Consider the following 72,089-nt stretch of genomic DNA (forward strand, 5'->3'; position numbering starts at 1 on the left):
TGCCTTATAAAAGCTAGCAAAATGTTATAAATTCAGCTATTCGTTTAATTTTTTTTATTAAAATTGTATTTTTTAGAAACATATTTTTATAAATTTAATATTACAAAATAAAAAAAAAGAAAAAAAAGCCCATGTGCTTACACCTTATTTTATTCGGGTCAGGTTTGTCGGGTCAAGTTTGGGGATCGGGTTACCTGAAGGATATTTATGTAATTTTCATTTTGTATAAAGAGGATTTTTGATTGAGGTTATTTTTGTAGTTTCCTTTATTATAATTTTTATGTTGGAATTTATTAGTTAAAGAAAAATGGAAAGGTGGATAGTAGAACGTTCTACACTAAAGAGAAGTTAAATGTGGTTGGAGAGAAGAAGTTACAGATAATGAGAAGTTATATCTTTACTCTTAGTGTTCATATTACATGTTTTTTTAGAGAGTTGTTTAGAAATTAAGGATATTGAAAAAAAATATTGTTGTCTTAACGTGTACTGGTTATATAAAATGACATGTAATATGAAACAAAATGTAATCTCTAGAAAGACATGTAATATGAAACAGAGGAAATATATTTTACTGCAAGTAGTGGAGAAAAAACTCATGAGTTTCAGCAACTTTCAACATGTTTTTTTTACTAAATCTATAAATACCGAGCTATAACATCATTTCACAACTCTTATCAACTACCCGTAATAGATCTTCAATGTCTGTTTAGCTCCAAATAATTATTTTTTGTTACGCTTCAACACCTATCCTACATCGAGTTAAGCAGATTTTTGCTTTTGCGTTATTTAGCTCCAAATAATTATTTTTTGTTACGCTTCAACACCTATCCAAGCGTAAATAATGCAAGAGCAAAAATCTGCTTAACTCGATGTAGGATAGGTGTTGAAGCGTAACAAAAAATAATTATTTAGAGCTAAATAGACATTGAAGATCTATTACGAGTAGTTGATAAGAGTTGTGAAATGATGTTATAGCTCGGTATTTATAGATTTAGTAAAAAAAACATGTTGGAAGTTGTTGAAACTCATGAGTTTTTCCTCCACTACTTGCAGTAAAATATATTTCCTTTGTTTCATATTACATGTCTTTCTAAAGATTACTTTTTGTTTCATATTACATTTCATTTTATATGACCAGTACACGTTAAGACAACAATATTTTTTTTTTCCAATATCCTTAATTTCTAAACAACTCTCTAAAAAACATGTAATATGAAACACTGAGAGTAAAGATATAACTTCCCATTATCTGTAACTTCTTCTCTCCAACCACATTTAACTTTTCTTTAGTGTAGAACGCTCCACTATCCACCTTAACATTTTCCTTTAACTAATAAATTCCAACATGAAAATTATAATAAAGGAAACTACAAAAATACCCTCAATAAAAAATCCTCTTTATACAAAATGAAAATTACATAAATATCATTTAGGTAACCCGATCCCCAAACTTGACCCGGCAAACCTGACCCGAATAAAATAAGGTGTAAGCACATGGGCTTTTTTTTCTTTTATTTTGATTTTGTAATATTAAATTTATATAATATGTTCCTGAAAAATACAATTTTAATAAAAATTAAACGAATAGCTGAATTTATAACATTTTGCTAGCTTTTATAAGGCAAATAAGGATTTGGAATTGATAGATTCATTTCAATAGCTTGATTCCTTGTTGAATTCAAGACTTTGATAGATTTCCCATGTGCAGACAGAAACCAGGAACATAGAGATTCTTATTACCAAGATTCATTAATTGAAGAAAGATACATTCCAAAACAATTAATACCAACAACCTGTATAGCAGATTATTAAATTTAGTACATAGGTTATGTGGCCCAAGGCTTATTATATAAGCATAGAGCTTTTGACACTAAACAAAATCTCCTCTACAACCACACTTTCTTAACCACGCTAAAGAAACCTAAACACAAAACAAGGACATTTACAAGCAAAGTGTATATCACTTCACCTTATCAGATTCGTCCTCGGGGTCACGAAGGGTGCCTAACATCCAATCCATCCATATAGTATAATGACCATAATTGTGACGATATGTAGTGTGATGTATAGTGTGATAGCCAGCACCCATTACAGGCCATAGCTTGGCATGGATGCAGTCATGAATATTTGCAGTCCATATGGCGTCAAGGAATAAGAGAGCTATGTGTGACCTAAAATGTGTCGGGATGATGAAGAGAACTATAACATGAGGGACTGCTTGTAGTATTCCATCAAGCGGGTGAAATGCCAAACCTAGAATAAACCACTAGTTTTGGGTCAGTGATCTAAACAAGAAATTGAAAGGTGCTTCACTCTCAACATCTTACAAAAGTGAAACATATTTGAGAATAAATAGCAAGAAAGTTGAATAACAAAAACACACAGACAACTTTTTCTTTTCTTTTTTTAGGCCGGACCAAATGTTAATGTTGTAACGCTTGTTCAATTCCAGGATGGTAATGAAGTAACAGCTCAGTTGTACATTTGAAATACCATTTCAAAGCTAAAAATGTGCCAGCGAGAATCATACTCTCTAACCATTCATGAAAACCATATATTATTGTGCAGTTCTCCATTCAAAATTCCTCCTATTGCTCAGCTTTGTGTAAATACTCAATTTTTTACCTTGATTTCAGAAAACTTCGCCACTGGTTTGGGCATAAGGTTCCAATAATAAGAGAATTTTGCCTCCACTACTTTCATATATCGCATAAGTATTGCGCAATGGCTTTGACGGTCAACATAAAGCAAACAATTTTGAAGATGAGCATGTTACAAATTTCATTTCATAATATTCTGGGGCTTATACTCAAAATAGTATAACCAATAAGAATATATAACTGATATACAATAGCAAGAGAGAGATATTTGCTAATTTTGAAACTGTAATCTGATTAAGTGACATGCATGATAGATTGGGTGGCAAAAACTTTGAACTAGTAAAGTGAAAAATGATAAGAGTGAATTATAGACAATAGAAAGCCAACAACATTCTCTCTCATTCATATAGGGTTGTACTTTATGAAAGTTACATTATGGAACATTCTGTTCAGTTTCTGGGGATGGGACAATGGCAATAGAAATTTCCTTTTGAAAAAGGGACTAATATTTGATTTTAGTTTACTTAACAGTCAAATCTAAAGTCTTAAGCTTTGACTATTATGTCTCCTATTATTAGCAGAAAATCATCTTGGAAAAGCCTCAATGAATTCCAAATAGAAAAGATACATACAGAATTGTTGACCACTAAATCATCAAGTGCCAAAATAGGTATCCAAAGCAAGGCTGGTAGTTAAATCCTCATATAAGAACAAGATTTGGCAGGAAAACAGAAGTAATAATTTATTCTAAACCCACCAACAACATTTATTCTCAACCTAAAATATGAAATTTAAATCAAAAGCAAGGCTGGTAGTTAAATCCTCATAAATCCAATGTTCACTCAACACCAACGGTCACATTGCAATTAAATCCTCACTCCTTCACTAGCAAAAATGTTTTGGGTTTCCACTATACAAGAAAATAACCAACCAAAATGTCAAAAAACATTCATTTCAGGAGGCTCTTTTGTTGTAAAAACATTTTGAATTAAAACCAAGTGTGTTCTATTTGACAATCAGAGAACAGTGAATGGACATTCTAAGTGGAAAGTGAACTCCGAATGGTTATACATCACTGCTTACCAGTGATTCTATAATGCAAACAAGGGCAAATTTCTAGATATACACATTGATATGCCACACTACAAATGATCAACTGTACCATTTAGTGTAAACTATGGAAATGTTTTAAATGGATATAGTGCTTACCAGCAAATGGAGACAGAGTATTCTGCTTGTTATAGATGTGATGGGTTGCATGAAGATACTTGTATAGAGGTTTTATATCATGCAATTCTCTGTGCATCCAGTAAATCCCAAACTCCACAAGAGTAAGATATACTATTAAATATACAATGTAAGCAAACAAACCAGCATCAGATATATTTGCATAACACTTCGTCCAGCCATTTTCGATCATGCACTCTGAAATGGATGGAAGAACACAGTACCAAGGCATTGCCTTCATGGCAACGTATATTTGCAAGAGCATTGCTTTATTTGAAGGAATAGCATCTGCAACAAGAATGTTCAAGTGATTAGATCAAAGTATTGTCTTTTTCCCAAGGTAGAAAAAACTACCAATATTTCTACTTAGAGTGAAGACATAATAAAATACTATAACAAAGTCCAAATGCTACCTTAATTACTCCTAATATATGTTTCTTTGTAGTAATTCTTAAACATGTCATATACTAGTCAAGAATAATAAGAAAAGATAAATAATAATACATCTTGTCTTTCATTTCCCATTTCTTCTCTTCACCCAATAAAAATTTTCTCTTCAGGAAGATTAATAAAGAAAACAACTAAATACCAAACAATAGTCATATCAGATAAGGAAATTCCATGAAGCAACTTTTGGAATTGTGCTCCATAAGGTAGAGATTTTCATGTCTATAAAAGAAACCTGGAAGTTGCGATTATTATAGCATTTCCGGGTAGGTTACAACTTTTGCAATCCTAAAGTAGTTAATTTATCAGTTAGCATAAGATCAAAACTTGATGTCTTCATCAAAAGCAACAGATGATATTTTACTGGACATTCCAAATCCTCTTAAAATAACCATTTGATTCAATATAAGAATGGTGGGTAAATTACATCAATAGTACCTGGATTATACCTCAGTTCACACTTTGGTACCTGAATTATATTTTGTCTCAAAAATATACCTTAAGTAACGGTAACCGGACAATTTAATACGTTTAGCCAGTCACTAACCGGTCAACTCGAGATTTGACCATTTTTAATTAAAAATTTGACTATTTTCTCTCTCTTTGTGTCTTTCTCTCTCCTCCATTCACACGCTCTCTCTAGTTTCTTTCTCTCTCCTCCATCACTCTCTCTTATTTCTTTCTCTCTCTTCCATTCTCGCTCTAGATGGCTCGAAGATTGCAAAACTGAAGGAAATGGTTTCATTTAAATCAACCATTTCTGTAAATCTAAAGCAAGCTCTTCATATTCCTTAAATCAAAATGTTATAACTTGGATTTGTTGCAACTGTTACTGCTGTTATATTTTATTGATCTTTAAATTGGATTTGTTACGAAATGAGGCAAGAAAGCTTATCTAAATCCAAAAAGAGAAAGAGGAAGATTCACAAACGGAGCAAGTCCCACTGCTAGAAAACAATAAACTAGACACAGATGCCTTAATTGATTTAATAATTTGGTGTTTTCTCTTATTAATAATTTGGTGTTTCATAATCTCAATTTTATACTATTTGCTGCTTAATATAAAAAACAATAAATCACTTTACTTTTTTTTTTCTCCAGAATTCCACAATTCAGCCATTACAACAACTTTAGTGAACCTTTTGCAAATTTAATTAATCTTTTTCTATTTCCCTCCTCCTTGACCCATCGAATTCGTCTTCTCTCAACAAATGACACCAAGAAACTTCCATCAATGAAACCAGCAATCGGAGCACCGACAATAATGGCGATGGAAATACCATAAAAAAAGAGATCGTGCTATTAAAATCAGTGATGAATCAAGAGACGTTGTTGAGAGATTAAGAGAGAGAGAGTGTCTTCAAGAGATTAAGAGAGTATGTTGAAGAGATTAATAGAGAGAGAGAGAGCGTGAGAGAAAGATAGAGTGAGAAAGTTAGGATGTAAAATATTGTTGCTTATTTCTCATTTAATTTGGTTCCTTTATACCGATGAATATATGGTCTTAGATGAGTAACTAATATATTGGTTTATTTTTGAATTATTCTGGTTGTTTCTTTAGTAATTAGGTTGGCGAGATAAACTCCTAATCTATGTATTTAATTTAATTTGGTGTAGATTGGAAACAAAGAAACAATCCATGGCATCACATATAAGATATATTAATATTTTGGAATGATAAAAATATAGGTTGTTGTTAAGTTTCTTAATGACATATTAATATTGCAGGGCTAGTTAAACACATTAGTTAATATATTTACACTCAACCATAATTATCACATTTACTTAGTACTATATTAACTCCATAAATCATAACTTCCATGGGTAATATATATAAATATATATAAAGGGACAGAAACTGAAAACGTCTAAGCCAGTCCCTGGTTTTATAAAAAAATCAGAAAAAAAGAACTAAAAAATCCAACACCCCTAAACCCATATATAACACAAACCATATAAAAATTAAAACAAAATCATTTTTACCCCCAATCCCTACATACACGTGTATGTATATATATATATATATATAAATAAAAAAATGGTAAATATCTAAACCAGTCCCTGGTTTTATTAAAAAAATAAAAAATGGAACTAAACTATGTTCTTACAACCACTGGTCCAGAAATAGGACAGAGTTTGGGAGGTGCGGCTCAAATGGAAGGTAATTGAGGTACCAAGGATTTTGAACAAAATTTGTTGTATAATGAAAATGATGTTAACAAATAAACAGGATAGCAAGTTCATGTAATAATATTATGCTTAGATACTTTGAAAAAGCAGTTGACCTGTTATAGTGGTTCGCATTGATTGGTAGAGAAGATATCGAGAAAAATATATATAGGTATTTGTATTTGGGTGGGTAGTATTATGTTATATGGGTATTTGAGGTGGTTTTTTTTATCATTCAATAAGGCAGGGACTGTTTTAGGTATTTTGCAATTTAGGGTGTTTATTTAATTATTTGTTTAAAGTAGTTTTTTTAATGGGTTTAAAGAATATGTATATTATATATATATATATATATATATATATATATATAGGTATTTGGGTATTGTTTAAATTATTTTTGCAAAACTAGGGACTGATTCGGGTGTTTTCCATTTTTGGGCTCATTTATATATATACATACTATGGGTATAGGGGAGTTAATTTTAATTAGTTATAAATTATATATATATATATATATATTTCATTTCCCTATTCTATTATTTATGGTATATGGGTATTTTTTTAGGTAAATAGGATTATATTATATAATTTGGGTATCTTTTGACCCTATTTTCATTATTTTATTGGGTATATAGTTATAATGATTATTTTTCTTACATATATATATATATACTAATTGCTTGAATATATTTATATAGGGTTAGATATCTTAGGAGGAGTCATTTGTGGATATTATATATTTGAGGAAATCCTTTTAGTTGATTAATTACGGGTAGAGAGCTAATCTTAGAGATGGGGAGTTAAACCACAAAAAGATTTCAATTTGGTTACTTAAATTAAAAGTATTTAGAGGCTTTCGAAATGTAAATAAGAGTTCTCTTTAATTTCTTTTTCCACTCCAAATGGTTTTCTAAAATGCTATGTTTTGAAACCTTAATTCGTTCCAACGACGGGTTAAGCGAACCTTGTAATTAAAAACACTTTTCGGAAAATAATAGAGTTTTGAATTGTTTTTTTTTTCATTAAAACGGTTTTGTATAAAAATAAGTGGACTTGTATGCTTAATCACGTTTTTTGTTAAATTTTCTCATTCCACGTTTTCAAGCACTCGAGTCGTTCCAACGACGATTCGAGTGAGAAGCATGTAAATCCCGGGTTTCTAAACGTGCCTAAATCGTTCCAACGACGATTAAGGCACGAACCATGTAAATAAACTCACTTTTAGGGAGAGAGATTAGTTTAGATTTAATGTGTAGCATAAAATATATTTCACGTTGTAATTAATCAATTCCTCTACCTCATTCCTTCTTCTGCGTACTCTAAATTCATGTAAACGGGTGATTCTTTACAAAAGTGGCTTTCAATAATATATGCTCAAAACGGCTTTCAAAACGAGAAAGAAAAGGTTTCAAATGAATGTTAAACTTAAAGAAATATGTGATTAGTCCGTTAAAGCCTAAGATGCTAAGTAGGAGGCCGGTGGTTCAGAACAGGGCGATGTAGGGGTGCCTAGTAGCCTTTCTCCGGAAAGGAGCTAGCCTTCTCGGCTCGTACCCAATTTCCCGAACCCTCACTAGTCTCCCGCAAGGGATCGATGTTCATTTCCCATTCGTGGGTGGCGACTCTTCCATACTCTGAGCTCCGGTCCTACCGAGCAGCTTGATTCCTCGATTGGTTGCTTTCGGGGCCAATCACAGCATCTGTCGCCAACGGTGTCCACCCCCCGGGTCTTCCGGGCGAGGCCGCGGCACCTACAAGTGGCAACTCTGCTGGGGAAGTAGAGAAATTGATTCCGGAAGGCATTTATTATGCAATAACGGGGACAGATCGTATTATTTCTTTTCGTATGCATTCATGTGCATAATTGCAAACCTTTTGGGTAATTTCCGCGAAACCTCTAGCGAGGGTCCATTCGTCGCTCGAAAGAGGCTAGTGTAAGTTCCCCCTTACAGTACGGCACCGAAGGGTCCCCATCCATTCGTTAGGGGCGAATTCGTGCCTTCCTGTGAGGACTCGCGATCAGCCGTGTCAGCATATAGTAGCCTTAGAAGTTTCCTTAGGATTACCGGTTACCATTTTTGATGTGATAAATGGATCAGTTCGTGTTTTCAAATTGCCATGATACGTGTCTAATCCTAAAATGCGTAAAGAAAATGAAAGGATACATTAATATATACTCTAAACCGATATATAAACTACCCTGAAATATCGAAATGATCTGAGCTAAGACGACTTAAGTCACCTCGTATGAATGAACTTGTGCCATCCGTTTGGTCCCGTCCCGTGTCCCGAAGAATGCACATTTTCAAGAAATACCCGATGATTTAAGCACATATTAGTAAAGATCGATTTGGTATTAAGGATAGTCATATGCCACGGGTAAAATACAATGTACTTAGATTTACTCGAAATGCTTTGAGGATTTTGAACATTTTCTTGTTCTTCCTTAGAATTTCTCCCACTCGAATGGAAAGAGCCATTCAATTCTACTTCTTCAAACAAAAGTGAGATTTTGTCTACTTCGCCTAACTTCGGAAATTCATTTTCCAAGAAAACGTTGCGTGAGTCAAAATTCGTAACTCGTTCATCCTTATTTTCACCCACTAAGACTTGGATAAGTGAGGATATCTTATACATATACTCTTTTTACATCTCGGGCCAAGTTTACCAAACTTACTTGAGGTTTCATGAGAAATAATGATAGAACCCCGTGGTTTACAGATTTTGAGGGTACTCACTTTAGGACATAAGTTGTTGTGAGCAATCGATCGTCCCAATACAAAATTGGTAGATTTGCTTCAACCATCATTAACCTTACCATATCAAAAAGAGTTTTGTTTCTTATTTCGGCAACACCATTCTGTTGCAGAGTACGTAGGATTAATAATTGATGTTCAATTCCCTTTTCATCACACAAAACTTGGAATTCATCTGAAAGGTATCCCCGACCTCGATTGGTTCTCTAAGCTTTGATTTTTCTATCTAATTCGTTTTCAACAAGATTCATGAACTTCTTGAAACAGATCAAAGCCTCAGACTTATGAGTAATTAGATATATGTGACCATATCTCATATAGCCATCAATAAAGGTGATGAAATAATAGGTGCCATGCCTAGGCCTCACGTTCATCGACCATATACATCATAATGCATTAATTGTAAAGGATATTTAGCACTATTGGTTTTTTCCCTAAATAGTTTTCCTTTAAGGCATGAATGGCAAGAAGGTAATTATACCTAATAAACCTTTTTTAGTAAGTCGATTCATACGATCTTGTTCAATATGGTTTAGTCAGTCTAGCATACCATAATAAAATATCCTTATCACACATAAGAGAATAATTAGTATTTAAGGTCAATTTACTGCTTCCATTATTTTCCAAATTAATGTCCAAACCAGTTAAACCATCTAAAACAAAACCAGAACCAAAATATGTATCTTCCAAGCACAATCTTAAACTATTATCCTTAAAATAGAAATTATACCCTAATTTCAGTAAGACAGTAACAAAAATCAAATTTCTTTATATATCAGGAACAAACATGAGATCATGTAAGAGAAGAGTTTGACCACCTCATAGGTTCATTCTACATATCTTTATCCCTTAAACTTCAACTATGGAGTTATTGCCTACATTTATCCACCTTGATCCTCTTGGGATCCGTCGAAATTCGATGAAGGTGTCACGATTATTAGTCATGTGGTCCATGGTACCCGAATCAATAATCCACATAGGACTAAAATCAATCAAAAGAACAATAAGTAATATTTATATTTCACTCATCTTTGAGTTACTAGAATGTACCTTTAAGGATGTGTAAGTCTTTTGCATAATGCCCTCTATGTTGGTAGTTATAACACTTTACTTTAGTGATGTCTGCCTTTTTTCTATTCTTAGACTTCATGATCCATTTATATTTAGACTTATGAGTCTCTTTGTCTTTACTTTTTCCTTTTCCATAGAAATGTCTTCATTTCTTTCCTTGGGTGTTGGATCTATTTCCAATCGACAGTGAACCATCAAACTTTGCTTCAACATTTATCTTAGATGTTGTTAAATGATCCTCCTCTAGTTGAAGACACTTTCTGACTTCTTCGAAAGTCTTAACAGTTGTAGAGTGAGTTAAGTGCATTTTCATATTCTCCCAGGTGTTAGATAAAGAGCGAATAACAACTTGAAGTTGTTATTCATCTTTCATCTTATGACCCGTTGCACTAAGCCGGTTGATTATCTTAGCTGTCTGAGATGCTTTTTCATAGTATCATTAGGTCATTTCTTATAAGTATCAAACTTAATAGTCAAACACCGGAGCTTTGTCATGGAGATTCCTTTCAAAGCATCCTCCGAAGATTTCCATAGATCATTGACAGTCTGATGTTCACAAAACTGCTTTGTCAGGTCATCATCCATAACACTAAGTATGATGATACAAGCAATGGAACTCTTCCTTTTCCATGCTAGATAAGCATCTTTGTCCCTCTTGTCCTGAGCATTTGCTCTTTTTTCGGGTTCAGCTAAGACTATCTCCAAAGTTAGGACTTCTTATTCCTCTAGCATATATAGGATCTTAATACTCCATGCACTATAATTATCCGCATTTAATTTGAGTTCTTTATTCAATTTAGAAACAATTGATTTTGATGCAGTTGATATTATAATAAATTGATCTTCATTGTAATTTAATTCCATGAGTCAAAAGGAAGTAATAGCTTTTAATACACAAAAGTTCTCTACGCAACCTATATCTAACTAATGAAGTTTTCATACTAAATTTTCATTCAAAAAAGAGACCTAAGAGGCTCGAATTACCCTTTATTCTCTAATCTTCATGTTTACTAACATGATATATACATGCATAGAGAAATAAGTTTCATGGATATAACTAACTTGCAACATGTACAAGAAGATTACTAATGTGCTATGTTGTTTTAAGTTCACCATCTTTAGCTAAATCTATTTTTAAATATCATTTAATAACTAATTAATAAAATATTTTATAAATAAATTTACTCAAAACGATAAACTTGATTAAATATTTCTCAAATATTCAACAAACAACATACTAATAATCTTATCCATAAAACCTATAGAAACTATCTGAAAGCTTCTAAACTCAATACTTAAACTAATAAAGTTCGTTTAGAATATCTTCACATATATATTCTTCTGACTGGGATAGTTTTATTGGAGTATGCCATAGTCCCAAGACATTATATCTAGACATTGTTCTTAATTGTAATGCAATAACTGTTATGTGATGTGCTCATCCAGAACTAACTTAATAGAGTATCGTTGATTAGTGATGTGCTCACGTTTGGCGGGTTGAAGACCTAGGCAAGTAAAATCATGAGGCAATAAGATACTGGCAAGTGAAACCGTGAGGCAATAAGATACTCTTTTAGATATCTTCAGTTTGTTATTATGGGAGCGATAACGAACTAAATACTAGTATATGCGTTGTTTGTGATGGTGTTTCATCGATTGCAGACATTGGATGTCATACCAAGGGCATGTGGGCTTATGAACAGTAAGCTCTAGATGATCCACTATAAGAACACATGGTAAACATGTCATAGGTGGTTCTCATGTAATGCTCATAGATGAGGCCTTAGACCTGGGAGAGGGTTCAAGTGGGAATAAGAGCAATAGAGCATTTTTATGTTGATCAAGGAGAAGTTTAGTACGGCTCAGGTATTAGCTTTTCCTGACTTTGAGAAGCTCTTTGAGGTGGAGTGTGATGCAAGTGGGGTTGGTACCCATGGAGTTCTCATGCAAGAAAAGTGGCCACATACGACAAAGAGTTTTATGTCGTGGTAAGAGCCTTGAAGACGTGGGAGCACTACTTAGTGGGGAAGGAGTTCATGCTTTATACTGACCACCAAGCTTTGAAGTATTTGGGAAGCCAAAAATAACTTCGGAATTGGATGCATGCTAAGTCATCCATCCGTTTTGTGGATAAGTTCCCATATAAGCTTATTCACAAAGTCGGGCAACAAAAAAAGGTGGCGGATGCTCTAAGCCAGAGAGTTGCACTTCTTAAGACTTTATCTCTTGAAGTGGACTATTTTGAATATGTGACATGCTACCTTTTCGGGAATACATGTTCCTCTACCCATACCGCACACCGTTTGAAAAGACTTGCCGATGGAGTTCATATAGAGATTACCGAGAATATAATATCTTCATTGTAGTTGACCGGTTTTCTAAGATGGCTCATTTCATTCCATACCGGAAGACTAACGATGATCTGGAAATTGCTGAACTCTTGTTCCGGGAGATAGTTAGATTGAATGGGTCCTAAAGAGCATTGTTTTTGATTAGGATACTAAGTTTCTAAGTCATTTTTGGTATAATTTGTGGGCTCTCTTCAATACGACTTTGAAATTTAGTAATACAGCTCATCCCCAAATCGACGGGAAAACTGAGGTGGTCAACTAGTCCTTGGGGAACCTCTTGAGGAGCAAGTGCAAGGAAAAACAGAAAATGTGGGACTTGGTTTAGGCACAAGCCGAATTCACCTACTATTGGGCCGTTCACTCAGGAATGCGGAAGTTGCCTTTTGATATGGTATGTACGAAGACCCCTAACCTTACTCTTGATATACTAGGACTTTCAAAAGGGGATAAGGGGAATGTGACCATTCACAAACTTGCCACTAAGTATTAACAAATGCACTAAGAAGTAAAGAAAACTCTTATGGAGCGGAACAAGAAGTTAAAGGCAAAGGTCGACGTGCACCGAAGGGACCTTCAATTTAAGGTCGGGGATAAGCTGATGGTGTATTTGAGCTAGGAGCGACTCAAAGCGCACCAAGTAGCAAACTTCGGCCAAGGAAGTATGGCCCTAACAAAGTCACCAAGAGAGTAAATGTCAATGCTTATCACGTTGCATTTCCCAATTGGCTCGATAAGATGTCTTCGTCGTTCAACATATGTGATTAACCCCGTACAAGCTGGATGCACCTGTCGAGTTTACTAAAGAAGAATTGGGGTCCAACTCTTTTGAAGAAGGGGAGAATGATGAGGGCATCTCCTTGAGCAAAACAAGCTAATCGTGCAGAAGGGCTCACACGACGTGCCATCTTAGCCACATGTCGTGTGAGCAGGCTAGATTGAACATGAATTCACAAGGGAAAAACCACACAATATGTCAAACCTTCACACGTCGTATGGAAGGCTTACTGGAACTCCTAGAACTTTTGAACAAATTCACACGGTGTGTCACCTGCTTCACATGTCGTGTGAAACATATCAATGACAGTCCATATAATTGCGAGAAGAACTCCCACACATCGAGTTGAAGTCTCAAGCCCGTGTGATTGGCCCAAAGACTATGCCACATGGTGTGTCAAATAAACCACATGTCGTGTGGCCTAACTTCGTGGCCAATGAGACAAGTATGCCACAAACCTATTTCAGCTTAGTTACTGTTTTACCATTTAGCCTATTTGTTGTTTTTCTATTAGCTTATTTCCTCCTATTTTACCCCTACTATATAACTCAAAGTTGTAACCCTAGCAATGGCTTTGGGATCTTTTCTCATCTAGTTTAGGGAGGTATTTAAGCCACACTTTTTTGTAAGGATGAAGAACTTTTTTTTATCAATCAAACACAAAATTCCTCTTTGGAAGTATGGTTTCTAGCCATTTGGCATTAACTCCTACTAGTTTAGCTAGTGAAAAAATCAATTCTTTATTGGTTTGAGATTAAAACCATCATTACTGTCATAAATCTATATAATAGATCCATCATATACATTTCAGCATGGGCTTCCACGGTTCTAAAGGTTTCTTATTCAATGTAATGAAACAAACACTACAGCATAAAAGTTTTATGATCAATGCATCCTTCCAAGGTTGGTGCAATTGTTCGACAAAATCAAGGCTAAAAGTGATACGAGGCTTAAGACGATTGTTATCAATAAATTTCACTTCCATGAAGCTATTATGGCACACACTCAATTACAGTGGTCTCGTGTCCAGCTACTATGCCGTTGTACGATTTCGGCCGGGTGTGACTATTAATGTCACGGGGCCCATCCGAAGGCCTAACCAATGCCCTGTGTGGCGCCGAGGTTTCCCTAAGTCTCGGCCAGCCAACACCATCCGAAGGGGTCTATCTCTTTTTAACCGTAGGCATCCCATCAATTCATATGTCTGCGGTCCGTCTCGGAGGGGTTCATCGTGGTTAAACCTCGACATATAGATATCTCGCACTATGGCCCCACCCAAAGTGTCCACCGGGATTCCACCCGAACGGAGACATCCGCCACCCTTCCCGAAGGCCGGATGCCTGACTCTCCTAGTCCCTAGTGGACTAGGGTGGATCACTTAAATTAGTCCCGCCAACTGGCCTAGGGGTTGGCGGAGATCCAGCGCCTGAGACCCTGTCCCCCCCATAGTGTTTCTTATGCCAACTCCATGCCTACCGCTCGTGGGAATATATGTTCCATTGGCCACTCGCCGATATTTTCCCCTAGTCGACATAGTCGACGGGCCCGTACTCCCCGCCGCTGCCGCAACTCTTCGCCGATGGCTTAGTCTTCCACAATTCTGCTGCAAACCTTCCCCAATGCCTTTCCTACGCCAATGCCAACGCCTTGGCCTATGCCACGGGCTGAGATTTGCCTATGACCAATTTACTTTGCCTATGGCCAAATCTCCCCTTGTGACACTCTCCCCCACTTAGATGATCAACGTCCTCGTTGATCGAGATGAGAAAAGAACTTCCTTTGCTTTTGGATGAGCACCGAGGTTTTGTCCCAAATCGACCCTGCTACATTTCCAAACTGAACTTCGCTTGCTCGGAGACCTATACCGTTGAAAACTTGATTCAGTTTTAACCACCATTCCGCGACTTACCAATCTTCGACTGACAATAAACATTACCCGCTGCACTTGTAAGATTTCACTTCCGCAATAACATCAAAAGAAAAATTCATCGAAGTTTGAAAAATGCAAAAAAATTTCTTCTACTGTTCCTAATATTATTTATCCGAGTATTCCATATCTTATACGATTACATACTTATCTCCATGGTCCATATAGGGATTATACTTATATTATACAATATTCATGGTCCACATAGGGATTATACTTATAAGAATGGCCCTTACGGGTCTATTCCCCCTCCCCCACTTGAGGTATCATCGTCCCCGTCGATAGGGGTTAAAGGGGGTTTGGATCACCGAAGCCAAACCAAATTCAAGATCCAACTTGCCATATAAACCATCATCGGTCGCTGCACAATTCTCATACCCACTTTATTCGTAACCACATGACCAGTTCCCAACAGCCAACTGACTTAACACATGCTCTTTTACTTGACCGCATGCTTGACCACCGTTATGGACACAGAAATTCATGATCGCTTTACTAACAACATCTCGCAAAACAAACACAAGCACACCATATTATTTGAATTTTTTTTTGTGAATGTTGGTATCCTAATATGTGAACTACACGATTGAAGTACGAACACCAACATTCACAAAACTTCGATAATAAAGAAAATCATTCATCAAGAAAATATTATAACACCGCATTATACGCGACTTAACAGAAAAACTTACACAGTCACTTTTTTTTAAAAGTTGCGCAATGCGCTTACATTAAAGAAGAAAGAAAAATCCCCACCAGACCCGGATGTGATTCGAACCCATGACCTCCCAAGGCATAGGTAAGCTCTTAACCACTAGGCTAAGAGCTTCACCACAATCACTTGAATATTGAAATACTGCAATTTATCGACTTTCGATCATCCCCAATTGAATCGTCACACCAACCAATTGATCACCAGCTTCTTTTTGTTCTTCGGTTCTCTTTCCCATTCTCGCAATCACCCGGAAAATGGGGCCTCTTCCTCGAAGGATTGGTATTGGTATACCACTTGTGTAGCCGACATCCTTTCTTTGTTGTTTATGTCTGAGGAGGAAACATACGGCAAGCTTGGACTTGTCCGCTGATGGTTCAAACTTTGCTTCATTTCCTGCCTCTTTTGTATTGGATTTCTGCCTCTATTATCACCATCGGTTCTGCCTCCCTTGTCATTATTTTGGGTTGCTTCGCCTTCTCCATCGGGATGAGTTCGAGGACGAAGTTAAAACCCAGAACTAAAAACCCCGGGGTTTTTTCCATCGATGGTCTTACAATCTGCCTCCATCAAATCTTTGGTTAAGCTTGTTTGTCACTGATCATTGCCTTCATAGGATCTGATAGGACCTCCTAGTTGTCTTCACGTTTCATCTCACTAGTAGAATGCCTCATTAGGTTCAATGATTACACCTTCGTTGAGTTTGAATGAACGCACGATACTGGGTTGGACTTTGGTTTCACTTTCGCCCACTAGAAGGCTTCACCTTGTTGGGTTCTCTCAAAGCTCAAATCAACACTTTAATACCGGCACCAAAACACACACGTCCGGTTCGTACATTAGATGTTCTGGGCGTCTCCTCCACAAAGCTCATTACAAACACTGACAAGACCTATGAATTATATCGGGTGTCCCCTCGATACATTCATAGTCGCACAAAAGGGTTCCCCCAACCCTGATTCCAAAAAGGCATCTGCCTATATATATTCACAAGTTGGGCCCCGCCAACAAATTACTCGAGTGATCACGGCCAATTTCACAATATTTCCACTTTTCCATCGGGGCCCCGGGGCATAGAAATCCACGCATTTCCTTTTTAGGACCATCGTAGGTCAACTGAGTTCATACGACATGATTTCACGACCTTCTTAGCTTAAATACAAGCTTTCGAACATTTATTCACATAAGGCCCTACGAGGCCACTGAATATCCCACTCGAATATTCTACCCGATTCCCACGATCACTTCCAATGTCTATCTTTCGTAACAATAGACGAGGCAATAATGCCTATTTGATATTCATATTTTTCGTATTATGGTCAGTTTCCACCTTATGGATAGTTTCCAATTTATCCGAAACTCTTTAACGAGTTTTTCGGTTACCCGAGAAGGCAAAAGCAATATTCCATTGACTCTTGGTAGGTTGGAATTTGGGTATCCCCATAATAACCCTACTTCGTCAAACCAGGACTCAACAGTCCATTCTTGCGACACTTCATCCACAATCCCGATTTTCCCTCATATGCCACATCTCGACTCATGGGAGAGTATAAGGCAATCCCACCAAATTGAAACAATTCCTGCACTAGTTATGTCTCAATAATTAGCCCAAGGCAATCATCGATTAGGTGGATGACAATTATGCTACTTCACATGATCAATAAATTCCGACGAGTAACTACGGACACTCCCCCACTTTGAGGGGTTGAATCTCGTAAAATTTCATCTCCCACAACTGTTTTCACGTTTCTGTAATCCCACATATTGGGTAAAAGTTTCACAAGATGGCCCTGGCGACCCACGGGCTTCACATTTATCTGAAAAACTTCATAAAATAATTTCTGTTAAAAGTATCGTAAAAATATTGTTCGTCAATTCATTGGGGACTTTAGATATCAACCGACTACTTCGCAAAGAAATCGTTTCGTTAAAACACCGATAGCTCACACCGCGAATAAACCGCTTAGTTAAAGCTCAGATGCTCATTCGATGAAAATTCGCTTAGTTAGTTCGATCGCCTACCGAGCAAGGAGCTTCCTTAGTTAGGGCCTGATTGCCCACATCGTAAAGCTTTCGCACAGTTTAGGCTCTGATACCACTTGTCACGGGGCCCATCCGAAGGCCTAGCCAATGCCCCGTGTGGCGCCGAGGTTTCCCTGAGTCTCGGCCAGCCAACACTATCCGAAGTGGTCTATCCCCTTTTAATCATAGGCATCCCATCAATTCATATGTCCGTAGTCCGTCCCGGAGGGGTTCATCGTGGTTAAACCTCGACATATAGATATCTCGCACTATGGGCCCACCCTAAGTGTCCGCCGGGATTCCACCCGAACGGAGACATCCGCCTCCCTTCTCGAAGGCCAGATGCCCGACTCTCCTAGTCCCTAGTCGACTAGGGTGGATCACTTAAACCAGTCCTGACAACTAGCCCAGGGATTGGCGGAGATCCGACGCCTGAGACCCGGTCCCTCCTATAGTGTTTCTTATGCCAACTCCACGCCTACCGCTTGTGGACATTCATATGTTCCATTGGCCACTCGCTAATATTTTCCCCCAGTCGACATAGTCGACGGGCCCGTACTCCCCGCCGTTGCCGCAACTCTTCACTGATGGCTTAGTCTTCCACAATGCTACCGCAAACCTTCCCCGATGCCTTTCCTACGCCAACGCCAACGCCAACGCCTTGGCCTATGCCACGGGCTGAGATTTGCCTACAGCCAAATCTCCCCTCATGACAATCAGCACCACCCTGATCCAAAGGGTCTGGTGCTCGTAGTGATGACGAGGAAAGAGGAATGATGGCTTGTGGCATAAACATAGGGGTTTCTCTTGTTTTTCTATTTAAATATAATTTTATTAGATTTAATTTTATTAGATTTCATATTAAATCTAAATTTAACAGTCTAAATTTAATGGTAATTGATTAAATTCACTGATCAAGTGAAAACCACTTGATAGGAACTTTGATAGAAAATTGCTACTTCGTTGAGAAATATTGTTTAACCATTTAAATAGTAAAAAAAGTGAAAGTACATAATTTGTTTTATAAACAACCCACGCATATTGATAGGAAAATGAAACAATGTCTGACTCAATACAAGTCGAAACAACAGACAAAAAACCTTTAATAAAATTTCTATTTGAGAAAGAGAAATAGCCCAAGTTGCAAGAGAATGTGCAACCGTATTTGCTTGGCGCATCTCATAAATAAAATCAATGGTAACAGAGGATTTGGCCACTTCAAGAATATCATCAACAATCACCTCCAACCAACTTTGAATAGGATGGTTCCTTGTAAGAAGTTGATAGTTTATAATGAATTGGAAGCCACTAATACCGAATCTCGATAATACGTAGCGAAGATAAAATAGCATGTAATTTCGCATGAAGTGCTTAAATTGCTAAACTGAGAGGAACTCCACTTGACAATGCCACGAGACTAATATTATCCTAAACCACTAAACCAAACACACATAAATAATTCATAACCAAAAAAGATGCATCACAATTCACTTTGTAGAACGGATCAGGGGCGGACACTTGAAAATGGAATCATTATTTCGTAAAAGACCACCCGGAATGACAGTAGACCTATTATATTCCGACCGAACAACCACAAAACTTTCCAAATTCTCATGCAACGCTGATATAGTCTTTATCGGACCCAATCTAATCTGTCCACGGGCAAGTCTATTTCGCTCACGCCACAAAAACTAGACATAACTAGTCAAAAACTCATGCGATGCACGGGATACGAAACTTTTATATAATTTAAATAAATAAATTGACATTTTATTTTGAAGTAATTTTATGGCATGTTATAATTTTTTTATATTATGTATATTTGAAATTAACATATATTTTTTTATTAATAATTCAAATCAAATTAAATTAATTTTGAAAATAATCGATTAAAGGTGAATGATTTTTTTATTTTTGAAAAATTCAATGATTTGTACTTTTTAGTAATTTTAATACATTTTCATTTTTTTATAACTGGAATTATGTGAAACAATAATAATAAAATATGATATTAATTAAAAAAATTATTAGAATACAATGAAAAACCAAAAATTAAATTAAATATTATATCTATGATATAAAAGAATTACAATCCAGGTTAAAATGGAAGCAACGTCAATATATTATGCTATAAACTATTAGAATCAATACTTTTCTAATGTTGCAAATGAAGAAACTTTATCAATTCAATATGTTACATATGGGTTAGGCTATGCTTACTTTGTTTTTAGCAAAGTATTTAGTCTTGATGATAATCATTTTTGCTTGATGGAATTTCATGATCACCAAGTATTCAAATTCAATCATTCATTAGACTGCAATAATCCAATATATCCAATTGAATCAGCTTAATGTGATGATTTCTCATATTTTCATCTCGTAATATCACATCAAGACATTCAATCAATTTGTTCTTCATTGACTTCATCAAGACATTCAATCAATTTGTTCTTCATTGACTTCATCCAATAGAATATCTGTCACACTCGCAGATATCACTTCTTTGACTTCATTAATATTTTCTAGGGAAAAGTACAAAAAATGCATGTGGTTTGCCCACTTTGCAAACAGAGGTATGTGCTTTAAAAGTTTACAAATAAAGGTCCGTGGTATGTTTTATTTACAAAAACAAATTATTACAATTACACAGTTAAGTTCCGATTACAACTAAAGACATTTTTATCTTAAAAAATTATTCTTACATATCAGCAAAACATAACAAAAAAAAAAAAGAACTTCCTAAATATAAACAATAAATAATATGGTGGAACTTTAAGTTTTTTACTAATCCGACAGTTTATGAACTAAATTGATATTTAAATTCATTTTACACCGTTTCAATTTGATTTTGGGATCTGTGTTTTGTCAATATATAAATATAATTGAAAAAAAATTAAAAAATACTCTTATTGTCATCAATTACTTAAAAGTTTAATTTTAAATACTTTGTTTTGTAAAAAAAATATACCACATACCTCTATTTGCAAACTTTTAAACCACGGACCTCTATTTGCAAATAAGGCAAACCACTAGCATTTTTTTCGTACTTTGCCCTATTTTCTAATAATTATATATTCTTGAATTTCGTAAGCAAGAATATGAAACAAACAAAGGAATAGAAACAAAAATGAAGGGACAAAAGTTAATCAGGAGAGAACTATATTTCTCTCATTTTTTTTTTCGAAAATAAAAGAGAATGTCAAGATATAGGCATATAAAGATAAGAATGAAAATATTTTTTGGCAATTAATTAAAAAATTAATTTTTTCTTAATGAAGTATTAAGTCCACAAATTAATTTTAGTTAAATAGAATTAAATCGCAAATATAACCACTCAGTAAAAAACATTTTATAATTAATATGTGAAATTAATTCTATTAATTAAGATCATTATGCTCAACATTTGAGAATCTGAAGAGATTGAAATAATAATATTTTTTATTTAATATTTTCCAACAACTTGTCCTATGATCATGTTTCATTTTCATATGTTAAAAACTCTTAAAATACTAACAAAAATGTACAAAATCTTTATTTTAGTCATTTTGAAAAAAAAAGACAAATAAAAAAGAAAGCATGGATAAGATAGCGAGAGGTATGGAACCTGGATAACGGTAGAAATTGAATTTCATTTCTGAAAGATGAAATTATAACAATTATTGTTTAATAAAAATAAAGCAACAACACAATTAAGAACAAAATAACTGCAACATACAAAGAAATCGAATAATTACCTTAAAAAACATAAGGATTTCTTGTAATTTTTGATACCTTTTGGTTCCCGATTTTAGTTGTCCATGCATCTTCTATTTCTATCGGATTTCTTCAATTAGAAATATCAATTTGAAAAAAAAAGATAAATAAAAAAGAAAACATAGATAAGTTAACGAAAGGTATAGAACCTGGGTAACAACAGAAATGGATCTAAAGGATGAAACTACGACAACTATTGTTTTATAAAATAAAGCAACAACACAATATTATTAAGAACAAAACAACTACAATATATGATAAAAATCGAATAATTACCTTCAGAAACATAATGATTTCTTGTAATTTTTTATACATTTGCGTTTCCCAATTTTAGTTGTCCACACATCTTCTATTTCTACTGGATTTCTTCAATTGGAGATATGAAAGTCTGAATTCTCCAATTCTTGAAGAAAATGCTATTAAATAGTTTATCAATAGAAATCGCTCCTAAATGGATCTGATTCTAAGAACAAAGTTATAAAACTTTGGTTTTCGATGTCCAATGAATATAATGGTGAATACTATCTATCATGCTATATATATAAGTTTATTTGTGACTTTTGGATTTCCTTTGCTTTGTGTGTTTTCATCTTCCGGTAACTCTTGCCTTCTTTTATTATTTTAATTAATGGGCTAGTAATAATTGTTTAATATATTATAAATATAAATATGTTAATTTTAATTAATTAAATCTTTTAAATTTTAATTTTTTACTACGTTGACAACTCATCAAAAAATCTCTAAAACACTTCTCCTTATTTCTCTTTGTTTCCGCTATTATATATAGTATAGATATAGATTACTAGTGTAATAAAACGTTTTATTTAAATTAAATTAACTAACAAAAGAAAAGAAAGTATTGGAAATAAATAACATTATATATATGTAATATACAATATGGTTAGTTCCATAAAGTTTGTTTGTATACCAATTTTCAAATTTACGTGAAACATAATCTATTGCTATTCTGAGGCATTTCTAAATACACAAGTAGTTGACATATATTTACATGTCCAAAAAACCAGAACATAAAATAAATTAGAAAAACCCCAAAACTGAAAGTTGAATTTAGTTCAAGCAGAGGTTAATTGACATCCTTGAAGAGTTCTATATTTAAGAATTTCTATATACAAAATTCTCCTATTTTCAGGCATGGCCTCCAGCTGTCACACCCGATCCAAAACGGCATCGGGTATGAATGGAAGATAGAATAACGAAAATGTTTATTCAAACTATCTAAAATTTTATTAATTATTTGGCTTGGACTCAATAATTCTACCGAGCTTCCTACGTATCCCGAATAATCTTTTAATATTTAAATCGGGAATCAAAGCCACATAGTTCTACCAAAGTTCGATTAACTTATCGACTCGTTGATTGACACGCTCATGATTTAATTATATAATTCACTTTATTACTATATATATATATATCAATTTATCAAAACGAATTAAATCGAATAAACGTTTTATCAAACCAACGTTTTACCAAACCAATTCGTAACCAAACAAATTTTTTTATCAAAATCAACTCGTAATCAATTAAACGTAAAACCATTATATCAAAATCAACTCATAAAAATTACTCTAAACTTTTAATTTACACAAAAAACCATCAAATTAACTCCAAATTTTTCCTATAACACCAAATAAAAATCACACACCTAATAATTATAATATATATTACTATCAAGGTATAAATTCTAGAAATTTAGACACGGACGTGACACCAGTAAATTTCCACCATAACTAATTTTCTTCTGGTTTATAAAATTCTCCATTTTCAATATCTCCCTTTCTTCTTGTTTGTTCCTATTTTCTTTACTAATCCTTGATTCTTCTGTAAATCGAATCCTCTTTTGATTCTGACTAAATGATCTCTTTGACCCTACCCCTTCACATAAAAAAATTCTAACATATTCTAAATATAATAAAACTTTATGAAGAAGATAAAAAAGAAGAAGTATACCCTTCAATTCAAATTCAATGCTCTTCATGAAATTGGAGACAAGACGTTTGTGGAATTGGCGAGCAATAAGAACCACACTGCCTGAAACTGCAAAGGTAGCCATGAAACCAAGTCCCATTGAACAACTTGTCATTTTATTTTATTTTATTTTTATCTTAGGCTAAAATGTTAATGAGAATTAAAATATCTTAATTGCGTTTTTATAGTTAGGAAAATATATTTTAAAAGTTGGGGGGAAATGTTGAAGAAGAAAAGGTTTGTGATTGGACGGTCAATACAAGAAAATGACTATAATAGTAATTATATTCATGGAAAATTGACTATATATAAAAACTTTTTAAATATGGATAAACTTCTAACTTATATGTTTCCTTTTTGATTCGTTTTTCTTGTTATTTATAGTCTCCCATAAATTTTTTTTATAGAACATGAGTCTCCCATAATTAATAGCAAGACTATTGGCCATTGAAACAAAGTATGGTTACTTTGTTTTAAACAAAGTAACCATAGCGGACACCATATATATATAATAGTATTAGTTAATTTTAGTTAAAAATAAATAATATAATAAAATGATAACGTGTTATAGGAAAATCTTCTAGTATCACAAGTTGGATGAAAAGTTAATACTATAATACAATATATGATATATATCATAAATAAATTAATGGAAACCTTTCAAAGATTATGTGAACCAAGACTACAAAATTATTCAATTACTTGCAACTTGAGAGAAAAATACATAGGGCCTGTTTGGTTTACTTGTTGTTTGTTGTTTGTTGTTGCTGTTTGTTGTTTGATTATTAATGTTTGGTAAAAGTATGATCACATGTTGCTGTTAGTATGTAAAATGACTAATATGGACATGTTTTAAATATATATAATTAATTTTAAAAATAATATAAATAATATAAATAACTAAATAATAAGTACAAAAATAATAATTTATAAATAAATTCATTATCTTCATAAAGTACTATATATTAAAATTTAAATTGCTATAAAAAATTATAGTTTTTATTCATTTTAAAGATCAATTTTTATCTCTAAATAGGATGGAAGAAATATGATCTCTCAAAACATTCATTTTAGTTGCTCTAGTTTCCTCATGATTTTCATTTGTATCAACATTATCTAAAGTAGTCAATAAGTTGTACGACACAAAATCCAGATATGCATCTAAACGGTTAAAGCCCGGATCTGCTAATGCGTTTCTTCGAATATAATTATGTAGTACCATTGAAGCAATCACAATATCCCTCTGTGCAGTAAATGCATAAGGAGGCATCGCTCGTAATATTCTCCACCTAGCTTTCCAAACACCAAAAGTTTATTCAATACAACTTCTAAGAGATGAGTGCCAACAATTGGAAGTCTCTTTATACCCTTTTGGTCGACCACCACGTTGAAAATCGAGCAAATGATATCTTGTTCCGTTATATGGTGCAAGATACCCTGCATATATCCTTAAGTACATAAATAAAACAGTATATGATAGATATTATAAAATATAAAATAAAAAAAAAGAAATATGATTACCTGGAGGTGGTTTAGGAAAATTTACTTCTGTTTTATTGATAGCATGTTGAAAAAGTCGTGAAATCATGAGCAGTACCTTCCTAACCAGCCAGTACAAATGTGAATAACATATCAAGGCTACAAGCAGCCATAATATTTTCTGTAGACACTCATTTTCTACCAATAAATCGAATGATATTTTTTCTTTTACACAAGCTAGTACGTGAGTTCCATCAATTGCTCCAATACAATCGTAAAATTTCATTATGTATATGTAGTTTATAAAATATGAAGATAAAGAAAATTAAAAATATAAACACAATAATAATTACCTTAAAATATGGCATGCATCTCTCATCGTTAGCTATTTCAAACGGTAGTATTGTGGAAAAATTTTGGTCTTTAGGTTTTATCAAGTCCATTAAGAATTGTATCATTACCTTTAACTCTTTATGAAAAATCTTACTAACTATCTTGCCCGAGTGTTGGAAATATTCTTGAACAACTCGATTTGAAGCTCCTTGAGCGAGTATATACAAACTTTTTTCCAAAATAGACATTCTATTTGATTGAACTAGTCCATAATGCTCTCCAAGATCGCGACAAAGATTTATCAATGTCTTCTTATCCATTCTAAACATATTAATACATCTTATTTCATTGTCTCTCATTATTTCCAGTAACCATATAATCCCTGTTTGGAATGAATCCATGCATGATTCTTTTTCAAATAGTTTTAAGATAGAATCTCAACATTATATATTACTGCTCTCAACATATTATTGTCTTCATTGTCATCATCAAAAATAATTTCACGAACAACATCAATGTTTATATAAACAAAAAAGAAAAACAATTTCATAAAAAAATTATATAAATATATAAAGTCATCAAGAACTAAGGAAAGTTTAGACAAATCCAAATTGATAGTAATGTAAATAATTATAAAAAAGCAATAACAAATCCCTCTAAGATAAAAAAAATATAAAAGACATGAAATCAGTTCTTTAACCTCTCATTTCTGCTACTTTTTCGAATTAAATTTATATTGAAGCCATTTAATCTTCAAATCGTCATTCTTTAGTGTTTTGTATAGTTCCATGTGCGATTTATCGAGAAACAAATCCCCACAAAAAAATGAATATCAGATCCAATTTCTATTTGTGGCAAACTCAACACATCATCCATGATCTCTTCCATAGAATAATCAGGAGGTTGTTCTCCTAACATTTTACCCCATGCAACAATTTTCTTTTCAGCACTTACTTCAATGTTATCCTTTAATGCCTTAATAACATCAGTAACTTCTATAGTGCTAGACTTCTTTTTCCCTTTATCACCTATCTTTCTCTTTGTTTCACTGTCTACAAATGTCGTTTTTCTCTTTTGTTTACCCATGTTCTGCAGAGCATCAATTCTATCAGTATTCTCAAAGTTAATAGTATCATCACCAAGCTAAATGGGTGAACCTCCTAAAATAGAATCTCGATTCATCATCCTTTTTAACTGATCTTCAAAAGCTTCTTATAAGTCATTGTTTTGTACCAAATTGATCACATTATTATAAATTGGATCCTTCTCGGTATCATTAGGAAAAATTCTAGAAGATGGCTCATATGCATATTCACCAGTAGCCACAGTGTCCATAAATAAGATTTCATATTTTTTATAGACATCTTGTCCAATTCCTTTCTCAAGTAATGGAGCATAACTTGCATTTCCCTAGACATTACAAGTGAAATTAAAATTATTCATAAATTAACTAATTAATTTAAAATTTATTATTCAATTAAATGTTATCAGACTCAACTTACTTGTATTTGCACCACTCTCAGAAGCATCTATTGTGCCTTTAATAGGATCCCATCCTAGTCCAGTCTCTTTTCCCCTTAGATCTTTCCATAGTTTCCAATGTACTTTCATCGAATCTCATTTATGTCTCATTTATCTTTAGTAACATGTGACCCACAATCTTCATTTCATTTTCTACCCATAGCCATCCTTTCAAACCCTATCCCCCCCACTTCTTTTATCAAGAGTAGTTCCCCAGACACAGATATCAAGAAACACATTAAATTCTACATCATTACATTTCTTTCTTAGAACATTTCTTTTTTGCTCGTGTTAGCACATATGAATAAAAAAAATAGATATGTGTGCAATGATCCATTCAAATTCATTCAAACTGTCATATAAATTCTTTATGCTAGTTCTCAAGAAAAACAAAAACAATTCAATTATATAATACCTATATTCGAAGATGATGGTGCTACCATGAGTAAGAAAAACGGTAAAGTAAATTGATCGCACAATAGTTTTGATAGAGACAAATAACAAAATTGTTAGTGGTGGATATTTTTATGATTCGGTTGATTATATTTGTCAAAAAAAATAGCTTGATAGAGAAGAAAAATGGAGTATCTGTTGCCTCTATTAACTATTTATTTGTCAGCATGCATGTATATCGAGCAAAAAGAGCTAAGAAAGTGAAATAAACAAAGCATCAAAATTAAGAGAAAGTAAAAAAAACAAGTTCACAAATAATATTATCTTAACAACTCAAATTAATTGGAAATTATTGTGGATTGTTTGTTTCACATGAAATTATCACTTTAGTAACAAAAGTTTACTTTACAGATAAATAAATTCCTAGGCAAACGAACTAGTATGCTTAAAATGATGTTGAATTGCAACCTAACCCTATATAGGGGATTATTAAGTTGAATTAATTGATTTAGGTAGATAATTATAATTAGATTATATTTATGGTTAAATCAATTAAAGGATAATATTTATTGGATAGCATAATTTGATTATATCTCTAAATTATTATCCTAAAAGAATAATATTGTTTGGAAGTATAATTTTGATTATATTTCTGAATCAATATCGCAACTTAATTAAAGTGCTCTAATGGGATTGGAGTTGTATTTATTAAATGTAAGTTATTTTATAAATGTTTATTTATTAGAAAAACCAATGGGATTGAAAGTCTAAAACTTAATGGGAATAAGAGTTAGAAGAATCAAACACTATAAATACACCCCTATGTTACATATTTCCACAATCCCATTCTTAGAGAAAAAAAGTTCTTCATGTCTCTCATTCGATAAATTACTTTTTCGTTCCATTCATTTCTTAGTTCGTGTGGATACCGTTAGAGGCAATCTATACTTGGTTGCTATTTGGTTTATTACTAACATTTTAGTTTTGTTTTATTTGTGCTCGTGATTGACGGTGATATCCTCGTGGGCACTTCGTTTGCAATGGTAGATAGTTCGTCAACAAAGGTACATATGTTTAATCCCTCTCTTTATATGAAATAACGATTAACTGATCTTGGGAAAAGAGAAATAGATAAAATAGATAAAATTTTATAATTCCGCTGTGCCTAGGCTTGTCTATTTTCCTTTAGTAGACACGGAGGGGTCAAGCAGTCTTCTCGATCTATCTCCATAGATCTTAATCCTTAAGATGTAAGTTGCTTCTCTTGAGTTTATTATGGAGAATTTTATCTGATAACCAAAATTTTCACCGATTGCATCATAGCTGCATTATTTCCATTAATAGAATATTATCGACATATAATACTAAGTAAACGATCAAGCTCCCACTGGTTTACATGTAAAGGCTCATACAAGCTCCCACTAGCTTACATATATATGCTTACAAGATCATTCTCATAAGTTGTAGGTTCATCGTCTAACACGTGAACCTCTTCGTCATCTCCCACTAGAAATCCAAATCTCTTTGGGATTTCATGAACTCAACCAGATCTACGAGTTACTAGTGTCACCAGTGTCTCATCTTGTGAGACAGATTCGGGCTGCACTATCGCTTCCGCTATTTTAGCCGATCCCTCTCCTTGAACTTCATCAAGTTTGATCATGTTTCCTACTTGTGTTTCTAGAAGAAACTCTTTCTCTAGAAATATTGCGTGTTTGGATACTATTACTTTCCGAGCATTCGGATGATAGAAGTAATATCCTACTTTTCTTTTGGATATCTAATGGAGAAGTATTTATCAAATTTAGAATCTAACTTATCTGATGCTATGCGTTTAACATATGCTGAACACCCCTAAATTCTCATGGAAGTGAAACCAGGTTTCTTTCCAATGAACAATTCAAATGAAATAGAACTGGCGGATTTTGTGGATACTCGGTTCAAGGTAAATAAGGCGGTTTTCTAGGGCGTAGCCTTAGAACATCTTCGGAAGAGAGGTTGTACTCGTCATGGATCGTGCTAAATCTAATAGAGTGCAATTTCTCCTTTCAGATATACCATTGTTCTATGGTGTATACGGAGGAGTCCATTATGAGTGATCATATATTCATTTAGATAATTTAGAAAATCATCTGAAAGATATTCTCCGCCTCGATCCGATCGAATACTTTAATAGTCTTTCCTATTTGATTTTCTACTTCATTCTTGAAGCATTTGAACTTTCTCAAAATCTTCTAACTTATGCTTCATCAAGCAGATGAATCAATATCTGGTATGATCATCTTATGAGGCTAATGAAGTGACTAAACCTTTCTTTACTTGTGTTGATATATGCCCACATACATCTGAATGTATTAGTCCTAGAGTGTCTGATACACGTTCTCCTTTATTGCTAAAAGGTTTCTTTGTCATCTTTCCTTTAAACAAGACTTACATGTGTCCATTGATTCAAAATCAACTGAGTCTATAAGCCCATCTTGATGCAACTTAGACATGCATTCCTTGCTTATATGGCCTATGTGACACTACCACAAGTAAGTTGAATTATCTACCCTTTTAATTACAGAATGTAAAAGAACCATCCTGACCCTTCTTCTCGAGAGAGAGCCTAAGTACTTCTTACAAATCCTCTTCCACTTCCCTTCTTTACCATATTGGTGGCATTCCCTTTCGGCTTCTTGCTTTTATTGACTTGGGTTTAATGCATTTATTCTTCTTGGAATCTTTAGGATTGGGAAACTTCCCTTTTCTCTCATGAAATCCCTCAATAACAAGTACTGACATCACTTTCTCTTTCTTAAAATTGGACTCAACTTACTTGAGTATATTCAAGAGCTCTTCTATAGAGGTCTCTGAGTTATTCATCTGACAGTTCATGATGAACTTATGAATAAATCTCCATGAGGGATCGTAGAACTAAGTCGATACTTAATTCATTTATCCATTACAAATTGAATACCATAAAGCTTTGGTGATGTATCCAATCGTCTTGACACAAAGTGCCACAACAGAAGAACCTTCTTGCATCTTGGAGTGAAACAACAACTTCGTTATCTCATAGCTTTCGCATTTGAGACTATTTATCAAACATCTCATTCAAGTGCATAACCATGGAATACGTATCCATGTTCTCATGTTGCCTTTATAGCTCTAGTGCCATAGCTACAAGTATGATACATCCTGTACGTTCATCATCTGATTAGTGCTTCCGGTAAACATCAATCTTCTTGGCATGAGCATCATCAACAGGGACATTGGGTATCGTCCTTTCGGAACTTCAAAAAAAAATTTGAGGTTGCGAAACCATTCGGTCAAATTTGAACTATTGAATTTGATATCAGTTAAAATATTTGTGGGATGTTATTCATTTGTTTTAAGTATACAAATTAAACATATGACTTTGCATGTGTAAATTGCTCCCACTATTTTACCAAATTAATAACCCTCTATAATAACTCAAAGAATTTCACAAACTCTTTAGTGGGCTAGGATCCTATCTAGTGAAGTTTCACCTTGAGTTTACTCAACAAGCTAGCTTCATTCGTTAGGTAGATTCGTGTAATCAATCATGTAATTGTCATATCAATTATGTGACTCCTAGGTTGTTGGGTTACTAACCACATTAGTAACTAATATGTTTTAATATTAATCCCAACCATCTTGCCTACTAGCTTCAAATAACACGAGTTTACTCATCCAATTATTTTAGGCTAGTTTAAGTCATTAACCTTATATATTCATAAAGGAACAATTTTTCAATAATTCATGTGTTATCCATAAGGCCCCGAGCTTGAGTTTACTCAACAACCCAAAGGCCCCCAGATACTGCCGGTTGAATTATAATATTAGGGAGGTAACTGATTTATAACTTATTTATTGACTTAACTTTTGTTTAGTGGGAGATTTTTATTTTAAGTCTCATAATCTAACATAGTCTTGATTTGCTTTAGCATACATTAGAACATTCATTCAGCATTGGCAGTTATGGACATATTATCTAAATTTATTTCGTTGAGCCAGAAATGGAATAAAAGGTCACCCTAGGGTAAATACTAACTATTACATATTTATCCTTCAGGTCCTCCGTCTTTTCCTTGGCGCCTTGATTTACAACAATATTTAATTTCTATACTACTTTAGAATACTTCAACTAATTTGAAGGGATTTAGGTGAGAATGGAAATACAAAAAAGAGTAGATAAGGTAGAACACGCAGGCCCCATTTTCAAAAATACCAAAAGACTAAATAACAATTATAAAGAGGTCTAATAATGTCCATAACGCCAAACATGCCAAGACTCAATTAAATAAATTTATATGGTTGATTACTTAAACGGTTTATGTAATATTTTAGTTAATCAAATTAACCCTTAAATTAATTTTACTATCAATTTAGTCCTTTAATTAACTTTACTATCAAATTAACATTTAATTAATTTTGTATCATTTAAATTTAATTCTAATTAAAATATATCAAATATAAATTTAACTAGACACTCCAAATATAACTATACAAAATATTAATTATTTGTGTTCAATTATTTTACCAAAATTATTTAACTTGTTTAATTCAACCGTATCTCATAGAAATAATTAAACATCAAATAAGTTTGCAAAATCAATTCCAAAACACAAAACTTTTAAGACGAGAAATTATAAATTATTGTGTTTAATCATTTTACCAAAACTGTTTAACGTGTTCAACTAATATATCGAATATAATTATTAAGCACAAAAACAGTTTGCAAAATCGAATTAAAACACATATAATTACCATATCCCCTTTTATTAATAAACTTATATGGGCTGATTCGTTATTCTAAAATTTTAATTTTGTATTAATGAAATAGTTCGTTTAATTAATCGTATCAAAATATCTTTAATTAGACAACTCAATTCAGTCTATACAATTTTAAAATAGACAACGATTAAATCATGTGGATTAATTAATTCTATATATATAAATTTTAGTTTTCTGAAAAACCAAAATATTTTGAAAAAATCAGAAACGCAAAATAAATGTTACGGGGACGAAAACCGGGTTCGTCCACGTCGCGAATATCAATAATTAATCGATTCTAACCGTTAAATCAAAATTTTCAAAGATTAATCTAATTAACTCTTTTAACGATTCAAACTGTTAAACCCCTAATCCACAAAATATGTATATCACATATACAAAGTTTGCTTTAATCAACCGTTTAATTCTACAAATCCATTTGTTAATTAACTGAATCATGAAACATTTTAATCTCATCTTAACCATTTAATATTTTCATATATGAAATAACAGATTTAACCCTCGCTCTGATACCACTGAAGAAAAATAGACAAGCCTAGGCGCAGCGGAATTATAAAATTTTATCTATTTCTCTTTTGTCCAAGATCTGTTAATCGTTATTGCATATAAAGATGGATTAAATAAGTGTACCTTTTCTGAAGATGAATCTACCGTTGCAAACGAAGTGCCCACAACTTTTCAATCGTATATCACGAACAATGATAACAACAGAAAAGAAAACGATTAGTAATCAACTAATGAATATCAACCTAAATTGATTGCCTCTAAAGGAATCGACACGAAATCAAAGAGAGGGTAAACGAAAGAGTAATTTAGACGGGATGATGTCAGAAGAATTTCTAGCCTCCAAATGTTGCTTAGCTGAAATATATAGGGGGAGGGGTCTATTTATAGACTTCTCAAATCCAAACTCTAGTTGTATTAGTTAATTAATAAAATTAGAATCCAATTCGGAATAGGATTACTAATTAGATAATTACTTAAATATCTATCATTATCTTAAATCATATCCAAATATAATTAGATAATGATCCTAATCCAATTTGAGTTATAATCACATTAAAACCTCTAATTAACATTATCACATAATCATATAATTTAGTTTACAATCATACTCCAATTATAGTCATTAATTAAATTATCTTATCCCCATTAATACATAAATTTCAGCCCATATATATATTCCCTCTAAATTATAATTCTGTCCTCCGGTTCCAAGTCCCATGTGCGACCCATTAGGTCCTTACCGCTGCTAGCCGTATATATTTATCAGAATTAATTCAACCTGATTAATCTCAACTTAATATAGAACGGAATGAATTCGAGGACTGTTACTAGCAGAACCGTAGACATTCCCCCATAGTGATATGAAGTCAGGTTGATACTTACATTTACCTTTCCGCATTAGGTCAAGTATAATTCGATCCTTCATTAGCTATATCCTTAGACGAATCTTGTAACTATGGAATATGTCAAGTTACATATATCGAGACGTTTGTTTTACATAAAAGTTAAATGAAATCTCCATTTCTACTCTTAACCATATCACCTTCCAAGGATTTCTAATTAATTCTCCACAAGAGGCCCATGGATATATCTTATATTTATCAGGAGTGATGAATACTCAATCTAACATTAACTATCCTGCAATTACTTCATGTGATACCCATCGCCTGCCTCACACACCCCAAAGTCCCCTCTGTAGTGGATCGTGCTTGAACAGAGTTAAAGCACCACACTCCATAATCCATAATCCAGAATCACTAATTAATGTTTATTTGAGTATGACGATTACTTATACCTACTAACACCATTTGAGATGAACGTGTGACATTCGGATGAATCCATCCATCCTGTTATCTCAAGTCGGGTCCCCAATCCTAATGAACCCCTTCACCGGATCCATGTAACTGTCTACATATCTCCATATCTAAAGCTTGTGAGATTAGCTCTCTGTTCACAACAGAAGACACTGTTACGTGTAAGTCTCAACAGCAATACGTTAGTCCCATAAACACATTACTTGACTTCGGGTCGTTTTAAATTTATTGGTTTATAATAAAGTTTAGTCTCACTTCATGCTTGTATGAACACTTTATGATCACTTAAATAAACTTGGGATTTCTTTTATTTGACTTAATTAGTTCTAATAAAAGATTAAGGCCCTGTTCTTTATCACTTAATTTCAGTAACAATCAGTTCAGTTCAGTTCAGTTCAGTTCAGTTCAATTCAGTTCAGTTCAGTTCAGTTCAGTTCAGCATTCAGTTTCACCATCCAGTTTCAGTATTCAGTTTCAGTATTCAGTAATTTATCCTTATTTATTATATTATAATTATTTATATATAATTTATTATAATAATTATTATTATTTAATTTATTATTATTTATTATTATTATTATTTATAGTTTATCATTATCTATAAATTAGATAAAAGTTAAGAAATGATAGTCAAGAAATGATAGTTTATTAAAGTATATATCGTTTAATAAAAAAATTAAAACTAAAGTATGCTTCCATATTTAAAAATTAGGAATTGCACTCAAATTTATCGAATTTATCAATGTTAGAGATAAAATTGCACCATTTTAGATGTTAGGGGTAAAATTACCCATGACCCAAAACGTTAGGGATATTTTTACACTTTAACCCTTAATTAGAATAAAAAGTTAAGAGTTTGTATTCATATAAAAATTTGTATTTGATTTCATAGGCTTTAAATTATATGTAAATTTGTGTTTGTATGTAATTTGTATTTTTAATTTAAATTAGACTCATTTTTATTTAATTTTATAGGCTTTTATCGAGCCAAAATTTTATCAAGCCGAGCTTTTATTTGATATTCAATTTAGTTTTATCTTTAATAATATATTTATTTATTTATTATTGATATTATTAAATTTATTAGAACCATCATTATTATTATTATAAGTTTATTAATGTCCAATATTATCAATTAAATTATTTTAAAGTCTAATATCATCATTATTGTTTAGTTCAGTTCAGTTCGGTAGTATTCATTTAAGTTCAGTAGTATTCAGTTAAATTCAGTTCAGTTCAGTTCAGTATTCAGCAGTATTCAGTCCAGTTCAGTTCAATTCAGTTCAGTTCAGTTCAGTTCAATTCAGTTCAGTTCAGTTTAGTTTAGTTCAGTTCAGTTCAGTTTTTTCAGCAATAAAGAACGGAGCCTAATTCCTTTATATAATTGAATTTACTATATCTTATAAAACAAACGATAATGAACAATTCATTTACAAATAGTTTATATCCTACAACAATTGTCTATAGGACACTAAACCCTAACAGTTTGATGCAGTTCGACATCTATGATGCCGTCATTAACAAACTTAAGGGACGGTGCTGGTTTGATCTCTCAAAATTACATTGCTACGTCTACCCGACACTAGTAACGAAATTTTACACCACACTCCCTCCATCTCTTAAGCGCAACAACAAAAGTCTGCAATTCCGCCTCTTGAACAATGAGTATTCAATTAACACTAGGTGGATACAGACACATTTCACCAAGCAATCAGGTGGCGGACTAACGGGGTGGCCAATGGGGGGTTGATCCAGCTGATTTTTGGAAGACTATCTCTGGAGTGGACACTTACAAATTGAGCAACCTTTCCCCCAAACTTATCAAAGACCCCATCCTCTACCTCATGTTCAAGTTCATCAATTACTTCTTCTCTCGAAAAGCAGAATCGAACAAGATCAACCACCACAAGCTTTTTTCACTCTATTGCTGCCAAAATGGGCTCCACTACGATATCTCCTATCTTGTAGAAGAGTCCCTCCGAAAAATGAACAAAAAGAACCGGGCGAGACTTGGTTTGGGGCACTTAGTCTCCATCTTTGCCACCTCCGTCCTTTCTGAAGATGTCGTTGGTCGCCTTCCTCGCATCCCTCCAAAGGCCATTGGCATAAAAATGCTGACAAGATTGATAAAGGCCGGGGCATCGATCCTTCAAACACTGGTCCAGAAATAGGACAAAGTTTGGGAGGTGCAGCTCAAATGGAAGGTAATTGAGGTACCAAGGATTTTGACTTTGACATTAGTGATATACATGTTGCACCATCATGTGATCACCACTCGGTCTTCATATAAATGAATGCTCGATTGGACTTAATCGAGGCCAATCAAGAATGGGACCAATCGACGGCACAATCCCACTTCACCAACTTCAACTCCTTCACCGATGCGTTTTGCAACCACTTCAACATCTAGTGGCCCCATCCACCACCACGCAAGAATAAGGGAGTCACTTATGTTTTATTTTCAATTATTTATACTTTTGTTTTTTCTTTATTGTCCGTTTTGGAGTTATGTCCATTTTTGCTCGTGTGGGGGTAGTGCCACCCTCACACCTTTAGGACGAGTTAACCTATATGTTATTTTTATTTTATTACGTTTCATTCCCGTTTCATTATTTTTTCCATTTCATTATTTTCCCACGTTAAAACCACATGTCCCGTTGTTGAAAAATTGGCCCACACGGCGAATGATATAATCCATTCGTCGTATGAGCCAATCACTGCAAATGTTTCACAAAATAAAAACAAATATTAATAATACATGAATAATAGTAATAATAATAATAATACTAATAAAAATAAAGAAAATAAAAATTTAAAATAAATAGCTCAAGTATAAATTGAACCTATCACCACTTCCAAAAAATTTCTTCGCTATTTATCCTCAGAAATAAACAACTCGATGCGAAGGATCGATGCAATTGAAAATTATTAAGTTTTGATTCCGAAGCTAGTGAATTTATGAATACATAAAATTCGCACCTAATGAAAAACGAATTCAATAATTCCACAATTTAAGAGTTATTTTGTTAATTAATCTCGAAAAGGCAATAAAAATGGGTCTTTGGGGATTCTAAGAAACTCAAAAGACAAATAAACCCGAAATTTTGGTGAGGAATTTTGAGCAAAAGAAAAAGTTCACACGAGAACTTTATTTCTTTCACAATTTTGAGAGCTTTTGCTTCACTTGAATCACAAAGTTTGCACTAAATACCGGGTTAAGTACGTGTGTTTTGGTATAAGAACGATAGATGATAAAATGATCTCACTTAGGGTAATTCTTTTCTATTGCTTTCTCATTTTTCATAATCCTTAGAAAACCCATTTGAGCCTACTAACCCATTTTCTTCCTTAACCCAGTAACTGTTAACTCATCTTTTTCCTTGTTTGAGCACCAGGAAAATCAAAACAAAGTGCATCAATCACTTAAAAGCCAAAACTCTAGCAAGAAGTACAAAACCGCTACTGAAATCTTTTTTGTGCCAACTCTCGAAAAGTAAAACAAATATAAAAAGAGAGTTTCAAGCATTTTCAAGCTCTTTCAAGCACTTTCAGCTCATTATCCTCCTGAATTGCTAGATAATCAACAAAACATGATGCGAAATTACAATGGGTGCTCAAACTTGTGTCTCGCGATTAATCTCTAACCCACCTTAAAAAAGCCTCAACCACATTACAACCCCAATCCGAGATCATTTTTAATATTATTTTAACCGTAACAAAGACAGAAAGACTCGGATAAACGTGCAAACTTAGTGTGACTTCGGCTAAGTATAAAGAAGATAGTATAAACACCCAACCAACAAAAAATTGTGCGATTGAGTGAAATACCTTGGTAAGGTGCAATTGAGTTTCCCGTGAATAATCAATTTCTGTTGATATTGTTGAATTTAATCAATCAAATTTCAAAATAAGAATTTGGTAATCCTTTCGTTCACATGGGTGCTCATTAACTCTCTTCGTAAAATCTTAGTTTTCGGAATCACAAACTCAGTTAAATCAAGAATTGGTTTGTTTCTCAACGCCTCAATCCTTCATCCTTCTACTACGTTTACTTGAGGACAAGTAAAGCTTTAAAGGCCGAGGAGGTTGATATGGATTTTTTTATCCCTATCTTGTAGGGTGAATTACGGTTCATTCTTCAGCTAATAATGACACTTAATATTTAATTTTACGCATATTTCAATAAATCAACAAGACATAATAAAACATGTGCACTTGGTTAAATTTTAGTTATTTTGAATCTGTTTCGTTATAAATAAAGTAAATAATAAATAAAGTAATCTCAGTTTCAATGGTCGTATTTTACAGGCTTAAGGAATGCACACAAATGCAAGAGACAGACGGAAAAACCACACAAGGATTAGCCGCACACCATGTGAAAAGAAGAAAAAACCTTTTTCTTACAGCCACTCGGCGTCTGGAACCACCACTCGACGAGTGGGAATAAGAATGAGACAAAATCAACTGAATTACAACAGTCAACAAAGTCAACCGGGTCTTTGCTCCCTAGTCAACAAACACACCACACGGGGTGTGGGAACACTACCCAGCGTGTGAGAAATATTGGCAACGAGCACAAAGGGGACATGAGCTGACCCACACGACGTGTCACTATAAGAAAATTGATTTTTGCAACGAAGCAGGTTGTCGCGAAAAATATTTTTAGCAACGCAATTGCATTTTTTGCAAGAACAATCGCTTGTTATGATATATTCTGTTGCTAAAGGTTTCCACAATGACTTTTTGGTTGTTGTAAAATATTAGTTGTTGCCAAATTTACATGTATGTGGGAGAATGAAATTTCTCTTTTGCAATAATGATGTCGTTACTGTATATTATAACCTATCGCAACAAGCTTTAATGTTGCTATATATTTTTACTTTCTGCAACACATGTCATTGCTATAAATTTTGATGTTTTGCAACAACGTTTAATATTATATATTAATGATAATAACTTTTATGTTGCTAAAGTAATTTTTCTACCAAAAATTTAAAAATTGTGAGTTTTTTTATTAATTTATTTGGATTGAATGGAACTATATATATATATATATATATATATATATATATATATATATGTATGTATATATAATGCAAGAATAAATTAAAGAATTTACTAAATCTGAATAAGTAAAAATCCACACAAGAATAGCACGGAATCAATTGATGCTGTCAACTAACAAATATATAAGTATGGGTAATTGAGGGATAATTTTTAAAAAATGATTTAATGACGTAAAAGTGACTTCAAAACAAAGGAATATGCACAATCAAATCTATCTGAAATCTATTTTCAAAAGGTTTGGCACCTAACCAATCTATATTCTACTTTTGACATTAGAACAAGAATACCATACACGATTTATTATCCAATTCACAAATTGGCATACCACCCCATCATAATGGCAAATTGTGAAAGCTTTGCCTATATCTCCTTTGAAACATGAATTGGAATTTGATGCACATCTTGTTAGGAAATATCAAATCTTTACCATTTGGAAAGGTAGACTCCTCATCTAATGGGTAAATTTCATCAATGGTGTACAATCTTTGTCCCGTTTCACACTTTGGTGTACAACCTTCAATTTGTCTCACTAATGTATACGAACTTATAGGTGACCTCCCACTTTGGTGTATGGCCGGTTAAAATGAACGGTCAACCCAAAGTCAACGTGCCACATCATCATATTTTAATTACCCATTTATAAAATGGGGCCCACATATAATAAAATTACAAAAATAACCTCATTGCTAAATATAAAACATAATTTTTTCATTTTCCCTTTCTCTTTTTTCTGGAAATCCTTCTCTTTCTAACTTCCTCTCTCTTCCATTTATCATATTAATGGAAATCCCTTCTCTCTAACTCTCTGTCACTTCCATTTAAATTGTTAACAATTATGTTACCTTTGTTTCCATTCAAATCTTTTATATGAGGTTTGTTTCCATTCAAATCATGTCCACCTCGAGGAGACAGTTTGTTTCCGGCAGATACCATTTCCATCTTTTATATTCAGTTGTATTCTTCTTCTTCTCCACCTCTTCAACATCTTCATTCTCTTCTCCGGCAGATACCATTTCTTTTCTTACACCGGCGGTCGTCGATGTTCTTATCTAACAACAACTTGAGTCTCTTCCCGACTAATTCTTCCTTCTCAGTTCTCTACTTGTTCGCCTGTAACCTCGAGCTTACCGTCGTGCACGAAGATACAACAGGTGAGCTCTTGGCCTTCGTCTTCTCCATTTAGGAACCAAGGTCAGAGAGATCTTCAACTGGAGGAAAAAAATAGCCAAAAGATTAGGGACCTAATTAATGAAGAAGCTGCTACTTTCAATTCCACGAGTAATTCTCTTTCTTCCTCGGCGTACAGATTTCCGATCCGAACCGAACCCGCTCCAAAAACAGTGGGTTGACCAGTTAGTGGATAAACCGCTGCTATTTCTGCTGGAGCTGGACCGGAAACAAACCCGAGTTCAAGCTTTAGGTCTTGAACCGCAATGGTTAGTAGACCATTAACGCTTTTAACCAAAGCATCTTCAAGCTGTGAGTTCGACGCGCTGATTTCGTTGAAGTTGATCAAGTGCACAGGGATATCCAACTGAGAAAAGCGCGTGGAGGACACGAGCGATGATGAGCGCTTTTCTGTAACGTAGTTCGTGTGGGACCTATCATCGTGGCCGTTGGAAAGAATGATGATGCTGGCAACGAGATTTTTTACTCGTCGATCTTCAATCACTTTCGCGGCCTTTTTTAGCACGTTGGTTGCACTCATTCCTTGGCCAGTGTTCCCTACAGCGTCCACAATACGACGCACCGATCTACGTCCATCTGGAGTCATCCGCTTTAAGGGCAGCAGCCGCTTGGACGCCGCGGAAAACGCCACAACCGATAACCGATCTGTGGAATTCAGCGACGATATCATTAATCTCATCATTTGTAACTTGAATCCACGTATCCTCTCACTCATGTCCACCACGATAACTAAATCAATCGGAAGCCGACTCGTCGCTGGAGACGGCGGAGGCGCTTTCACTTTAAGCACCACGACTTGAGTCTGGTAACTCTTCCCAACCGCGACAATGGAAGATTCTGGCAGCAAAGTCACCTCCACTAACTTAGTCGCTTTAACAGGTACATGAGCGACACAGAAACCTTGAAACTCATGAGTAGGGATGTCCAGAAAAAGAAAAAGGGAAAGATAGAGAGAATGGAAAAATGGAGTGATTATGTATTTTATTTATTAGTGGGGTTATTTTTGTAATTTTATTATATGTGGGTCCCATTATATAAATGGATAATTAAAAAATGATGACGTGGCACGTTGACTTTTGGTTGACCGGTCATTTTAACCGGCCATACACAAAAGTGGGAGGTCACCTATAAGTTCGTATACATTAGTGAGACAAATTGAAGGTTGTAGACCAAAGTGTGAAACGGGACAAAGGTTGTACACCATTGATGAAATTTACCCCTCATCTAACAATGATAGTAACCCCAAAGGCTTATGTATAAAAGCTAACACAAAACAAGCAAGTTGGTTTTCCAGAATATTTGAATTAATTCAACTATGATGCCATGTAGTGAGATTAAAAAAACGAGTTATTGCAAACCAACTTCGGGATATGACAAGTATTATCAGATTGATACCGATTATTTTTTAGCCATTTGATCTCGAAATAAGAAAGTTTGACGAGCTTTCGACAAAAACACATTCCTAACAAAAAAAATGTCGTACTTTGGAAAAAGAGGGTCGAAGACTCCATTTCATAAGTTACTTATTTGAAAATAACATTGTTAGTTTCTCAGCTTTCTCTCCATACCTAATAACATTATCAAGCTTTTTAATAAGAAATAAATTTTATATTCAAAACAATAGTTAATTTACATGCTTTATTCCGCTTTTTCAAATCAAAACATAAATTCTAAGGTTCTACTCAAAACCTTATCTTTTCTTCGTTGAGAACTAATTACCAAAACCCTACTCATACATGATGAGTATAGTAAAAACTGTAAGTTATAAGTGCATGCCAACATCACAAACAAAACCAATAATTTTCTTGGCCAAGTCCTAACAAACAAAAAAAACATCATTCAACAGTAATTTTTGTAATTAAAGTGATAATAAAATCTAGCAACATATTGAACATCATGAACATGCTCTAACAATGTTACAAAGAACTGTAACTCAAGGGGAGAAGTAATCCATATAGCCCAACCACCTAGTTCGAATTAACCATTAGTTGCCATTATTAGGTACCGTTTAAGCATTATGCTCATCTTTAGTGTCCATAATTTAATGAACTCCTGACGTTGAACTTCAGAATTAGAAACAAAGCTTAAAAATTCCACTTTGTGGCATGAGAAGTAATGCCATGTAAAAGCTAATATATTGTTTTTTATTTCTATTGCTTCTCTTCGACACCAATAACAATCTACCATCACAAATTAAATAATTTCTAATTCAATATCTTTTAAGAACCATTCTAGCAACATATATTGAAAAAGTGCACATACTTGTGAACCAATAGTTACTCTGCAAGCTATTAGAGAAAAAGTATGTGAGATATTGAAATGCAATGGTGGTGGGCTCCAACCATGATCAATTTTCTAATCCACCTATTTTATGGAAAAATCAAGTTGGCCAAGAAATAAAGATGAGCTTTAAGTAGATGCATGAAAAGTGGACAAGTCCAGAAGAAAATTATTTACTACTAGTCAAACAAAGACGAGCTTCTGGTGTTTTTTACTTTTCTTTATCTTAAGCTCATTTGTTTTCTTTATATTTTGATATAGCTTCCTCCTCCAAAAACGGAACTAAGAAAGTTCATAGATCGATCCAAACAAATACTAGTGAAATTGCTGACGAAACCCCAGAAATCTCTAATGAGATTACTGAAATCTCAGAAATCCCCAACGAGACTGCTGCTGCTAAGAAAGTGGTTAAACCTTGCAAAGTTAATCCCAAAGTCTTTGATCAGCCATCAACCTTATTCGCCTTTCGCCTAAACGACCTTCAAAAAGAGTATACATGGCTTCGACAGATGACAATTTCCTTACCCAAAGGAGATGAAAGGGCTCATCTCCCCCGCCAACCCCTCTACAACCAAATTATGTATTTTTACCCAATACTTGGAGTGGGAAATGAAGTTTCCTCTTCCCAAAGGCATAGAGGTCATACTAAATGAATTCAACATTTGTCCCTGCCAAATAACTCTTAATGCCTAGCTGGAGTTACTTAGCTTCGACAAGATTTGGGCAGACCTTAATATCGAACTAACTGGCGCTTTGTTTTACCACTTCTAGCATCCAACGAAGAAACCTGGAGAAGATATGATCTACTGGACTTTTTGCAAGAAAAGATGCCCCTTTATGAAGAAAAAGGTGCAAAGCGTCAAAGACTTTAAGCCGAAGTGGTTTTTGTTGGTCCCTTTGTAATGTGAGAATTAGTTCCAAGGGGGGGGGGGGGTTAATGAACTATTTAAAAATTTTCTCTTTTAAGCTGACTTTCTTTTTCGACCTAAGGTTTTTCACTTAGTCGTTTAGCACAATGGTGTTGAATAAGGTCAAAGGCAGCTTTAGTTAATCTGTGACTAAGGCTGCTTCTAACGTTGAGTCAGGAGATAGCACTGAAGTCTATTCCTGAACTCAGTACTCAAGACACACAACTCAGTATATATATATATATTAATTCAGCGTTTTACTAGGCACAATTCAAAGCAAACAGATAAGGAGTTAAGAGTTTAGAAAATGTTACTCAGTAGATTTATCCTGGTTCGGCCTCTTGTCTACATCCAGTCCTCAGACTCCTTCTGGGCTTTAATTCACTACTGAGCTCTTTCAGGTAGAGCACAAACCTCTTACAATAGTCAGCGAGTATACAGAGTACCTTCCTCTATATCCTATACTCAATACTATTTCTACCATTGAGTGCTATAACCGAGCAACTAAGTATCTCCTTTCCATCTCTAGCAATGATAAAGATTTTGTTCTAAATACAAAGAACACTTTAGATGAATTTGCAATCTAGACTTTTACACAAAATAAGAGTGAGTGTAAGATTTCTTTGCTTTGCTTTGGCACAGAACTTCAAGTAGCAATTTGCTCAGCGTTTCGACTTGGTGAAGATCTGCATCGAATGAAGCAAATGAGAGGCCTATTTATAGTGACATCTGAGGCTCCAGTTATTTCGAAATTCAAAATAACCGTTGGAGGGAAACAATTTGTTGTCGCTTTCACTCGTAAGTACTCAATGTCTTCGGCCAATGAGAACGTTGCCTTTTCTGTCTTGATCAGGGATCATGTGCTTTTGGTCAGTAAGCATCAGATTGTCTCTCTACTTATGGTAAAGTCTTCTCGACAGCTTTCTGCGGCATCTGAACATTTCCCAGAATGGAATAGCTTTGTCTCCAACAGGTCAACTGCTGACCTATCAAATCAAAATCATTGTGGAAATGTGTTTCAACAAACTCCCCCATTTTGATGTTGGCAAAAATATTAAACTAGGAACTCAATGTTGAGCTCCCCCATGATTGTTGACCTTTCCTTAACTTCTGAATTCTCCCCCATAAGGGTTAGACCACTAACTTAGCTTTACTTTAAACATTTCAAGGTTTAATTAAGTAAGGCTGAGTTCAAGGCCAGAAGTAGGTCAGCATTGAGAACATATTTACTTTACTCAGTTCTGATACTTGTTGAATGGATTCTTTTCAGAAGAGTTCAATTATTAGAGTTGAAGATATACTGAGTTAATCAAAGGTTGCTGAGTGGAGTTACTCAGTAGCTTATACTTGTATAAATTTTATGTTCTTAAGTTGAGTTATTTGTTCAATAATTTTTCAAGTGATAGACATTATGAGAATGATCAAGATAAGTTCAACATGGCAATTAGAGACTTAAGCAATTGAAATATAGACAGAGTATTTAATCAACACATGGTATGTGTAAGATGCGTTCTCATATAAATAACACAGCAAGCAAGTAAGCACATCAATAATATGTTTCAACATAAAAACGAAACAAGAAGATCTAAGTCGCTAGTCAAGCCAACTAAAGGTCTATCTATTTTGTGTTGTATTGGACTTGATTAGGTTTCCGAGGTTGTTGTGAGGTTCCTTGTTGCTAAGTTTTTAGGGCAGTGGAAGAGGAGTGAGTTTGTTGCTTTTGAGTTCCTTGTTCAGTAGAACGACTCCTTTGATCTTCCGTAGCCTTTCCCTTTCCCTTTTCTTTCTCCCCCTTTTTGCCAGCATCAGAACTGGGTTCAGGAGAGGAAGGGAGAAGTTGACCAGCTGCAACAGAACGAGAGATTTGGGATGAAAAAAATTGTAAGGCACTCGTACTGTCTTTGAGATCGTTGAAGACTAAGACTCCAACTTCCATATTAGATGTGGGTACTTTACCCATTGCACTCAGGTTGCTGAGCATAAATTGGATTGCCTTTGCTTGCTTGGATAGTGTGTTGGTGAGCTTGGCAAAGGATTGCTGGTGTAGTCTCAACATTTGGTTGTCATAATTATGACACTGCTGGGTTTGATGTTTGACATGCCCAAATGTATCTTTCGAAAAGTTGAAGATGGGAGAGGTCTTCTTTTGTTCAGTCTCCATCGCTTCACAATTTATGTTGAGTAGCCGGATGGCTTCAGCAACTTACTCAATGGTGCATTCAGATGAAGATGTGATAGAATTCTGAGCTTTAGTGAGCTCAGTAGTCATCTGCTGAAAGTGTTGAGTTACTTCAGCGGACGTGGCAATAGTGGAATTTGCAACTGAGATGGCCGTAATTTTTCCTTCAAAGGAATCCATGTGTTGGACCATCAACAGTTGTAATTCAGCCATTCTATAAATGAACACCTTGTTGTTTTGCTGAGAGACTAGAGTAGTCAGGGCATGCATTAGATCTTTGAGACTCTTGAGTTCGCTCAGAAGATGCATGGCTTCCCTAACTAGAGTAGGCTCAATAGAAGGTGTGGCAGAAGTGGTGGCATGAGACTTGTTCATGTCATTGACTAGGGCAAAAGCAGAGTGTATGATCTTTTTTCCAGACTCAGTGGCATTGAGGAAGGATAGTGGTTCTCGGCCAGCATCTTCATTGCCCATGGAAGTCTCAGTGGCTGGTTCCTTGTCCATTCCAGAAGATTGATTTTCATTGGAAGGTTGTTGTATAGGAGGTGGAGAGTCAGTGCGTGCTTGCTCGGTGTTGAAAGTGTTAGCAGCAGTGACAGAGGACTCGGGTACTGTCTGCTCAAGATTGGAAGTTGATGGAGCAGCAGCCAAGTTAATCACTTGCTCAGCTGCGGAGTTGTTCAGAGCAGGTGAAGCTTCAATCACTTGCTCAGTAGAGGAGTTGATTAGAGCAGTAGTTGCCTCAAGCACTGGCTCAGTTAAGGAGATGGTGGGAGCAGCAGTGTTGGATGATGGAGGGCCCAAGTTAGGTTCAGATAAGGCTTGTTCCTGAGTTGCAGAAACAAAGGCTTGTTTTTGCTGAGCAAGTTGCTTAGGAAGAGGAGTGCTGGGTGTGAAGAAGATGAAGTCAATGTTGTTGGGGTCAACAGGTGTAAGCACATTACATGGGCTTTTTTTTCTTTTTTTTTGATTTTGTAATATTAAATTTATAAAATATGTTTCTGAAAAATACAATTTTAATAAAAATTAAACGAACAGCTGAATTTATAACATTTTGCTAGCTTTTATAAAGCAAATAAGGATTTGGAATTGATAGATTCATTTCAATAGCTTGATTTCTTGTTGAATTCAAGACTTTGATAGATTTCCCTTGTATAAAATATGACATTATACAATGTGCAGACAGAAACCAGGAACAGAGAGATTCTTATTACCAAGATTCATTAATTGAAGAAAGATACATTCCAAAACAATTAATACCAACAACATGTATAGCAGATTATTAAATTTAGTACATAGGTTATGTGGCCCAAGGCTTATTATATAAGCAAGAGCTTTTGGCACTAAACAAAATCTCCTCTACAACCACACTTTCTTCACCAAGCACGCTAAAGAAACCTAAACACAAAACAAGGACATTTACAAGCAAAGTGTATATCACTTCACCTTATCAGATTCGTCCTCGGGGTCACGAAGGGTGCCTAGCATCCAATCCATCCATATAGTATAATGACCATAGTTGTGACGATATGTAGTGTGATGTATAGTGTGATAGCCAACACCCATTACAGGTCATAGCTTGGCATGGATGCAGTCATGAATATTTGCAGTCCATATGGCCTCAAGGAATAAGAGAGCTATGTGTGACCTAAAATGTGTCGGGATGATGAAGAGAACTATAACATGAGGGACTGCTTGCAGTATTCCATCAAGCGGGTGAAATGCCAAACCTAGAATAAACCACTAGTTTTGGGTCAGTGATCTAAACAAGAAATTGAAAGGTGCTTCATTCTCAACATCTTACAAAAGTGAAACATATTTAAGAATAAATAACAAGAAAGTTGAATAACAAAAACACGCAGACAACTTTTCCTTTTCTTTTTTTCTTTTTTTAGGTCGGACCAAATGTAAATGTTGTAACGCTTGTTCAATTCCAGGATGGTAATGAAGTAACAACTCAGTTGTACATTTGAAATACCATTTCAAAGCTAAAAATGTGCCAGCGAGAATCATACTCTCTAACCATTCATGAAAACCATATATTATTGTGTAGTTCTCCATTCAAAATTCCTCCTATTGCTCGGCTTTGTGTAAATACTCCATTTTTTATCTTGATTTCAGAAAACTTCGCCACTGGTTTGGACATAAGGTTCCAATAATAAGAGAATTTTGCCTCCACTACTTTCATATATCGCATAAGTATTGCACAATGGCTTTGACGGTCAACATAAAGCAAACAATTTTGAAGATGAGCATGTTACAAATTTCATTTCATAATATTCTGGGGCTTATACTCAAAATAGTATAACCAATAAGAATATATAACTGATATACAATAGCAAGAGAGAGATATTTGCTAATTTTGAAACCGTAATCTGATTAAGTGACATGCATGATATATTGGGTGGCAAAAACTTTGAACTAGTAAAGTGAAAAATGATAAGAGTGAATTATAGACAATAGAAAGCCAACAACATTCAAGACTAAGGTTAGCATCCCTCTCTCATTCATATAGGGTTGTACTTTATGAAAGTTACATTATGGAACATTCTGTTCAGTTTCTGGGGATGGGACAATGGCAATAGAAATTTCCTTCCGAAAAAGGGACTAATATTTGATTTTAGTTTACTTAACAGTCAAGTCTAAAGTCTTAAGCTTTGACTATTATGTCTCCTATGATTAGTAGAAAATCATCTTGGAAAAGCCTCAATGATTCCAAACAGAAAAGATACATACATAATTGTTGACCACTAAATCATCAAGTGCCAAAATAGGTCTCCAGAAATAAGAACAAGATTTGGCAGGAAAACAGAAGTAATAATTTATTCTAAACCCACTAACAACATTTATTCTCAACCTAAAATATGAAATTTAAATCAAAAGCAAGGCTGGTAGTTAAGTCCTCATAAATCCAATGCTCACTCAACACCAACGGTCACATTGCAATTAAATCCTCACTCCTTCACTAGCAAAAATGTTTTGGGTTTCCACTATACAAGAAAATAACCAACCAAAATGTCAAAAAACATTCATTTCAGGAAGCTCTTCTGTTGTAAAAACATTTTGAATTAAAACCAAGTGTGTTCTATTTGACAATCAGAGAACAGTGAATGGACATTCTAAGTGGAAAGTGAACTCCGAATGATTATACATCACTGTTTACCAGTGATTCTTAAATGCAAACAAGGGCAAATTTCTAGATATACACATTGATATGCCACACTATAAATGATCAACCGTACCATTTAGTGTAAACTATGGAAATGTTTTAAATGGATATAGTGCTTACCAGCAAATGGAGACAAAGTATTCTGCTTGTTATAGATTTGATGGATTGCATGAAGATACTTGTATAGAGGTTTTATATCATGCAATTCTCTGTGCATCCAGTAAATCCCAAACTCCACAAGAGTAAGATATACTATTAAATATACAATGTAAGCAAACAAACCAGCATCAGATATATTTGCATAACACTTCGTCTAGCCATTTTCGATCATGTACTCTGAAATGGATGGAAGAACACAGTACCAACGTATATTTGCAAGAGCATTGCTTTATTTGAAGGAATAGCTTCTGCAACAAGAATGTTCAAGTGATTAGATCAAAGTATTGTCTTTTTCCCAAGGTAGAAAAAACTACCAATATTTCTACTTAGAGTGTAGACATAATAAAATACTATAACAAAGTCCAAATGCTACCTTAATTACTCCTAATATATGTTTCTTTGTAGTAGTTCTTAAACATGCCATATACTAGTCAAGAATAATAAGAAAAGATAAATAATAACACTTCTCATTTAATTTGGTTCCTTTATACCGATGAATATATGGTCTTAGATGAGTAACTAATATATTGGTTTATTTTTGAATTATTCTGGTTGTTTCTTTAGTAATTAGGTTGGCGAGATAAACTCCTAATCTATGTATTTAATTTAATTTGGTGTAGATTGGAAACAAAGAAACAATCCATGGCATCACATATAAGATATATTAATATTTTGGAATGATAAAAATATAGGTTGTTGTTAAGTTTCTTAATGACATATTAATATTGCAGGGCGAGTTAAACACATTAGTTAATATATTTACACTCAACCACAACTATCACATTTACTTAGTGCTATATTAACTCCATAAATCATAACTTCCATGGGTAATATATGTAAATATATATAAAGGGACGGAAATTGAAAACGTCCAAACCAGTCCCTGGTTTTATAAAAAAAAATCAGAAAAAAAGAACTCAAAAATCCAACACCCCTAAACCCATAATAACACAAACCATATAAAAATTAAAACAAAATCATTTTTACCCCAATCCCTCCATACACGTGTGTGTATATATATATATATGAAACGATAAACATCTAAACCAGTCCCTGGTTTTATTAAAAAACAAAAAATGGAACTAAACTATGTTCTTACAACCACTGGTCTAGAAATAGGACAGAGTTTGGGAGGTGCGGCTCAAATGGAAGGTAATTGAGGTACCAAGGATTTTGAACAAAATTTGTTGTATAATGAAAATGATGTTAACAAATAAACAGGATAGCAAGTTCATATAATAATATTATACTTAGATACTTTGAAAAAGCAGTTGATCTGTTATAGTGGTTCGCATTGATTGGTAGAGAAGATATCAAGAAAAATATATATAGGTATATGGGTGGGTAGTATTATGTTATATGGGTATTTGAGGTGGGTTTTTTTTATCATTCAATAAGGCAGGGACTGTTTTAGGTATTTTGCAATTTAGGGTGTTTATTTAATTATTTGTTTAAAGTAGTTTTTTTAATGGGTTTAAAGGATATGTATATTATATATATAGATATAGGTATTTGGGTATTGTTTAAATTATTTTTGCAAAACTAGGGACTGATTCGGATGTTTTCCATTTTTTTGGCTCATTTATATATATACATACTATGGGTATGGGGGAGTTAATTTTAATTAGTTATAAATTATAAATTATACGCGTATATATATATATATATAAAATATATTTCATTTCCCTATTCTATTATTTATGGTATATGGGTTTTTTTTTTTGGGTAAATAGGATTATATTATATAATTTGGGTATCTTTTGACCCTATTTTCATTATTTTATAGGGTATATAGTTATAATGATTATTATATATATATATATATATATATATATATACTAATTGCTTGAATATATTTATATAGGGTTAGATATTTTAGGAGGAGTCATTTGTGGATATTATATATTTGAGGAAATCCTTTTAGTTGATTAATTACGGGTAGAGAGCTAATCTTAGAGATGGGGAGTTAAACCACAAAAAAGATTTCAATTTGGTTACTTAAATTAAAAGTATTTAGAGGCTTTCGAAATGTAAATAAGAGTTCTCTTTAATTTCTTTTTCCACTCCAAATGATTTTCTAAAATGTCATGTTTTGAAACCTTAATCCGTTCCAACGACGGGTTAAGCGAACCTTGTAATTAAAAACACTTTTCGGCAAATAATAGAGTTTTGAATTGTTTTTTTCATTAAAACGGTTTTGTATAAAAATAAGTGGACTTGTATGCTTAATCATGTTTTTTGTTAAATTTTCTCATTCCACGTTTTCAAGCACTTGAGTCGTTCCAATGACGATTCGAGTGAGAAGCATGTAAAGCAACAGGGTTTTTAAACGTGCCTAAATCGTTCCAACGACGATTAAGGCATGAACCATGTAAATAAACTCGCTTTTGGGGAGAGAGATTAGTTTAGATTTAATGTGTAGCATAAAATATATTTCACATTGTAATTAATCAATTCCTCTACCTCCTTCCTTCTTCTGCGTACTCTAAATTCATGTAAACGGGTGATTCTTTACAAAATTGGCTTTCAATAATATATGCTCAAAACGGCTTTCAAAACGAGAAAGAAAAGGTTTCAAATGAATTTTAAACTTAAAGAAATATGCGATTAGTCCGTTAAAGCCTAAGATGCTAAGTAGGAGGCCGGTGGTTCAGAACCGGGCGATGTCGGGGTGCCTAGTAGCCTTTCTCCGGAAAGGAGCTAGCCTTCTCGACTCATACCCAATTTCCCGAACCTTCACTGGTCTCCCGCAAAGGATCGGTGTTCATTTCCCATTCGTGGGTGGCGACTCTTCCATACTCCGAGCTCCGGTCCTACCGAGCAGCTTGATTCCTTGATTGGTTGCTTTCGGCGCTAATCACAGCATCTGTCGTCAACGGTGTCCACCCCCCGGGTCTTCCGGGCGAGGCTACGGCACCTACAAGTGGCGACTCTGCTAGGGAAGTAGAGAAATTGATTCCGGAAGGCATTTATTACGCAATAACGGGGACGGATCGTAATATTTCTTTTCGTATGCATTCCTGTGCATAATTGCAAACCTTTTGGGTAATTTCCGTGAAACCTCTAGCGAGGGTCCATTCGTCGCTCAAAAGAGGCTAGTGTAAGTTCTCCCTTACAGTAAGGCACCGAAGGGTCCCCATCCATTCATTAGGGGCGAATTCGTGCGTTCCTGTGAGGACCCGCGATAAGCCGTGTCAGCATATAGTAGCCTTAGAAGTTTCCTTAGGATTACCCGTTACCACTTTTGATGTGATAAATGGATCAGTTCGTGTATTCAAATTGCCATGATACGTGTCTAATCCTAAAATGCGTAAAGAAAATGAAAGGATACATTAATATATACTCTTAAACCGATATATAAACTACCCTGAAATATCGAAATGATCTGAGCTAAGACGACTTAAGTCACCTCGTATGAATGAACTTGTGCCGTCCGTTTGGTCACGTCCCGTGTCCCGAAGAATGCATATTTTCAGGAAATACCCGATGATTTAAGCACATATTAGTAAAGATCGGTTTGGTATTAAGGATAGTCATATGCCACGGGTAAAATACAATGTACTTAGATTTATTCGAAATGCTTTGAGGATTTTTGAACATTTTCTTGTTCTTCCTTAGAATTTCTCCCACTCGAATGGAAAGAGCCATTCAATTCTACTTCTTCAAACAAAAGTTAGATTTTGTCTACTTCGCCTAACTTCGGAAATTCATTTTCCAAGAAAACGTTGCGTGAGTCAAAATTCGTAACTCGTTCATCCTTATTTTCACCCACTAAGACTTGGATAAGTGAGGATATCTTATATATATACTCTTTTTACATCTCGGGCCAAGTTTACCAAACTTACTTGAGGTTTCATGAGAAATAATGATAGAACTCCGTGGTTTAAATTCAGTTAAATCAGCTTTACGACCTCTATAACTCATATGGAGTGGATGTTACAGATTTTGAGGGTACTCACTTTAGGACATAAGTTGTTGTGAGCAATCGATCGTCCCAATACAAAATTGGTAGATTTGCTTCAACCATCATTAACCTTACCATATCAAAAAGAGTTTTGTTTCTTATTTCGGCAACACCATTCTGTTGCGGAGTACGTAGGATTAAGAATTGATGTTCAATTCCCTTTTCATCACACAAAACTTGGAATTCATCTGAAAGGTATCCCCGACCTCGATTGGTTCTCTGAGCTTTGATTTTTCTATCTAATTGGTTTTCAACAAGATTCATGAACTTCTTGAAACAGATCAAAGCCTTGGACTTATGAGTAATTAGATATATGTGACCATATCTCATATAGCCATCAATAAAGGTGATGAAATAATAGGTGTCATGCCTAGGCCTCATGTTCATCGACCATATACATCATAATTCATTAATTGTAAAAGATATTTAGCACTATTGGTTTTTTTCCTAAATAGTTTTCCTTTAAAGCATGAATGGCAAGAAGGTAATTATACTTTAGCTAATTTACCTAATAAACCTTTTTTAGTAAGTCGATTCATACGATCTTGTCCAATATGGTTTAGTCAGTTTAGCATGCCATAATAAAATATTCTTATCACATATAAGAGAATAATTAGTATTTAAGGACAATTTACTGCTTCCATTATTTTCCAAATCAATGTCCAAACTAGTTAAACCATCTAAAACAAAACCAGAACCAAAGTATGTATCTTCCAAGCACAATCTTAAACTATTATCCTTAAAATAGAAATTATACCCTAATTTCAGTAAGACAGTAACAAAAATCAAATTTCTTTATATATCAGGAACAAACATGAGATCATGTAGGAGAAGAGTTTGACCACCTCATAGATTCATTCTACATATCTTTATCCCTTAAACTTCAACTATGGAGTTATTTCCTACATTTATCCACCTTGATCCTCTTGGGATCCGTCGAAATTCGACGAAGGTGTCACGTTTATTAGTCATGTGGTCCATGGTACCCGAATCAACAATCCACATAGGACTAAAATCAATCAAAAGAACAATAAGTAATATGTATATTTCACTCATCTTTGAGTTACTAGAATGTACCTTTGAGGCTGTGCAGTCTTTTGCATAATACCCTCTACATTGGCAGTTATAACACTTTACTTTAGTGATGTCTGCCTTTTTTCTATTCTTAGACTTCATGATCCATTTATATTTAGACTTATGAGTCTCTTTGTCTTTACTTTTTCCTTTTCCATAGAAATGTCTTCATTTCTTTCCTTGGGTGTTGGATCTATTTCCAATAGACAGTGAACCATCAAACTTTGCTTCAACATTTATCTTAGATGTTGTTAAATGATCCTCCTCTAGTTGAAGACACTTTCTGACTTCTTCGAAAGTCTTAACAGTTGTAGAGTGAGTTAAGTGCATTTTCATATTCTCCCAGGTGTTAGATAAAGAGCGAATAACAACTTGAAGTTGTTATTCATCTTTCATCTTATGACCCGTTGCACTAAGCCGGTTGATTATCTTAGCTGTCTGAGATGCTTTTTCATAGTATCATTAGGTCATTTCTTATAAGTATCAAACTTAATAGTCAAACACCGGAGCTTTGTCATGGAGATTCCTTTCAAAGCATCCTCCGAAGATTTCCATAGATCATTGACAGTCTGATGTTCACAAAACTGCTTTGTCAGGTCATCATCCATAACACTAAGTATGATGATACAAGCAATGGAACTCTTCCTTTTCCATGCTAGATAAGCATCTTTGTCCCTCTTGTCCTAAGCATTTGCTCTTTTTTCGGGTTCAGCTAAGACTATCTCCAAAGTTAGGACTTCGTGTTCCTCTAGCATATATAGGATCTTAATACTCCATGCAATATAATTATCCGCATTTAATTTGAGTTCTTTATTCAATTTAGAAACAATTGATTTTGATGCAGTTAATATTATAATAACTTGATCTTCATTGTAATTTAATTCCATGAGTCAAAAGGAAGTAATAGCTTTTAATACACAAAAGTTCTCTACGGAACCTATATCTAACTAATGAAGTTTTCATACTAAATTTTCATTCAAAAAAGAGACCTAAGAGGCTCGAATTATCCTTTATTCTCTAATCTTCAGGTTTACTAACATGATATATACATGCATAGAGAAATAAGTTTCATGGATATAACTAACTTGCAACATGTACAAGAAGATTACTAATGTGCTATGTTGTTTTAAGTTCACCATCTTTAGCTAAATCTATTTTTAAATATCATTTAATAAATAATTAATAAAATATTTTATAAATAAATTTACTCAAAACGATAAACTTGATTAAATATTTCTCAAATATTCAACAAACAACATATTAATAATCTTATCCATAAAACCTATAGAAACTATCTGAAAGCTTCTAAACTCAATACTTAAACTAATAAAGTTCGTTTAGAATATCTTCACATATATATTCTTCTGACTGGGATAGTTTTATTAGAGTATGCCATAGTCCCAAGACATTATATCTAGATATTGTTCTTAATTGTAATGCAATAATCTGTTATGTGATGTGCTCATCCAGAACTAACTTAATAGAGTATCGTTGATTAGTGATGTGCTCACGTTTGGCGGGTTGAAGACCAAGGCAAGTCAAATCATGAGGCAATAAGATACTGGCAAGTGAAACCGTGAGGCAATAAGATACTCTTTTAGATATCCTTAGTTTGTTATTATGGGAGCGATAACGAACTAAATACTAGTATATGCGTTGTTTGTGATGGTGTTTCATCGATTGCAGACATTGGATGTCATACCAAGGGCATGTGGGCTTATGAACTGTAAGCTCTAGATGATCCACTATGAGAACACATGGTAAACATGTCATAGGTGGTTCTCATGTAATGCTCATAGATGAGGCCTTAGACCTGGGAGAGGGTTCAAGTGGGAATAAGAGCAATAGAACATTTTTATGTTGATCAAGGAGAAGTTTAGTATGGCTCCGGTATTAGCTTTTCCTGACTTTGAGAAGCTCTTTGAAGTGGAGTGTGATGCAAGTGGGGTTGGTATCCGTGGAGTTCTCATGCAAGAAAAGTGGCCACATACGACAAAGAGTTTTATGTCGTGGTAAGAGCCTTGAAGACGTGGGAGCACTACTTAGTGGGGAAGGAGTTCATGCTTTATACTGACCACCAAGCTTTGAAGTATTTGGGAAGCCAAAAATAACTTCGGAGTTGGATGCATGCTAAGTCATCCATCCGTCTTTGTGGATAAGTTCCCATATAAGCTTATTCACAAAGTCGGGCAACAAAAAAAGGTGGCAGATGCTCTAAGCCAGAGAGTTGCACTTCTCTTAAGACTTTATCTCTTGAAGTGGACTATTTTGAATATGTGACATGCTACCTTTTCGGGATTACATGTGCCTCTACCCATACTGCACACCGTTTGAAAAGACTTGTCGATGGAGTTCATATAGAGATTACCGAGAATATAATATCTTCATTGTAGTTGATCGGTTTTCTAAGATGGCTCATTTCATTCCATACCGGAAGACTAACGATGATCTGGCAATTGCCGAACTCTTGTTCCGGGAGATAGTTAGATTGCATGGGTCCTAAAGAGCATTGTCTTAGATTAGGATACTAAGTTTTAAATCATTTTTGGTATAATTTGTGGGCTCTCTTCAATACGACTTTGAAATTTAGTAATACAGCTCATCCCAAATCGATGGGAAAACTGAGGTGGTCAACTAGTCCTTGGGGAACCTCTTGAGGAGCAAGTGCAAGGACAAACAGAAAATGTGGGACTTGGTTTAGGCACAAGCCGAATTCGCCTACTATTGGGCCGTTCACTCAGGAATGTGGAAGTTGCCTTTTGATATGGTATGTACGAAGACCCCTAACCACACTCTTAATATAATAGGCCTTTCAAAAGGGGATAACGGGAATGTGACCATTCACAAACTTGCCACTAAGTATTAACAAATGCCCTAAGAAGTAAAGAAAACTCTTATGGAGCGGAACAAGAAGTTAAAGGCAAAGGTCGACATGCACCGAATGGACCTTCAATTTGAGGTCGGGGATAAGGTGATGGTGTATTTGAGCTAGGAGCGACTCAAAGCGCACCAAGTAGCAAACTTTGGCCAAGGAAGTATGGCCCTAACAAAGACACCAAGAGAGTAAATGTCAATGCTTATCACGTTGCATTTCCCAATTGGCTCGGTAAGATGTCTTCATCCTTCAACATATGTGATTAACCCCGTACAAGCTGGATGCACATGTCGAGAATGATGAGGGCATCTGCTTGAGCAAAACAAGCTAATGGTGCAGAAGGGCTCACACGACGTGCCATCTTAGCCACACGTCATGTGAGCAGGCTAGATTGAACATGAATTCACAAGGGAAAACCACACAATATGTCAGACCTTCACACGTCGTATGGAAGGCTTACTAGAACTCCTAGAACTTTTGAACAAATTCACACGGTGTGTCACCTGCTTCACATGTCGTGTGAAACATATCAATGACAGTCCATATAATTGCGAGAAGAACTCCCACACATCGAGTTGAAGCCTCAAGCCCATATGATTGGCCCAAAGACTATGCCACACGGTGTGTCAAATAAACCACATGTCGTGTGGCCTAACTTCGTGGCCAATGAGACAAGTATGCCACAAACCTATTTCAGCTTAGTTACTGTTTTACCATTTAGCCTATTTGTTGTTTTTCCATTAGCTTATTTCCTCCTATTTTACCCCTACTATATAACTCAAAGTTGTAACCCTAGCAATGGCTTTGGGATCTTTTCTCATCTAGTTTAGGGAGGTATTTAAGCCACACTTTTTTGTAAGGATGAAGAACTTTTTTTTATCAATCAAACACAAAATTCCTCTTTGGAAGTACGATTTCTAGCTATTTGGCATTAACTCCTACTAGTTTAGCTAGTGAAAAAATCAATTCTTTATTGGTTTGAGATTAAAACCATCATTACTGTCATAAATCTATATAATAGATCCATCATATACATTTCAGCATGGGCTTTCACGGTTCCAAAGGTTTCTTATTCAATGTAATGAAACAAACACTACAGCATAAAAGTTTTATGATCAATGCATCCTTCCAAGGTTGGTGCAATTGTTCGACAAAATCAAGGCTAAAAGTGATACGAGGCTTAAGACGATTGTAATCAATAAATTTCACTTCCATGAAGCTATTATAGCACACACTCAATTACAGTGGTCTCGTGTCCAGCTACTATGCCGTGGTACGATTTCGGTCGAGTGTGACTATTAATGTCACGGGGCCCATCCGAAGGCCTAACCAATGCCCCGTATGGCGCCGAGGTTTCCCCGAGTCTCGGCCAGCCAACACCATCCGAAGGGGTCTATCCCTTTTTAACCGTAGGCATCCCGTCAATTCATATGTCTGCGGTCCGTCTCGGAGGGGTTCATCATGGTTAAACCTCGACATATAGATATCTCGCACTATGGGCCCACCCAAAGTGTCCACCGGGATTCCACCTGAACGGAGACATCCGCCACCCTTCCCGAAGGCCGGATGCCCGACTCTCCTAGTCCCTAGTGGACTAGGGTGGATCACTTAAATCAGTCCCGACAACTGGCCTATGTTACGAACCAACGCAGGCCATGACCGGCGCATAAATTAAATTAACTTTAATCTATGCTAGCCTTAATTCCGAACTAATAGAAATTCCAAAATTTACTAACAGAATATCAAACTCGTCTCAATTACATGAATAAACCTTAAAAGAATCAAATGTGCAAGTCTAAACCTCAATAATCAAAATTCTCCAAAGATAATATAAAGCTAATTTATTAGGCAATCTCCTTCAACATCAATCCAAGGGTTACCTCACGACAGGGACCTTAATCTGAAAAAGAAAGATTCAACGTGGTATGAGATTTTCGTCTATACGAGCGAAAACCTCAGTGAGTAGCAGCTACGGCACACAACAGAAAGGGAACAGGCAGGCAGGCTGATACTTTTAAATTATGCCAAATATAGTTCAAAATATAGTATTTCAAAATCAATTAAACTAAAAGGTCAATATACGATAATCAATTCAAAATGCTGATAAGCAATTGTTAAACATAATACTGAAACCTTTCAAAATATCAAATATTAGGATAAGCAGAAAATAAGACGGAACCTTTAAAACACATGGTACAGTGTAACATAGTGGTGATACTGCACACCACCAGGGCCAGATAAATGGTAAGCGCGCTACCAATAACAGATACAGATAACAGATAATTGCCTTCACCGATCTTATGCATGATTCTAATGCTGACAGAACTGACGACAAACTGACAACTGACAACCTGACTCAAAGACAGATGAAAATTCCTAACGTTATGAAGATCAGTGAGAGGCCAGATAACAGATACAGATATACTGAGCACTTGTATCAGTTTAAAAACATATAGTATACATATATAAATCAGAAAATCATAACTGGTTGAACGAATTATCAGATTTCTAAAATCGAAGTAATAATTGCGATGAATCGCGTATTAGAAAGTACCAATCATATCAAATCAAATTTTAATAATTTCATTGTAACCGATAATAAAACAAATCAAATATAAAGGCCTGTTCCCAGAACACACGCTCTAATACTAAGGATATTTAATAAACATAAGGTTCAAATATAGGTTTTTATAAAGGAAAACATACGATCAAATCCCAATTTTTGATAAACGGTTTTCATTCAGATATTTCAATCAAATCATGTCATGTACTATAATTACCACTCACCTGAAATTTAAACGGAACCAAGAACCGAAAAGCTCGTCTCTCAATCGACTGAAGGGATGTCAGAATTATCTATTGGTTCAAATGAAAGGGAGAAAGAATTAACTAAACTTGATCATATCTAAATTAACGGAATCAAACTAGTAATTAAACCATCACAAACCAATAGATTAAGAATTTTGAAACCTTAAGAATTAATTTAACTACTGCCATATTAAAACCACATTATTTGGAAACAATTCTAATAAAAGAAAAACCCATGCTCTTCTTCTCATTTAAGATAAAGATTATGAAATAAATGAAAAGAAGATTTAAAGAAAACTAAAAATGATTACATCACCACCTAATATTGCAAAGAGATAAAACTAAGATGCACTAGTACCAAATATATTACTTTAATCCAACATCTAAGTTCCAGAAACATCAAACAAAAGGAATTAATATTCTTGATAACACCAATGCAAAACACCTTAGTCATCATAAACTATTCTTTTCTCAAGAATTTAATAATCTTATATGAAATCTTGGTACGCAAACGTAGGAAATCCAACTTAATTTACATGAAGAAATATGGGGGTATGAGGTGGGTTCGATAAAACAAAACATAAAAGATAGGAACTTACTTTTTTTCCAACTTTACAGTCGCCGATCAAGACCTGATTTCTGGAGAAAGAACTTGGAAGTTTTTTTTTCTTTTGAAGTTTGTAAAGCGGCTGCCAATTCTTTTTTGATGTTTAGGGTACACAATTAAAACAGGTTTGAGTGGTTAAAGGTATATTTGGCAATTGTAATTAGGTTATAGAAAAAAAAACCTACTTAATACAAATAAGGGTATTTATTAAAAAGCAAGCTAACCAAAAATTATATCTATATTTTTATAAAATGCCCAAAATTAAGGTTATTACATTCTTCCCCCCTAAAGGAAATTCGGTCCCCGAATTTAAATAACAAGGTTCTAACATGAACAAATAAATGAGGATGTCTGATTCGCATTTCATATTCAGTTTCCCAAGTGGCTTCACTACTAGAGTGGTTTTGCCAAAGAACTTTGACTAAAGGAATCTCCTTTGGACGCATCTTCCGAACTTGAATGTCTAAAATCTTTATAGGTTGCTCCTCATAAGACAGATCATCTTTAACTTGTATAGCTTGTGCTTGCAAAACATGAGAAGTGTCTGGAATATATTTCCTAAGCATCGATATATGGAATATCGGGTGAACCTTAGAGAAATCAGGCGGAAGAGCTAACCGATATGCAACTGCACCAATCCTTTCAAGAATCTCAAATGGACCCACATAATGCGGACTCAATTTCCCTTTCTTGCCAAACCGCATGATTCCTTTTATCGGAGAGACTTTCAGAAACACATGATCGCCAATCTGAAATTCTACATTCTTGCGCCTTGGATCAACATAACTCTTTTGCCTACTTTGAGCTGTCAATAGTCTTTCACGGATAACTCGAACTTTGCCTGAAGTCAATTGTATCAACTCGGGTCTAGTGAGTCTCCTTTCTCCAACCTCATCCCAACAAATCGGCAACCGACACTTACGACCATACAAAGCTTCATAAGGTGCCATCTCAATGCTAGCTTGATAGCTATTGTTATAAGCAAACTATACCAAAGGCAAATGATGATCCCAATTTTGGCCAAAATCAAAAATACAAGCTCGAAGCATATCCTCTAAAGTTTGAATAGTCCTCTCTGACTGTCCGTCCGTCTGAGGATGAAAAGCGGTGCTAAACTGAAGTTTTGTACCAAGTGCTTCTTGAAATTTCTTCCAAAACCAAGAAGTGAATTGAGTACCACGATCTGACACAATAGAGACTGGAACTCCATGAAGTCTAACAATCTCATCAATGTATAACTGAGCAAGCTTAGAGAAATCATAAGTTATCTTCACATGAAGAAAATGAGCAGACTTAGTTAAACGGTCGACTAGCACCCAAATGGAATCGTACCCTCCTCTAGTGCGAGGCAATCCTACTACGAAGTCCATAGCAATGTTCTCCCACTTCCACTCAGGAATGGGTAATGGTTGGAGCAACCCAGACGGTCTTTGATGTTCTGCCTTGACTTGTTGACAAGTAAGGCATTTAGCAACAAAGTCTGCAACATCTCTCTTTATTCCACTCCACCAGTATAATTCCCTTAAATCTCTATACATCTTAGTGGAACCAGGATGAACTGTATAAGCTGAACAGTGTTCTTCCTCCAAAATTTCCCTTTTTAAATCATCAACACTAGGAACACACAGTCTAGTCCCGTAACGAAGAACTCCATCGTCACCAATAACGAAGTCTTGAACCTTACCCTGAAAAACACCATCCCTAACTTTACACAATTGAGGATCTTCTTGTTGGGCTGCCTTGATTCTATCTAACATAATAGGTCTAACACGAAAATGAGCTACCAACGCTTCAGATGTTGCCTCAAATTCTACTCCTTGATCAATCAATTTATGAATATCACCAATCAAAGGTCTCCCCACTACAGAAAGATGAGCTAAGCTACCCAGAGATTTCCTACTTAAAGCATCTGCTACAACGTTTGCTTTCCCTGGATGGTACTGAATTGTGCAATCATAATCCTTGAGAAACTCCACCCATCTTCTCTGCCTCAAATTCAAATCACGCTGATCAAAGATGTATTTGAGACTTTTATGGTCAGTGAAAATCTCACATGTCTCCCCATACAAGTAATGTCTCCATATCTTCAGGGTAAAGATCACTGCTTCCATTTCCAAATCATGAGTTGGATAATTCTGTTCATGTTGCTTTAATTAGCGAGAAGCATACGCAATCACATGACCATGTTGCATCAATACACAACCCAGACCAACCCTTGAAGCATCACAAAATACTGTGTAGCCCCCCGATCCAGATGGAAGAGCTAACACTGGTGCTGAAGTCAAACGAACTTTCAATTCTTCAAAACTCTTCTCGCACGCTTTTGACCATTGAAACTTCACATTCTTCTGGGTTAACTTGGTTAAATGACAAGCTATTCGAGAAAAGTCATGCACAAAACGTCGATAATAACCCGCTAACCCAAGGAAACTTCGAATCTCCGACACTGAACTAGGTCTTGGCCAATGAAGAACAACATCAACCTTCTTCTGATCAACACTCACCCCATCTTTGGATACTACGTGCCCTAAGAATGCGACACTATCCAACCAGAATTCACATTTTGAAAACTTGGCATACAACTGGTTCTCTCTTAAGATCTGAAGAACAAGCCTCGGATGCTGCTCATGTTCTTCTTTACTTTTAGAATACACCAGAATGTCATCTATGAACACTATCACAAAACGATCAAGGAAGGGCTTAAACACCCTATTCATTAGATCCATAAAAGCTGCAGGAGCATTAGTGAGACCAAAAGGCATCACCAGAAATTCATAGTGACCATACCTAGTCCAGAAAGCTATCTTAGGTATGTCAACATTGTTAACCCTCAACTGATGATAACCGGACCTCAGATCGATCTTAGAAAAGTACTTTGCACCCTGGAGCTGATCAAATAGATCATCAATTCGAGGAAGAGGGTATTTGTTACGTATTGTGACATTGTTCAACTGTCGATAATCAATGCACAATCTCATTGATCCATCCTTCTTCTTCACAAACAACACAGGAGCACCCCAAGGAGAGACACTAGGGCGGATGAACCCCTTGTCAAGCAAGTCTTGCAGTTGTTCCTTCAACTCTTTTAGTTCAGCAGGAGCCATTCGGTAAGGAGGCATAGATATGGGTCTTGTTTCGGATGCTAAGTCAACACAGAAATCGATTACTCTTTCAGGTGGCAAACCTGCCAAATCTTCAGGAAAAACATCAGCAAACTCATTCACCACATCAACATTCTCCAACTCGACACCCTTTGCTTGAGTATCCTTAACATAAGCTAGAAAGCCTTCACAGTTCTTATACAACAATCTTCTTGCAGCAATAGCAGAAATAAGACTATGAGGAGCCATGCTACGATCTCCTTGAAATTGAAATTCTATCTCCCCAGGAATTTTGAAAGTTACTAACTTGCTATAACAGTTTAAAGAGGCATGATATGAGGCTAACCAATCCATTCCCAAAAGCACATCAAAATCTAACATTTCAAGTAATACAAGATCAGCTAAGAGTTCCCTTTCCCCTACTTTTACTAAGCAATTCTTAAAAGCTAGATTTATGTCAAGGACATCTCCTATAGGTGTTGCCATAGATAACGGACAATCTAACATAGTGGGTGGTACACCAAATTTCATAGAAAAACAAGGAGAAACAAAGGAATGTGTAGCACCATGATCAATCAAAACTCTAGCATCAAATGAACATACAGAAATGGTACCTGTCACCACTGCATTAGATGCCTGAGCATCCTGCTGTGTCAGAGCAAAGGCTCTAGACTGACCTCGACCTGCTGTTGCATGATTAGGAGCTGAGTTGGGACCTCGACCACCCTGACCTCAACCTCCTGAACTCTGGCCTCTACCACCATACTGAGAAGATGGCTGAGTACCGACAAAAGGAGTAGAAACTGTATCCTGACCCACAGCTAGTGTTGTGTTACTGCTTGGGCAATCTTTTCTTCTATGTCCCACTTGACCACAACCAAAACAAGCCCCAGTTGCTCGATGGCATGGAGAGTTACCATGGAATTTACCGCAAAGCTGACAAGTAGGGAATGACGATCTAGAGGAACTTGACTATTCTGAGTACCAGTGGACTGAGCTCTCTGACCATATCTCTGATTATTCTTGGAGTATTGCCCTCCTGGACCAGGTAAGGAATGGGACCCATGAGATACTGAATAGTTACTTCCCCTACTATGCTGACCAATCTGGTTGTCATATCGAGCACGTTTGTTCTGATCACGAGCCCTACGCTAATCATCAAACATCTCCATCTGCCTGGATCGATCCACCACTTCCTCAAAGCTAGACAATCGTAAAGGAGCAATTCGGTCTAACAGTCTGTCCCGAAGTCCCCTCTCAAACCTCCTTGCTTTCCTCTCCTTAGTTGGAATAAGATGCTCACCGAAACGAGCAAGTCGAGTGAATTTCATTTCATATTCACTCACAGTCATACCACCATGTTTCAGCACTTCAAACTCTAAAGCTTTAGCTTCCTTAACACTAGGAGGAAGGAACCTCTCTAAGAAAGAATCACGGAACTATGGCCAAAGGAAAGCGTTATCAAGTCCATTCCCTCTCTTGGAAAGATACCAACTACGCGCCACTCCTTATAACTGATTCCCTGCTAACAATACCATCCTAGCACTGGTGCATCCCAAGACCTCATAACATCTGTCCATAGCATCCAGAAAATCTATAGGATCTGTTACAGAATCCTCACCCGAAAACTTTGGAGGTTGTAACCTCAAGAAGTCACTGAGATCCTGTAATTGAGCTCTATCATTAGGTATAGCAGATCCTGTAGTTCTTGGTTGTCTGTTTTCACCTACCACATTTGTTAGCCTTTCAACTGCTTGAAAGACCCCTTGCAATCCAGCAGCCAAATTAGTGTTAGATATTTGAGTAAGCTGAGAGGTTGAAGCTGTACGCGTGGGCTGAGATGACCCTCCAGCTGGTTGCAAAATTGGTTCAGATGCTGGAGCTGGTCCTCCAATAGGGTGTGAAGCTCCCCCATCAAGTTGGGATGAATTCTCAACAGTCACCCTACTCCTAGTACTAACATTAACTGTATTCTTGCCTCTTCTTCTTCCTTTAGGAGGCATGATTACCTATCCATGCAGCAGAGTTAGACACTTTAGCAAATGAGATATTGAAAATGAGTAAATAGGAAGATCCAGATAGATATGCAAGATAAGGGATACGAACAGAACACGTGAATCCTATAGAGTAAGTCTATAAGAACCTAAACATGTCTCTGGTACCACCTTTGTCACGACCCAACCCAGGCCATGACTGGCGCATAAATTAAATTAACTTTAATCTATGCTAGCCTTAATTCTGAACTAATAGAAATTCCAAAATTTACTAACGGAATATCAAACTCATCTCAATTACATGAATAAACCTTAAAAGAATCAAATGTGCAAGTCTAAACCTCAATACTCAAAATTCTCCAAAGATAATATAAAGCTAATTTATTAGGCAATCTCCTTCAACATCAATCCAAGGGTTACCTCACGAACAGGGACCTTAATCTGAAAAAGAAAGATTCAACGTGGTATGAGATTTTCGTCTATACGAGCGAAAACCTCAGTGAGTAGCAGCTACGACACACAACAGAAAGGGAACAGGCAGGCAGGCTGATACTTTTAAATTATGACAAATATAGTTCAAAATATAGTATTTCAAAATCAATTAAACTAAAAGGTCAATATACGATAATCAATTCAAAATGCTGATAAGCAATTGTCAAACATAATACTGAAACCTTTCAAAATATCAAATATTAGGATAATCAGAAAATAAGACGGAACCTTTAAAACACATGGTACAGTGTAACAGAGTGGTGATACAGTACACCACCAGGGCCAGATAAATTGTAAGCGTGCTACCAATAACAGATACAGATAACAGATAATTGCCTTCACTGATCTTATGCATGATTCTAATGCTGACACAACTGACGACAAACTGACAACTGACAACCTGACTCAAAGACAGATGAAAAGTCCTAATGTTATGAAGATCGATGAGAGGCCAGATAACAGATACAGATATACTGAGCACTTGTACCAGTTTGAAAACATATAGTATACATATATAAATCAGAAAATCATAACTGGTTGAACGAATTATCAAATTTCTAAAATCGAAGTAATAATTGTGATGAATCGCGTATCAGAAAGTACGAATCATATCAAATCAAATTTTAATAATTTCATTGTAACCGATAATAAAACAAATCAAATATAAAGGCCTGTTCCTAGAACACACGCTCTAATACTAAGGATATTTAATAAACATAAGGTTCAAATATAGGCTTTTATAAAGGAAAACATACGATCAAATCCCAATTTCTGATAAACGGTTTTCATTCGGTTATTTCAATCAAATCGTGTCATGTACTATAATTACCACTCACCTGAAATTTAAACGGAAGCAAGAACCGAAAAGCTCGTCTCTCAATCGACTGAAGGGATGTCAGAATTATCTATTGGTTCAAATGAAAGGGAGAAAGAATTAACTAAACTTGATCATATCTAAATTAACAGAATCAAACTAGTAATTAAACCCTCACAAACCAATAGATTAAGAATTTTGAAACCTTAAGAATTAATTTAACTACTGCCATATTAAAACCAAATTATTTGGAAATAATTCTAATAAAAGAAAAACCCATGCTCTTCTTCTCATTTAAGATAAAGATTATGAAATAAATGAAAAGAAGATTTAAAGAAAACTAAAAATGATTACATCACCACCTAATATTGCAAAGAGATAAGACTAAGATGCACTAGTACCAAATATATTACTTTAATCCAACATCTAAGGTCCAGAAACATCAAACAAAAGGAATTAATATTCTTGATAACACCAATGCAAAACACCTTAGTCATCATAAACTATTCTTTTCTCAATAATTTAATAACCTTATATGGGATAGTGTTACAGCAACCTCCAAATCTTGGTGCGCAAACGGAGGAAATCCAACTTAATTTACATGAAGAAATATGGGGGTACGAGGTGAGTTCGATAAAACAAAACATAAAAGATAGGAACTTACTTTTTTCCAACTTTACAGTCGCCGAACAAGACTTGTTCTGGAGAAAGAACTTGGAAGTTTTTTTTTTCTTTTGAAGTTTGTAAAGCGGCTGCCAATTCTTTTTTGATGTTTAGGTTACACAATTAAAACAGTTTTGAGTGGTTAAGGGTATATTTGGCAATTGTAATTAGGTCGTAGAAAAAAAACCTACTTAATACAAATAAGGGTATTTATTAAAAAGCAAGCTAACCAAAAATTATATTTATATTTTTATAAAATGCCCAAAATCAAGGTTATTACATTCTTCCCCCCTAAAGGAAATTCGGTCCCCGAATTTAAATAACAAGGTTCTAACATGAAACATCAAATAAATGAGGATGTCTGATTCGCATTTCAGATTCAGTTTCCCAAGTGGCTTCACTACTAGAGTGGTTTTGTCAAAGAACTTTGACTAAAGGAATCTCCTTTGAACGCAACTTCCGAACTTGACTGTCTAAAATCTTTATAGGTTGCTCCTCATAAAACAGATCATCTCTAACTTGTATAGCTTGTGGTTGCAAAACATGAGAAGTATCTGGAATATATTTCCATCTTCTCTGCCTCAAATTCAAATCACGCTGATCAAAGATGTATTTGAGACTTTTATGGTCAGTGAAAATCTCACATGTCTCCCCATACAAGTAATGTCTCCATATCTTCAGGGCAAATATCACTGCTTCCATTTCCAAATCATGAGTTGGATAATTCTGTTCATGTTGCTTTAATTGGCGAGAAGCATACGCAATCACATGACCATGTTGCATCAATACACAACCCAGACCAACCCTTGAAGCATCACAAAATACTGTGTAGCCCCCCGATCCAGATGGAAGAGCTAACACTGGTGCTGAAGTCAAACGAACTTTCAATTCTTCAAAACTCTTCTCGCACGCTTCTGACCACTGAAACTTCACATTCTTCTGGGTTAACTTGGTTAAAGGACAAGCTATTCGAGAAAAGTCCTGCACAAAACGTCGATAAGAACCCGCTAACCCAAGGAAACTTCGAATCTCCGACACTGAACTAGGTCTTGGCCAATGAAGAACAACATCAACCTTCTTCTGATCAACACTCACCCCATCTTTGGATACTACGTGCCCTAAGAATGCGACACTATCCAACCAGAGGTCTGAAGAACAAGCCTCAGATGCTGCTCATGTTCTTCTTTACTTTTAGAATACACCAGAATGTCATCTATGAACACTATCACAAAACGATCAAGGAAGGGCTTAAACACCCTATTCATTAGATCCATAAAAGCTGCAGGAGCATTAGTGAGACCAAAAGGCATCACCAGAAATTCATAGTGACCATACCTAGTCCAGAAAGCTATCTTAGGTATGTCAACATTGTTAACCCTCAACTGATGATAACCGGACCTCAGATCGATCTTAGAAAAGTACTTTGCACCCTGGAGCTGATCAAATAGATCATCAATTCGAGGAAGAGGGTATTTGTTACGTATTGTGACATTGTTCAACTGTCGATAATCAATGCACAATCTCATTGATCCATCCTTCTTCTTCACAAACAACACAGGAGCACCCCAAGGAGAGACACTAGGGCGGATGAACCCCTTGTCAAGCAAGTCTTGTAGTTGTTCCTTCAACTCCTTTAGTTCAGCAGGAGCCATTCGGTAAGGAGGCATAGATATGGGTCTTGTTTCGGGTGCTAAGTCAACACAGAAATCGATTACTCTTTCAGGTGGCAAACCTGCCAAATCTTCAGGAAAAACATCAGCAAACTCATTCACCACATCAACATTCTCCAACTCGACACCCTTTGCTTGAGTATCCTTAACATAAGCTAGAAAGCCTTCACAGTTCTTATACAACAATCTTCTTGCAGCAATAGCAGAAATAAGACTATGAGGAGCCATGCTACGATCTCCTTGAAATTGAAATTCTATCTCCCCAGGAATTTTGAAAGTTACTAACTTGCTATAACAGTTTAAAGAGGCATGATATGAGGCTAACCAATCCATTCCCAAAAGCACATCAAAATCTAACATTTCAAGTAATACAAGATCAGCTAAGAGTTCCCTTTCCCCTACTTTTACTAAGCAATTCTTAAAAGCTAGATTTATGTCAAGGACATCTCCTATAGGTGTTGCCACAGATAACGGACAATCTAACATAGTGGGTGGTACACCAAATTTCATAGAAAAACAAGATAAGTTAGCGAGGTATAGAACCTGGGTAACAACAGAAATGGATCTGAAGGATGAAACTACGGCAACTATTGTTTTATAAAATAAAGCAACAACTCAATATTATTAAGAACAAAACAACTCTAATATATGATAAAAATCGAATAATTACCTTCAGAAACATAATGATTTCTTGTAATTTTTTACACATTTGCGTTTCCCAATTTTAGTTGTCCATGCATCTTCTTTTTCTACTGGATTTCTTCAATTGGAAATATGAAAGTCTGAATTCTCCAATTCTTGAAGAAAATGCTATTAAATAGTTTATCAATAGAAATCGCTCCTAAATAGATCTGATTCTAAGAACAAAGTTATAAACTTTGGTTTTCGATGTCCAATGAATATAATGGTGAATACTATCTATCATGCTTTATACATTAATTGTAAAAGATATTTAGCACTATTGGTTTTTTTCCTAAATAGTTTTCCTTTAAAGCATGAATGGCAAGAAGGTAATTATACTTTAGCTAATTTACCTAATAAACCTTTTTTAGTAAGTCGATTCATACGATCTTGTCCAATATGGTTTAGTCAGTTTAGCATGCCATAATAAAATATTCTTATCACATATAAGAGAATAATTAGTATTTAAGGACAATTTACTGCTTCCATTATTTTCCAAATCAATGTCCAAACTAGTTAAACCATCTAAAACAAAACCAGAACCAAAGTATGTATCTTCCAAGCACAATCTTAAACTATTATCCTTAAAATAGAAATTATACCCTAATTTCAGTAAGACAGTAACAAAAATCAAATTTCTTTATATATCAGGAACAAACATGAGATCATGTAGGAGAAGAGTTTGACCACCTCATAGATTCATTCTACATATCTTTATCCCTTAAACTTCAACTATGGAGTTATTTCCTACATTTATCCACCTTGATCCTCTTGGGATCCGTCGAAATTCGACGAAGGTGTCACGTTTATTAGTCATGTGGTCCATGGTACCCGAATCAACAATCCACATAGGAATGGGACCCATGAGATACTGAATAGTTACTTCCCCTACTATGCTGACCAATCTGGTTGTCATATCGAGCACGTTTGTTCTGATCACGAGCCCTACGCTAATCATCAAACATCTCCATCTGCCTGGATCGATCCACCACTTCCTCAAAGCTAGACAATCGTAAAGGAGCAATTCGGTCTAACAGTCTGTCCCGAAGTCCCCTCTCAAACCTCCTTGCTTTCCTCTCCTTAGTTGGAATAAGATGCTCACCGAAACGAGCAAGTCGAGTGAATTTCATTTCATATTCACTCACAGTCATACCACCATGTTTCAGCACTTCAAACTCTAAAGCTTTAGCTTCCTTAACACTAGGAGGAAGGAACCTCTCTAAGAAAGAATCACGGAACTATGGCCAAAGGAAAGCGTTATCAAGTCCATTCCCTCTCTTGGAAAGATACCAACTACGCGCCACTCCTTATAACTGATTCCCTGCTAACAATACCATCCTAGCACTGGTGCATCCCAAGACCTCATAACATCTGTCCATAGCATCCAGAAAATCTATAGGATCTGTTACAGAATCCTCACCCGAAAACTTTGGAGGTTGTAACCTCAAGAAGTCACTGAGATCCTGTAATTGAGCTCTATCATTAGGTATAGCAGATCCTGTAGTTCTTGGTTGTCTGTTTTCACCTACCACATTTGTTAGCCTTTCAACTGCTTGAAAGACCCCTTGCAATCCAGCAGCCAAATTAGTGTTAGATATTTGAGTAAGCTGAGAGGTTGAAGCTGTACGCGTGGGCTGAGATGACCCTCCAGCTGGTTGCAAAATTGGTTCAGATGCTGGAGCTGGTCCTCCAATAGGGTGTGAAGCTCCCCCATCAAGTTGGGATGAATTCTCAACAGTCACCCTACTCCTAGTACTAACATTAACTGTATTCTTGCCTCTTCTTCTTCCTTTAGGAGGCATGATTACCTATCCATGCAGCAGAGTTAGACACTTTAGCAAATGAGATATTGAAAATGAGTAAATAGGAAGATCCAGATAGATATGCAAGATAAGGGATACGAACAGAACACGTGAATCCTATAGAGTAAGTCTATAAGAACCTAAACATGTCTCTGGTACCACCTTTGTCACGACCCAACCCAGGCCATGACTGGCGCATAAATTAAATTAACTTTAATCTATGCTAGCCTTAATTCTGAACTAATAGAAATTCCAAAATTTACTAACGGAATATCAAACTCATCTCAATTACATGAATAAACCTTAAAAGAATCAAATGTGCAAGTCTAAACCTTAATACTCAAAATTCTCCAAAGATAATATAAAGCTAATTTATTAGGCAATCTCCTTCAACATCAATCCAAGGGTTACCTCACGAACAGGGACCTTAATCTGAAAAAGAAAGATTCAAC

At 35.0% G+C, this 72,089-nt stretch overlaps 2 protein-coding genes across 2 annotated transcripts; both read right to left on the reverse strand.

Moving 5' to 3' along the window:
* Window positions 1-28: 28 nt before the first annotated feature.
* Window positions 29-4,242, reverse strand: LOC136209691 (delta(7)-sterol-C5(6)-desaturase-like). Its single transcript, XM_066001253.1, has 2 exons — window positions 3,810-4,242; window positions 29-2,253 (listed from the first exon to the last, which is right to left on the reverse strand). The coding sequence occupies exons 1-2, from the start codon at window positions 4,090-4,092 to the stop codon at window positions 1,961-1,963; spliced, it is 576 nt and encodes a 191-aa protein (XP_065857325.1). The 5' UTR covers window positions 4,093-4,242; the 3' UTR covers window positions 29-1,960.
* Window positions 4,243-39,699: 35,457 nt separating this feature from the next.
* LOC136208064 (E3 ubiquitin-protein ligase WAV3-like) lies at window positions 39,700-41,334 on the reverse strand (the record flags this gene model as incomplete). Its single annotated transcript, XM_065998899.1, has 1 exon — window positions 39,700-41,334. A coding segment is annotated over one exon (921 nt), but the record flags the coding sequence as incomplete, so codon positions are not given.
* Window positions 41,335-72,089: the final 30,755 nt, after the last annotated feature.

The sequence above is a fragment of the Euphorbia lathyris genome, chromosome 10 (assembly GCF_963576675.1).
Source record: "Euphorbia lathyris chromosome 10, ddEupLath1.1, whole genome shotgun sequence".
NCBI classification, from domain to species: domain Eukaryota; kingdom Viridiplantae; phylum Streptophyta; class Magnoliopsida; order Malpighiales; family Euphorbiaceae; genus Euphorbia; species Euphorbia lathyris.

Excerpts from the sequence above, each read along its gene's own strand:
- LOC136209691 (XM_066001253.1), bottom strand. The coding sequence starts at position 4,092 with ATGCTCTTGCAAATATACGTTGCCATGAAGGCAATGCCTTGGTACTGT. Across the intron at positions 2,254-3,809 it reads TACTCTGTCTCCATTTGCTG|GTTTGGCATTTCACCCGCTT; the intron begins GTAAGCACTATA and ends GGTTTATTCTAG.